General features: G+C 44.8%; 1 protein-coding gene across 1 annotated transcript; it reads left to right on the forward strand.

The window, feature by feature from the left end:
* The first annotated feature begins 9,315 nt into the window (after window positions 1-9,315).
* On the forward strand, window positions 9,316-57,546 carry ACTR2 (actin related protein 2). Its single transcript, XM_069768721.1, has 9 exons — window positions 9,316-9,692; window positions 28,014-28,124; window positions 36,601-36,816; window positions 37,513-37,585; window positions 39,453-39,589; window positions 49,428-49,577; window positions 51,971-52,116; window positions 52,239-52,371; window positions 55,187-57,546. The coding sequence occupies exons 1-9, from the start codon at window positions 9,645-9,647 to the stop codon at window positions 55,355-55,357; spliced, it is 1,185 nt and encodes a 394-aa protein (XP_069624822.1). The 5' UTR covers window positions 9,316-9,644; the 3' UTR covers window positions 55,358-57,546.
* The last annotated feature ends 14,543 nt before the right edge of the window (window positions 57,547-72,089 follow it).

A 72,089-nucleotide genomic window follows, 5' to 3' on the forward strand; every position in this document is an offset into this window, starting at 1 on the left:
CAGAGATGCATTATTTATCCTGTTAAATGATTCCTATAAATCACATGTAACAGATGAGTAAATAAAGCATTAAACACTGTACGGGTATATCTCTTTAGTTGCCACCAGAGGTCTCCAGTGAGCACGAGAACTTTACAAGGTCTCCGACCTCATTTCTTTGTAATTATATTACACTAGATGGTGGCCCGATTCTAACGCATCGGGTATTCTAGAATATGCATGTCCACGTAGTATATTGCACAGCCCACGTTGTATATTGCCCAGCCACGTAGTATATTGCCCAGCCACGTAGTATATTGCCCAGCCACGTAGTATATTGTCTAGCGATGTAGTATATTGCCCAGCCACGTAGTATATTGTCTAGCGATGTAGTATATTGCCCAGCCACGTAGTATATTGTCTAGCGATGTAGTATGTTGTCCAGCCACGTAGTATATTTCTAGCGATGTATTATATTGCCCAGCCACGTAGTATATTGTCTAGCGATGTAGTATATTGCCCAGCCACGTAGTATATTGTCTAGCGATGTAGTATATTGCCCAGCCACGTAGTATATTGTCTAGCGATGTAGTATATTGCCCAGCCACGTAGTATATTGTCTAGCGATGTAGTATATTGCCCAGCCACGTAGTATATTGTCTAGCGATGTAGTATATTGCCCAGCCACGTAGTATATTGTCTAGCGATGTAGTATATTGCCCAGCCACGTAGTATATTGTCTAGCGATGTAGTATGTTGTCCAGCCACGTAGTATATTTCTAGCGATGTATTATATTGCCCAGTTACGTAGTATACTGCACAGCGATGTAGTATACAGCACAGACACGTAGTATACAGCACAGTCACGTAGTATATTGGCCAGTCATGCAGTATATTGCCCAGCCACGTAGTATATTGCCCAATATTGGGATTATGGAGCGGGCGCCGGGCACTGACTGCGGGGAGTAGGGGAGGGACTAGTCGGACTGTGCCCGTCGCTGATTGGTCGCTGCAGCCATGACAGGCAGCTGGCGAGACCAATAAGCGACACGGGATTTCCGTTACGGAAGTTGCAGACAGAAAGACGGAAGTACCCCTTAGACAATTATATATATAGATGCTGCAGAGATCTGTAAGGCCTCTTTCACACTTCCGTTTTTTACAATCAGTCACAATACGTCAAAATGTTGAAAGACGTTAGTGTTAAAAATAATTTAAAAAATTTAAAAATCGTGATATTCTTACCTTCCGGCGTCCCCCGCAGCCTTCCCGTGGCCCCCGATGCTCATGGCAGCTCCCTTTGCCAGTGATGCCTTGCGACAGTGACCTGTGATGACGTAGCGGTTATTGTCACAAGGCATCACTGGGAATGGGAGCTGCCCGGAGCATCAGGAAGGCTGCAGGGGACACCAGAGGTAAGAATATCATGAATTTTTATTTATTTTTAAATTATTTTTAACATTATATCTTTTTACTATTGATGCTGCAAGAGGAGGGAGAGAGAGAGAGAGTGAATTTCCCTGACGGGAAATTCTTCTGCGCATGCTCCGTTTCAAAAGATGGCATCCGTCACTGGATTCCTGCTTTTGACGGTCAGCGACGGATCCTGCATCCATAGGCTTCCACTATAGCAAACGACGGGCAGCGCTGGATCCGTCGCTGAGCGATTTTCCGACGTACACAAAAAACGTTCCTCTGTGTGTTGTCTCCGCCTGACGGACAGCAGTTTTACGACGGATCCAGTGCACAACAGATGAAACATGAGGCCATCCGTCACAATCCGTCGCTAATACAAGTCTATGAGAAAAAAAAACTGATCCAGCAGAAATATTTGCTGGATCCATTTTTTTCACAAAACGACGGATTGTGACGGAAAAAGAAAGACGGAAGTGTGAAAGAGGCCTAAGGCTACTTTCACACTAGCATCGGAATCTCCCCGTCACAATGCGTCGGGCAGAGATTCCGACGCTAGCGTTTGACGCACTGCACAACGGGTGCAGCGGATGCATTTCTCTGGCGCATCCACTGCCCCATTGTGAGGTGCGGGGAGGTGGGGGCGGAGTTCCGGCCACGCATGCGCGGCCAGAAAAAGCGGTCTGTCAGGAGCAAAAAACGTTACACTTAACGTTTTTTGCTCCCGGCGGTCCGCCACAACAGGGTGCAACCGTCGCACGACGGTTGCGACGTGTGGCAAAGCGTCGCAATGCGTCGCTAATGTTAATCTATGGGGCAAAAACGCATCCTGCAGACAACTTTGCAGGATGCGTTTTTTGCCATAAACGACGCATTGCGACGTCTGGCAAAAAACGCCAGTGTGAAAGTAGCCTTAGTCATATAGGCGAATATATTATTACCTTACACCAAAATGTTCATACCATAACAATCTTGTATTATAGACTTACGGTATATGCATCACATGATATAAATTGTATGCATTTTTCTTGGCGATACTAAAATACTTCTATTTTTTGTGATCTCATTTTAAAATTAGCAAATACATTTAGGGGCTATGGGGTTTTCCAACATTATTTGACCCCCTTTCATAAGACCTAACTCTTCACTGGAAAGTTCTGCTTGTCATTGGAAAGCATATTGCAGAGCTTGTCAGCTGAAGGCGCCAGCACTCCAAATCATCAGCAGGATCCATGCAAAGAACAGTGATGTCAGTGATCTGAGCGTGCAGGCTGGATAAAGAACAACCGTATTGGAAACGTGTTGCTTGCTGACCATCCTGTCCACTACTTTTAATTCATTTGGATGGAATAAAGATAATTTTTCAAATTTTACCAGAAGCTGGAACTTTTCTTCTTTTCTTTTTTTCGCTGACTGGGCACCACCTGCTTCTCCTCCATCACCAGCAGAATGAATGTGGCGGCACATGCCAACAGGAGCAACATCGCAGGATATTGTTACATCCCTACCTGGACAATCTTGGGACACTTACTTTTCCTTTTTAGCCAACAAGACACTATATTTTTTAACCAAAATATTACAACATACTTAACCTTTGTAATGTATTTTCATGTTTCATTGTGCTTATAATTGCTATTTATAATTAATCACAATGATAAACCCACCTGTGAGGTGTGCAGTACAGCAGACAGGAGCGCACAGCTTCTGCTAAATGCACACAACCCAAAGTATGGATTTAATAGAAAGCATTGTCTATGGGTACCGTCACACTATACGATTTACCAACAATCACGAACAGCGATACGACCTGGCCGTGATCGTTGGTAAGTCGTTGTGTGGTCGCTGGGGAGCTGTCACACAGACAGCTCTCTCCAGCGACCAACGATGCCGAGGTCCCCGGGTAACCAGGGTAAACATCGGGTTACTAAGCGCAGGACCGCGCTTAGTAACCCGATGTTTACCCTGGTTACCAGCGTAAAAAAAACAAACAGCACATACTTACATTCCGGTGTCTGTCCCTTGCCGTCTGCTTCCCGCACTCACTGACTGCCGGCCGTAAAGTGAAAGCACAGCGGTGACGTCACCGCTGTGCTCTGCTTTCACTTTACGGCCGGCAGTCAGTGAGTGCGGGAAGCAGACGGCAAGGGACCTGACGGACACCGGAATGTAAGTATGTTTTTTTTTTTTTTTTTACGCTGGTAACCAGGGTAAACATCGGGTTACTAAGTGCGGTCCTGCGCTTAGTAACCCGATGTTTACCCTGGTTACAAGCGAACGCATCGCTAGATCGGTGTCACACACACCGATCTAGCGATGACAGCGGGAGATCCAGCGACGAAAGAATGTTCCAAACGATCTGCTACGATGTACGATTCTCAGCAGGATCCCTGATCGCTGCTGCGTGTCAGACACAGCGATATCGTAATGATATCGCTGGAACGTCATGAATCGTACCGTCGTAGCGACAAAAGTGCCACTGTGTGACGGTACCCTATGAAGCTCATCCGTTCCAAAGAGTTTGTACTCCCTCTCTTTTTTCTTGTTGATGGACTCCCTCGGCTGCTCATAGAGGTAGACACAGGAACACTTCTAGTTTGAATCTTCTACTTTATTAAAAAGGTACAGTATAAATCAGTAAAAATAAAAACGGCCTTTCTCGCATAATGGGAAAACACAAAACACATACAGTATAGTCTATGTGACTGTGGGGATTCAGCTGTCTACCAAAAACACAGATCTGGAGCTCTCGTCTCCAGGCACACCGAACATTGAATGATTCAGAAGGCTGATTATTTACATTCTAGACCTCACCATGGGGTGAAGATATGGTGAACAAAAAAACCCAGCCATTAACATGGCAGAATTAACCCCTATCAGAACTTAGTGTGCTGGAGTATTTTCCACAGGTTCATATCACTGAAGCTAACATCTTCAGTGATACATATCTCTGCTCCAGCACTTTACAAGTGACGTTGTCACATATCCCTCCCTGCCCAAATCTGGGGATTTTGGGACCTTCAGCCACTAAACAGGGAAGTCTAAACAGGGCATCTGCATTACCGTGTAGTTTCCTGGGCCTGTGCTCCACGTGAAAGCTGCAGTCCTGGAGCGCTAGAAACCACCTAGTCAACTGGGCATTCTTCCCCTTCCTTTCCCTCATCCATCTCAGGGGCACATGATCTAACATTAGCCTGAATTTCCAGCCTAACAGTCAGTACCATAGCGTGTCAATGCACAATTGATGGACAAGCAGTCCTTCACTATGATGGCATAGTTTTGTTTTTTTTTACAAGAGGAGAGTTATCTACTCAGGATTGGATATTCCTCCCCATTTATTTCCTGGAACAACATGGCTCCCTACCAGACCACAGAGGCATCCATCTGGATCAAAAACTCCTCACTGAAGTCAAGTGCGACCAAGACCGACTGTTTACACAGGGTGAGCTTAAACTCCTGGAATGCCATCACTGCTTCAGAAGACCACTTGGCCATCAAAGTCTTTGTGTCCATAAGGTTAGTCTGGGGTGCGGCTATCATGACGAAATTCGGAATAAAATCGCGGATAGTATCCCACCATTCCCAGAAATGCCCTAACCTGTTTCTTGGAGATTGGTTGAGGCCAATTCTGGATCGCCTCTACCTTATTCACTTGCGGCTTTATTTCTCCCCTTACGATGATGTGGTATTTTGCCTCTTCTTTCCCCATGGAGCACTTAGAAGGGTCTATGGTAAACCCTGCCTTCCTCAACTCAACTATTACGGCTTGGACATTCTGGAGATGACTTCCCCAATCCCGGATGAAGATCACAATATCGTCCAAGCAAGCTGTGGTGTAATTGTTTTGAGGGGCTAGGATCCAGTCCATGGCCCTCTTGTAGGTAGTTGGGGCTCTTTTCAGCCCAAACAGCATTCTGGTATACTGGAAGCAACCATTAGGTGTAGAGAAGGCTGTATTGTCATTGGCACTTTTGGAGATGAGGATTTGCCAGTACTCATTCATTAGGTCCATGGTAATGATGTCTGGCTTACTCTAGCCTCTCAATAAGTTCATTGACGCGGGGCATCTGATACGCGTTTAATTTGGACACCAAGAATTTGATATGGCTTTTGGTTCACCCGTACATGCTGTTCCTTCAAGATTTCATGATCAACAACCTACGTACATTTTGGCAACTTTGAAAACAGGTCCCTGTTTCTCTGAAGCAGTTCTCAGCACTGTTGGCCGGTGACAGTGTCTCTGCCACTGTTACATCATCGAACTTGGCTTCAGAATTGATCCCCAGACATGTAGCTTCCACTGATTCCCTGTTTTGCCACGGTGTATAAAAGTTGATGTGGTACTCCAGGTAGAGCTTCCTTCTCCCTGGCTGAAGGACTTTGTAGTTGACATCACTCAGCTTTTCAACCACTTTGCATGACCTCTGCCACAGAAATGTCCAGAAATGTATTTTTGATCTTGGGGATCAACACCAACATCCAGTCTCCAGGGCCTAAACTGTCTCAGCCTCGCCGACCGATTGTAGAGCCTTGTCAGGGCCTCTTGTGCTTGAAGGAGGCTTTCCTTCACAATTGGCATCACCCTCGCGATCATGTCCTGCATCTGGGCCACATGCTCGATGATGTTCCGGTGGGGTGTAACCTCTGGTTCCCAGGTCTCCTTTGCAACATCCAGAAGTCCCCAAGGGTGCCATCTGTAAAACAGCTCTAACATTGAGAGCCCCGTAGAGATCTGTGGCATTTCCCTAATATCTCTACTAGGGAAGTTCCACAGGTCTCTACGGGGTTTTCAACAGCAGGTACAGGAGAACGCAATGCTAGTCTCGGCCCTCTTTCTTCACAACCTTCTTAAGCATGGACTTCAAGGTCTTATTGAATCTCTCCACTAGGCCATCCGTCTGGGGATGGTACACTGAGGTCCTGAGTTGTGTAATCTGGAGAGCCTTACATAATTCTCTCATTACTTTGGATATGAATGGTGCTCCTGGGTCCTTCAGGATACTTTGGCAGGCCAGTCAGGGAGACAATATGGACTAGCACTCGGGCTATACTCCTGGTAGAGGAGTTTTTCAGTATTACTATATCCGGGTACCATGTTGCATAGCTCATGACCACCAAGGAACATTGTTGCCCTCTGATGGACTTAACTAGAGGCCCGGCAATTGTCATAGCAATCTGGTCAAATGGGACCTCTATAATAGGTGACGGCACTAGGGGACTGAGGAAGTGGGAGCAGTTAGCTGACAGGTAGGACAGGACCAGCAATAATTACAAATCTCTCAGTAGGGTTCTGTCTACCCACCCAAGACATGAAAATGGTCCCGGAACTAACAGCTGTTCTAATACAGCCCCTCTCACTTTAGTGATCTGATATAGCAAATCCTCATTTATCATGAAATATGGAAATCTGGTGTCAGCCCCCGGATCTTGGTCAACCCCACTTATTACAGCAACATTGTCCAATGCCCCTTTTAGCATAAGGTCCTCCATTTGAGCAGTCCCAAAAGTCCTCCCAAAACCGCCCTAACTTCGAAATATTGGCCTCATGGGACAATATATATATATTAGAATAAAAGCCGGCAATTAATGTCCCACGTATAGTAATATGACAGGTTAGAATAGAATATATAGATGTTATATGTATTTATATTAGATAGACAGAAGAAAATTAGTAATGTGTGTTTGCAGCTTACTGTACATGTATTTAATAAAAGACAATTTTATGGAAAAAATGGGGTAGGCTCCCACACAATTTTCGCAACCAGCAGAGAGAAAGTCGACGTCTGGGGGGCCGATGTTTCTAGCCTGGGAATAGGGTAATACCCATGAAGCTTCCCAGGCTATTAATAACAGCTAACAGCTGTATAATTAGCTGTTACTGGCTATTAAAATGTGAGAACCTAGGAAAAAAAATGACATGGGGTCCCCCTATAATAACCAGCAAAAGCTATGCAGACAGCTGCGGGTTGATATTAGTAGCCTAGGAAAGGGTCATGGATACTGTGTCACCCCCCCCCCCCCCCTGTATAACAACATCAGCTCTCAACTGCCCCAGAGAAAGTGCATCTCAAAGATGCGCCAATTCTGGCACTTAGCCTCAATCTTCCCACTTGCCCTGTAGCGGTGGCAAGTGGGGTGATAGTTGGGGGGTTGATGTCACCTTTGTATTGTCTGGTGACATCAAGTCCCGAGGTTAGTAATGGAGAGATGTCAATAAGACACCCCCATTACTAACCCCATAGTCATATTGTATAAAAACACAGACACCAAGAATCAAGTTCTTTAATTGAAAGAAAGACACAGACTCCTTTAATAATCTTAGTTAAACCATACTTATGACCTCGCCCATTCCCCCGATGCCCTCGTCATCTGCAAGTAAAAAAAAAACAAAACACAATATTCCTCACTTTTCCGCAGAGACGCTGCTAATCCATTTGTCGCATGACGGGTCAAGCTCTGCTACATAAAGATGGCAGGATGCATGGCTGCATGATGCGACCATACAGCCTGCCATCCAGCAGATACTGAACAGTGTGGGTCTATGGGTGTGTGCAAAACATCAGGCTGCACGTCATCAGAGTGCAGTGCGATCCCCATGGACGCCGGCTATAGGGAGATGAAGTGCTGAACCTAGAGTCGCCAACTCGTATATAGTTAAGTAAATAAGGCAGCACACTGCAGCGCTAGAACATGCAAACTTGAAAACACAAAATTTGATCTGCATTACTGCACTAGAAATATGAAAAATGAGAGCTTTTAGCGCATAAAAATGGCCAATTTTATGTGTACCTGGTAGCCCCTTTACGGCATCTCTCTTATACCAGGTCCTACGCTTGCCTTCCTCGCTGAGAATAAACGTCTCCATCTGAATGGGTACATGTGAAACCTCTTCCTAGACTAAAATTCTCTCTCACTGTGGAGGGGTATTGGACCTGCTGTAATTAAAACACCTGAAGCTAGGAGGCGGAGTGCACGATCAGAAGGCTAAAGAATACATTTCAAAAACCTGACCTGCACATCCAAACAGACACAGTGTGAACAGGTGCTGAACCCAGAGTCGCCAACTCGTATATAGTTAAGCAAATAAGGCAGCACACTGCAGCGCTAAAACATGTAAACTTGAAATATGAAATTTGAACTGCATTACTGCACTAGAAATATGAAAAATGAGAGCTTTTAGCGCATAAAAATGGCCAATTTTATGTGTACCTGGTAGCCTCTTTACGGCATCTCTCTTATACCAGGTCCTAAAAGCTCTCATTTTAGCGAGTGCGAGTTCAAGGACCATAAGGGAAGGGGGAAAAAAGCAAAGAAAAACCCACTTATAACTGATAGTACACACACACACACTTTACCCCAAAACATTATTAAAATAAAACTAAGTGATCACGCCGTCTGTGCCTGAATCACATATCATTTATCTCACACAGCAGAAATCAAAATTAAAACGGCAGAATCACAGAATCGCTGGTTTTGGTCACTTTGCGATAATGTACGGAAAGTGCTGCGGAATAAGATATCGCTATATAAGCAAAAGAAATAAAATAATTCACTAATAAAAACCCCAACAGATCAGAAAGTCGCGCAGATACTAAAATAGCGCCAATAAAAACTTCAAGTCGCACTGCAAGAAAAAGCAAGAGGAAAATATAAACGTCAGAGATGTTGGAAGATGAAGTGCAAAGCTCACAACACCCAGAGCAGCACCGCACTGCACAGAACAACACTGCACAACACTGCACTGCACAGCACTGCACAGCACTGCACAGCTGGGGGCGCTGCCCGGGATCCTGAGCAGGTCTGCACTGGTGAAGCGGCTGTCCAGGAATTAATGGGCGTGGTCATGTTTATAAAAGGGCGGGGCTTATATACGGAATACGTGGGCGGGGTTTCTATTTCCTCACTTCGGCCATTACTTACAATTACAAGTGGCTGCTGTGCTGGACGTGAGGAGGCGTCATTTATCATAGGATAATCACTCGCCAATGATAAAGATGGCGTCCAAGGCTTCACCCGGCCTTGAATGGACAGCCGGCTTTCCTGCCTGCACCGTCCAATCATAGTGACCGCTCGCCCACTCTCTCAGCAGTCGTCTTCCTGATTGGCTGCATGGGGGCGGTGCGTCAGGTCACGTGTTCCCTTACCGGAGAAGAAGGAGAAGTGGTAGTAGGTGTCGGGCGGGGAGGGGGACGCATTTCCGGTTTTGCCAGTCATTGAGACTGAGCTTGGCGGCTCCGGCGGAGGGAGGCACCGATATGGACAGCCAAGGCAGGAAGGTGGTGGTGTGCGACAACGGCACCGGGGTGAGTCGCGGAGAGCCGGGTGCACGCTGGGCGTTGGTTGTCACCACCCTTACTCTCTGAGCAGCGAGCTCCCCCACAGTCAGTGGCCATCTGCGGCAGCACAGCCGGTGCCAGCGGCGCCCACATACCCGGCTGTGTGATGTGTGCGGGTATAGCGCTGACACAGACCGCAGCGCAGCACACGGCAATCCTGGAAAATCCCTCACAATCCAGGGGCCATTCATGTGATGCGCCATCTCCAGCTATTGCTCAATCTATAGTGTGTAGCACGCATGTGTATATATAGGGGTGTATATATAATGTGTATATATACAGGGGTGTATATATGTGTGTATATATAGGGGTGTATATATAATGTGTGTATATAGGGGTGTATATATAATGTGTGTATATAGGGGTGTATATATAATGTGTATATATAGGGGTGTATATATAATGTGTATATATAATGTGTATATATACAGGGGTGTATATATGTGTGTATATACAGGGGTGTATGTATATATGTGTGTATATACAGGGGTGTATATATGTGTGTATATATAGGGGTGTATATATAATGTGTGTATATAATGTGTGTATATATAATGTGTATATATAGGGGTGTATATATAATGTGTATATATAGGGGTGTATATATAATGTGTATATATAATGTGTATATATACAGGGGTGTATATATGTGTGTATATACAGGGGTGTATGTATATATGTGTGTATATACAGGGGTGTATATATGTGTGTATATATAGGGGTGTATATATAATGTGTGTATATAGGGGTGTATATATAATGTGTATATATAGGGGTGTATATATAATGTGTATATATAATGTGTATATATACAGGGGTGTATATATGTGTGTATATACAGGGGTGTATGTATATATGTGTGTATATACAGGGGTGTATATATGTGTGTATATATAGGGGTGTATATATAATGTGTGTATATAGGGGTGTATATATAATGTGTGTATATAGGGGTGTATATATAATGTGTATATATAGGGGTGTATATATAATGTGTATATATAATGTGTATATATACAGGGGTGTATATATGTGTGTATATACAGGGGTGTATATATGTGTGTATATACAGGGGTGTATGTATATATGTGTGTATATACAGGGGTGTATGTATATATGTGTGTATATACAGGGGTGTATGTATATATGTGTGTATATACAGGGGTGTATGTATATATGTGTGTATATACAGGGGTGTATATATAATGTGTGTATATAATGTGTATATATACAGGGGTGTATATACAGGGGTGTATGTATATATGTGTGTATATACAGGGGTGTATGTATATATGTGTGTATATACAGGGGTGTATATATAATGTGTATATATAATGTGTATATATACAGGGGTGTATATATGTGTGTATATACAGGGGTGTATATATGTGTGTATATACAGGGGTGTATATATGTGTGTATATACAGGGGTGTATATATGTGTGTATATACAGGGGTGTATATATGTGTGTATATACAGGGGTGTATGTATATATGTGTGTATATACAGGGGTGTATGTATATATGTGTGTGTATATAGGGGTGTATATATAATGTGTGTGTATATACAGGGGTGTATATATAATGTGTGTGTATATACAGGGGTGTATGTATAATGTGTGTGTAAAATATATATGTGTATGTATATATATATATATATATATATATATATATATATATATATATATATATATATATATATATATATATATATATATATATATATATATATATATATATATTATGATTATTATTTTCTGCGTCCCATTCATACGCAGGCTTCTTCCTCCCGGCGCCGGTCTGGCATGTTCGGGGTTGCCGCCTGCTGCCGGGGAGGGAGGGGAGCTGCAGGCCTCAGCCTGATCGCAGGGAGCTGCATACCTTGACATGTTGAGGTGGCAGCTCAATTTCTGACTGTTTGTGTTCTTGGTCCCCACTGGAGCCGTCTCTCCTCCTCGATCATCCATTGCTGATGGACGCCAACTCTTTTCATCTTTACATTTCTGAATTTTTGCCCATTGAAGAACTGTAAGCCTCTGTTCACACGTTGTTTTTTCCGGCATTTTTTTAATGCGAGTTTTCAGTTGTGTTTTGCAGCACCAGGAAAGTCTGAGATTTCAGAAATCTGCACACGTTGCTTTTATTTTCCTGACTGCTGCGTGTTTGCCAACTGCAGTGTGTTACTTCTTCGAGGTGCACAAGACGCAGGTATGAGGTTTTGCGATGTTTTTGGTGCAAACACCAAAGTGAAGTCATGCCTTGTTTTTGTTTTTTTTGGGAGGAGGGCACTAACCTTTATCAACATGCACAAGAGACAACAAAAACGCAGCAATAAAAATGCAGCCAAAAAGAAATGCAACCTATGAGCATAGCCTAACTTTTTTTTTTCAATGCCTAATCATAGTCGTAGGAGGACTTGGTCTGTGTTTATTTTATTTTTTGTATTGTCTCTTTTTTTCATGAGTTGAAGTTTTGAATGACACCGTTCATTTCACCATATCATTTATTTATTTTTTGGTGGGGGGCAAGGAAAAAAATTACCAGTGTGGTGAGAGACCATAAGATGTCTTCTTATGAAGCCGCCCAGCCTGAGACGGGTCTTTAGAGGAGTATCATCATGGCGGATCCAGGGGCCTGTCAGTAGAACGGAGCCTTTGTCAGGGATTGATGGTGACATTTCTATGGCAGCCATTGGACCCAGCTGTGGCCTCTTGTATTAGAGGTAAGTGCTGGCTGTATACCTCAGCTGGCACCTGCCCTGTATGCAGCATGCTCAGCTCCAGGGCCCGCACTGTAGACCCATTCCCCCACATCATGCCGTCCTGGTGCCGCCAGGAGCTGTGTGATCTCAGATTTAGCCACATCATGGTGATCTCTTCGTGCAGAAATGTTTTGCCTGTTGTGACTTTGAGTCTTCACCGTACCTCAGTTATAGGAACCGTGACCCTTACAGCTCCAGCAGGGCGGTCTCACAGATTATTTAATGACTGATCTATGAAGTTGTGCCACAATTCCACCATTGCTGCCAATCCTGCTACAGTCAGGAATCTCCGACAGCTGGGTGACAACCTATAGGAAGGTTTTAGGAAAAACCGCAGCATAAATGGTTGTCGATGTCAGGTTTGGCGCAGACTGTGTGCGTCACGGAGAGTGAAATCTTCAGCAGAAATTGCCGTCCTGCAGCTTTCAGTCCTTGTGCCGGTCCGTTCTGCGGCGGTTTCTTCTGCAGTCTGTGCATGAGGTTACGTTTCAGAATCCTCCTCTTTGGTGTCATTCGTTGCGGATTTTCCCAGCCTGGTCAGTCTCGTGTGGACGTAGGCTCAGAAGCTGATGTCAGGGGCGATTGTCACCGTGGCGGGTGGTGAGGACATGGAGGGATGATGTCGGGGAGCTGACCGTCCATAGTAATTGTAGGCAGCTCCGCAGGACTCTTGTGTTGGGTCCAATCACATGAAGAGGCTTGGTGGGTTTTGTAGATAACGGTGCACTATGGACTCTGTGATGTCCACATTTTCACTTAGTAAAGGTGCTGGCAGTTCCCATTTTATTGTCCCAGGTGTTCCTGTCTCCTGAAGGGGAGCTCCAGGTTTTGGGTCCTGGGGGAAGGTGTTGACTATTGGTAGCCTGGGGTCTGATATCTGGGGCTGTGAGCGCCATTGTACGGTCGTGTCCCCATTGGTGCTCCTGACTATACAGGGGACCCCAGAAAGCCCCTATGGAGAGGTAGGAGTGCTGCTGCCCCTTCAGTTCTAGGACTGTGTAGACCCTCAGTGATCTTTAAAGTGTAACTGACATTGCAGGTGAACTTGCAGCAGATTGTGTCTCTGCCTCTAGCTCCTCCATAGAATCTCATGGGCAGCAACTCCCATCTCCTATCTCAGTAATGGAAGTCTGTATTCATTTATCACAGATTTTAACCCTGAATTAAGAGTGAAACATCAGCCCACAAGGAAAAATAAGCAGATTTCTCTGGTGGTGCACATCAAAATAAGAAACGTTGTAATCTATCAATTTATGGAAATTAAAATGAAGGTTACCCACTACTTTAGCACTGATGACCTCTCCTTAGGGTAGGTCATCAATGTCTGATGAGCGGTAGTGTGACACCCGGCTGATCAGCTGTTCTCGGTGCCGGCTGGAACTGACCAGTTATGGATCTACACAGCTTTGTGAACTCTATAGTGGCTATGGCCCAGTACTGCACATCCGCCAGCTAGTGAAATCATCAGGTGGCGGATGTGCAGCGCTTGGCCGCGGCCACTGACCAGTAGACTGAGCTGTGCAGCTCCATAACTGGTCCAGCACTGAGAACAGCTAATTGGCAGGGTGCCGGGGGTCACAGTACCACTGATCAGACATTGGTGACCTATCCTGAGGATTGGTCAGCCCTTAAAGGGGTTGTCCACCATCACTCTAGTGGTATACTGAGATGGTTACACCCCTTTTAATTCCATTCTTATGTTCCACCATAAAAACAAAACCGATGAAAATAATTTTGGGGACTAAACATTGGACGCATGATAGACCTCATGAGCTTGGTCAGGTTTGGTTCTTTGCATCTGACATTTTCGGCAGTCCGTGACTCAGACTCTGATAAATAATAGCACAGCCGAACCCAACGTTTTATGATGTTGATGAACTATAAACTACTGATCAAAGGTGACTGTGAGCTCTTGGTCTCTGTCCGTCGGGAGCGGAGGTGCGGGTGAGGTCCATCCAGACCAGCACAGAATGATTCCCTGGTAATCCAGAGCGGTTACCAGTTTCCACCAGTGATACATTGTTGCTCGCTCCTCACTGCTACAGAATCCTGCACTGTGAAATCTTCATGTCTGGTTTCCGTTTTAATCATTGAACCCAACTTCCTTTTAAGACTTGGCGACTCTTGTTCCTTGTCAGTTAGAGGAAGCGCGGTGACGAGGAGGAACTGCGTCCATGTAGCGATCGCCGTGTAGCACCTTTTCTTCTGGAAGAAAGAGGCCTTGTGCAGTCTTAGCTTACAAATGCTTTTTGTCCTGTCCTCGGCCCCTCATTTCTGCGGCACTGTTCCTGCTGTGCACAATTAAGATGTTCACATGTGAAAACCACACGTTGCTTAGGAATCACACTTTTTTTTTTTTTTTTCTCTCTATTCGCTTACTCATTTCCGGTATTAAAGATGAATTCTACGATTTTGGGTTTTTTCAGCTGATTGATCTGTGCGGCCAGTCAAGCCCTCGCTGGTTTGTTCATTTTCTTGTATGGTCAGCTTTGGGCGCTGCTCAGAAGAAAAAAAAAGTATCCCTTTGATGAAATGGACTTAAACGCAATCTAGCAGAAATCTGCACCTAAAATCCGAGCTGTGCATGGGACTAGTATATGCCTATATATGTGTGCATGCGCCCTACCGATGCTGCCCAGTGTATGGGTGATGGTCATTACTTATGATATTGGGCTTCTCTAATATTATTGTTTTGTTATGGGGCCAAAATTTACAAATTGAAATTCGCCCAAAGGCTTAAGTATGGACAGTCGCATGCACCCGTGTTACGTTGCGGGGATCCTGCACATCTGCTATTACAATGGAAATGATGGTGCGGTCATCCTCTAATCGACAGATGAGCCAGGGAAGTCCCAATTGGAAGGTGTTTACTGGCCGAACGGCTGACAAAATGGGTGTATGTAGTGCATGGCTCTCCAGCTGCCGCTGTGTAAGGTGACTCTGCCCACCAAAAAGTGGAAACTTGTCCCACATCTTTTTTTAATAGCATTTTTATTGGCAATTTGAAATCTAGTTGAACGGCGCGCTAACCACAGAATTCAATGTTATTATATAAAGCTCATCCGCCCTCTGTGGATCTGTTGCAGGTATTTAAATCACACAGCATGATGAGCCTTTATCTTTGTGGATTTTAAATGTGGATTTCACCCTTTGCCATTCATTAAATAGGAGACGTCAGCAGGTCAAAAGTGGCCATTTTTTTTCCTCTTATTTTATTCTCACTGCTCACCGGAGAGATCATATTTTTCCAGTAAATCTGCAATACAGATCTAATGATTGGGGCGTTTTTAGTGCAAATTTTTAAGGGCTTTATAAGGGGGAGTGTGCCTTACAGGATCCTCCAGGGCGTGTCTTTCGGCATTGGCCTATGATCATTGCCCCTTTGGAAGACTATTAAAATGCCCAGTTTCTGGGACCGTAGGGTAGATTTAAAAAGGAAAAAAGTTGCGTTCTCGGAGTAGCAGAAATTACAAGTGTGTAAACTGGTCACTTTTGACCTGGTGAAGTAAAAGCCAACAAAAAACTGCCGTGGTTTTAGTAGACATATCTACACTACTATATCAAAACGCCACACATTGTGCTTTTATATTGGCCATGTATGTGTATATAAGGTGCTGATTATAATTCAGACTGTTTTCTAACAATGCCGAAAACCTGTTAAAAAGAAAAAAGAGGGGGGAAAAAGTTCCTAGTATACTTACCACCTAGACATTTCCTCTTCAGTGCTGATGGTGAGCGCAGTGGTTCTGAGCGCGGCGTCCACCTACACGGGCAGAGCCGCTGAGCACACTGGTTGCAGTGCTGTGCACACGACGTCAGCACTGCAGCTGGTAGCAGACACCGTAATGGCACAGACTGTGCTGACCTGGGGAGGGTGAGTAAAGGACGTGTTTATTTTTTTTCCCCTAAGAGTTTGGGGACTGCAATTTTCTAAAAAAAAAAAAAAAAAAAAAAAAAACTCCCTGAAGGTTCCTGCATGTTTTAGCATAGCGTCATCTGCTCCTGAGCGATATCTACCCATGTGTCGGTTTTTTCATGCATTAGACGGCTGTCGCTTCGTACATCTGCGAGGACTCTGTGACCAATGTGACTCATCGGACACGTGATTAGACGTCAAGTTTTTGGTCTAAATCTCCCTTTACAGTTTTTCTCCGCATGGTAAGCGATCGGACCAGTAGCCGTCAGTGTGGTCCCTTTGTACGCTGAACATGAAATTTTTTTCTTTTCTTCTTTTTTAGCTGATGGAAATAGATGACTCATCTTTCCTGTCCAGAACTTCAGCAGCTTTGCAGTTTCCCTTAGGATCCTCTGTACTTCTCGCTTTAGCACTTGATGGTCTCTCGCCAGCCCGAAGTAACCCATTCCGCTTCAGTTTGGCAAAAGTCCATGTACTAAAGTCTGAAAACCACAAGTATGTGTTCAGCACATCTGGCTGCGCAGCTCGGATGGCGGCTGATCGGTTCCAGGGCTGATAAAATGCACAGACCTCATCCGCTTCCTCCGAGTTATAGGTCAGAAACGCTGTACTTTAGTGTCGAGATATATTCCACAGCTCTGCACAGCGGTCGACTGTCACCAGTGGGACTCGCTCTGCGTTTCTGTACTTTAGACATTACCGGGGTCTGCTTCATAGAAACCAGTTAACCTCATAGTGTATTTATAGAGTGCGAGATAAAATTGGATCGATCCCCCAGAGGAAACTAACGGAAACCCATGCAGAACATGGGGCCATATGTGCATGGAGTTAATATATTCGTTTTTTATCTCCGGACCCCAGTGCTGCAGTGACTTCTGCATTGGTGATAAATGCTGGATCGGTTTGGGTCTGATTGCTAGGACCCCACTAAACACTGGGACAAAAGATTCTGGTGCTAAATCAAACTCCACTCAGCTATTATATTTAAAAGGGAAACTGTCTCCACGTGTTTTTTTTTTTTTCTTTTCCTAATCTGAGAGCAGCAGAATGTAGAGACAGAGACCCTGTTTCCAGCGATGTGTCACTTATTGGGCTGATTGTTGTAGTTTTGCTAGAATCTGTGTTTTTTTAGCAGAAGATTATCACTAGAGAGGTACTAATCCTGCTGTCCTCCATATTCATGAGCTCTGTGTAACTCCACCTCCACCACTTTCTGCCTATGCACTGTGTACACAGCGGCCAATCGGTGATATGGGCGGGGATATTAACAAAGATCAGCGGTGGAAAGGCCGCTGGAGGAGTGGAAGTTCTATAACAGCTAAGTTTATTATTTTCGTTCAACAGAAACCAATAATAATACAAATATATTCTTGGAAAACCCCTTTAAGCCAAGAGCTAAGATTAGGGTAACAGAAAATCTGAACTGCTGCATGAAATGCATACCAAACATGAGGGTTGTACCGTGGCATGTAAAAGTTTGGGCACCCCTGGTCAAAATTACTGTTATTGTCAACAGTTAAGCAAGAGGAAGATTAAATAATCTCAAAGTTAAAGACTGCACACTTTCGTGGAATTTTGAGCAAAAAGTGTCCCCACAGTCCCTACTCCCTATTCCTTACTGTGCACCTTATTTGGTCCTGCCAATAAAGCTACTTTGAAAATATATATAATTTTTATTTTTTTTTGTGTACATGTAATTTTTTACATCTTAAAAATTACATAAAGGAAAATGGGTCAATGCGAAAGTTTTGGCACCCTGCATGGTTAGTACCTAGTAGCACTCCCAATTTGAAAGTATCACAGCTTGTAAACACTTTGTATCTAGGCAAGAGTCCATCAATTCTTGTTTTAGGGATTTTCATCCATTCTTCCTTGGGGAAGTCTACCAGTTCTGTGAGATTCCTGGGTTGTCTTGCATACTCTACTAGTTTGAGGTCTAGCCACAGATTTTCAATGATGATCAGATCAGGGGACTGTGAGGGTCATTGTAAAACCTTCAGCTTGCACCTTTTGAGGTCGTCTATTGTGGATTTTGACTATTTGTAGAAGCCATCCTCTTTTCAACTTCAGCTTTTTTACAGATGCTATTATGTTTGCATTAAGAATTTGAAACTTCATTGAATCCATTCTTCCCTCTACCTGTGAAATGTTCCCCCATGTCATTGGCTGCAACACAACCCCAAAGCAAGACTGATCCACCTCCATGCTTAATGGTTGGCGTGATGTTCTTTTCCTGAAATTCTGTCCCCCTTTTCCTCCACACACCTTTTGATCATTGTGACCATAGAGTTCTATTTTAAATTTAGCGGTCTACAGGACTTGTTTCCAAAATGCACCAGGTTTGTTTAGATGTTCTTTTGTATACTTCTGAAGCTGGATTTTATGGTGAGGATGCATGACAAGTTATATTGTGATGGCTATCCCATGAAGAACCATATATGTGCAGTTGTCTCTGAACAGTAGAACAATGTACCACAAATGCAGAGTCTGCCAAATCTTTCCGAAGGTCCTTTGCGATCAAGCGGGGGTTGTGATTTTCCTCTCCGGCAATCCTATGATCAGCTCACTGACATTTTGCTTGGTCTTCCAGACCTTATCTTGACCTCTGCTGTTCCTGTTAACTGCCATTTCTTAATTACCGTATATACTCGAGTATAAGCCCGAGTGATGTAGTTACAGTGATGTAATGTCTGTTTGTAACTTTCCAACTCAATATTTGATGTGTCCTTTATTTTTTTCCTTCTATTTCTTTTAATACATAGTCGTGAAAAAATCCCCATTACCAAGGTGTTTGTGCCAGCGGCTGTCCACCCTCAACTCATATGGAATGCTGATGGTGTTCCATAGTTAAAGAATCCCTCCCATTAAAATGTTATCTTCTTAATATATTGCAATCATCATATTACATGACACTGTGCACTTACAATTGCTCATTTTGCCTTTCTACCCAGTTGATTATTCTTTCCTATTAGGTCTGACATCACGTGATCAAAAACTGACTGAGTCCTTCCAAGCTCTATGTAGAAGCAGGAGGTACATTTTCACTGTATGAGTCATCAGTCACTGCAAAATTCTCTGGCAAGGGGAGGAGGGAGCAGCTTGGTAAGGAGGTGAAGAGGGGAATGATAAATGCAGGGACAAGTGACTTCCTGTTTTTACATAGAGTAGAGAAGAGACGAATTTACTGGGTAGAAGTACAAAATGAGAAATTGTAAGTACACAGAGCTTCATAATATGACGATTGCGATATAATAAGAGGGTAAAAACTTTGATGTGTGGAGAAGTGCTTATTTAAAGGGATTTTCTGATATTTAATAATATTGATTAAAGGATTGGTAGTGCCATAAAATAAAGACCAGTTGCATTCCTAATGAGCCTCTTCTGGAAAACTAAATACGAAGACTGTTCAAGCAGTGATAATTGCTTAGGACCGTGCCCATAGAGCGTCGCTGCACATGCGACCACAAATTTCTTTTCAATGGTTAGTGCTCATTCTGGGTCTGCAAGGCCAATCCTTAGACCGCAGCTCAGTATGAGGATCCCTGTCCTGCAATCTGCTGAAGTGAATTATTTGCTTATACTGAAGCATGGTATTTACTTGCTAGAAACCCTCTGTTCACACAGATGTCAGCAGTCCTGGCTGACTTAAAGGGTTTGCCCACTAGACTCTTGTCGTTGAAGGACCTTTGGTGACGACATGGTCACATGACTGAGGTTACCAAAGGTCCTTAAGAAGTCTTAACTTTGGAATAGAAATGCTGAGACTCCTAAAGGTACCGTCACACTAAGCGACGCTGCAGCGATACCGACAACGAGCCGGATCGCTGCAGCGTCGCTGTTTGGTCGCTGGAGAGCTGTCACACAGACCGCTCTCCAGCGACCAACGATGCCGGTAACCAGGGTAAACATCAGGTTACTAAGCGCAGGGCCGCGCTTAGTAACCCGATGTTTACCCTGGTTACCATCGTTAAAGTAAAAAAAAACAAACACTACATACTTACCTACCGCTGTCTGTCCCCGGCGCTCTGCTTCTCTGCACGCCTCCTGCACTGGCTGTGAGCGCCGGTCAGCCGGAAAGCAGAGCGGTGACGTCACCGCTCTGCTTTCCGGCCGCTGTGCTCACAGCCAGTGCAGGAGGAGTGCAGAGAAGCAGAGCGCCGGGGACAGACAGCGGTAGGTAAGTATGTAGTGTTTGTTTTTTTTTTACTTTTAGGATGGTAACCAGGGTAAACATTGGGTTACTAAGCGCGGCCCTGCGCTTAGTAACCCGATGTTTACCCTGGTTACCAGCGAAGACATCGCTGAATCGGCGTCACACACGCCGATTCAGCGATGTCAGCGGGAGAGCCAGCGACGAAACAAAGTTCTGGACTTTCCTCAGCGACCAACGATCTCCCAGCAGGGGCCTGATCGCTGCTGCCTGTCACACTGGACGATATCGCTAGCCAGGACGCTGCAACGTCACGGATCGCTAGCGATATCGTCTAGTGTGACGGTACCTTAAGAGTGGGGACCCTGGGCAAATGCCCAAGTTGCCAATTTCTATGAGGACAACCAAACATGCATAGTGAGTGGGTGCCGAGACCCCAAATCACTTTTTCCCTATGAGTCTCCACAACAATGGATTTTTCCCAGCAGCCCACTGGAGTGTGCAGTAGACTTGTCGGCAATGGAGGCGTTCAGCAGACCACTATACAGGTCCTACTCAAAAAATTAGCATATAGTGTTAAATTTCATTATTTACCATAATGTAATGATTACAATTAAACTTTCGTATATTATAGATTCATTATCCACCAACTGAAATTTGTCAGGTCTTTTATTGTTTTAATACTGATGATTTTGGCATACAACTCCTGATAACCCAAAAAACCTGTCTCAATAAATTAGCATATTTCACCCATCCAATCAAATAAAAGTGTTTTTTAATATCAAACCAAAAAACCAACAAATAATAATGTTCAGTTATGCACTCAATACTTGGTCGGGAATCCTTTGGCAGAAATGACTGCTTCAATGTGGCGTGGCATGGAGGCAATCAGCCTGTGACACTGCTGAGATGTTATGGAGGCCCAGGATGCTTCAATAGCGGCCTTAAGCTCATCCAGAGTGTTGGGTCTTGCGTCTCTCAACTTTCTCTTCACAATATCCCACAGATTCTCTATGGGGTTCAGGTCAGGAGAGTTGGCAGGCCAATTGAGCACAGTAATACCATGGTCAGTAAACCATTTACCAGTGGTTTTGGCACTGTGAGCAGGTGCCAGGTCGTGCTGAAAAATGAAATCTTCATCTCCATAAAGCATTTCAGCCGATGGAAGCATGAAGTGCTCCAAAATCTCCTGATAGCTAGCTGCATTGACCCTGCCCTTGATGAAACACAGTGGACCAACACCAGCAGCTGACATGGCACCCCACACCATCACTGACTGTCGGTACTTGACACTGGACTTCAGGCATTTTGGCATTTCCTTCTCCCCAGTCTTCCTCCAGACTCTGGCACCTTGATTTCCGAATGACATGCAAAATTTGCTTTCATCAGAAAAAAGTACTTGGGACCACTTAGCAACAGTCCAGTGCTGCTTCTCTGTAGCTCAAAAGTGGCTTTACCTGGGGAATGCGGCACCTGTAGCCCATTTCCTGCACACGCCTGTGCACGGTGGCTCTGGATGTTTCCACACCAGACTCAGTCCACTGCTTCCTCAGGTTCCCCAAGGTCTGGAATCGGTCCTTCTCCACAATCTTCCTCAGGGTCCGGTCTCCTCTTCTCGTTGTACAGCGTTTTCTGCCACATTGTTTCCTTCCAACAGACTTACCATTGAGGTGCCTTGATACAGCACTCTGGGAACAGCCTATTTGTTGAGAAATTTCTTTCTGGGTCTTACCCTCTTGCTTGAGGGTGTCAATGATGGCCTTCTTGACATCTGTCAGGTCGCTAGTCTTACCCATGATGGGGGTTTTGAGTAATGAACCAGGCAGGGAGTTTATAAAAGCCTCAGGTATCTTTTGCATGTGTTTAGAGTTAATTAGTTGATTCAGAAGATTAGGGTAATAGGTCGTTTAGAGAACCTTTTCTTGATATGCTAATTTATTGAGACAGGTTTTTTGGGTTATCAGGAGTTGTATGCCAAAATCATCAGTATTAAAACAATAAAAGACCTGACAAATTTCAGTTGGTGGATAATGAATCTATAATATATGAAAGTTTAATTGTAATCATTACATTATGGTAAATAATGAAATTTAACACTATATGCTAATTTTTTGAGAAGGACCTGTATATGGGGTACGTAGACCTTTGCTGTGGGATCTATCCATGGATGCAGGATCGTAAGGTGATCTGTGTTACACCTATCCAGCGCTCCCATCCCCCTTCCTTCCTGAGGACGCAGGTATGCAAGGAATGAGCCAATGTGCTCTGTATATCTTATCACTTTGTGAGATTGCCACCCAGATTTCTGGGGAACAGCGGCGCTTTATTGACACAGTAACATGCCAGTCCCTCACTGACTGCAGAGTATGGATGGCTTCTTCATGTGAAGACACAGCCCATGAATCTGCTGCCATGCCACCACACTGTGCAGCCAGGATCTGCTCTCATCTGTGCCTTCAAGACAAGTTTTGTGCTTCATCTTCCTGGTGACCACAAAGTCTGCACCTCCCCCATTCTGAGCCGTGTACGTCCTGTGTGAGATCACTCTTAGTAATTTCCTTCTCTTACAAACCCGTTCTTCCTCTTTAATATGAAAAGGTTTTTTTTTTTTTTTGTCGAAGACACAGAAATACACACACGGAAAAGTCCTGTAATTATGGATGTCGCAGGATCTGTGGTCATGATATATGTCTGGCAAAGCTGTAGGCCATGGCAGCACGTTTAGGTCAACCAGGCTGCTCACAGTAGGACGAACAACGTGCGGCCTAGCGTTTGTATGTTGATAAATGGCTCCTTGGACACTTTGGAGAAGTGGCCGTGTCACTGGTTCCACCACCAAAGCAATGTATTACTGAGCTGACTATAGGGGTTTAACGAGTGTACATAATGCCACCCCTCCACCATAATCCTGGGAGTAGGACCAATGTGACGCTACCTCATGAAGGCCTCTTCAGGGAGTTGCCCACAAGGTCTCCAGACCAATCTCCGACTATCATTACGTGCAGAACTCATTGCTGAAGAGAACAGTCCTCCAATCTTGCTCTGCACCATGATGGCCTCTAAGAGCACTGGTGAATGGATAACCTCTAGCTGGACCTCGGGCTCTTGTCAGCCATCTTCTCGTGTTTTTTTTTTTTTTTTGTAGTCATTAATTCTTGAAGGGTTTGTCCCAGGAACAAAGTTAATTGGAACAAATTTATCTTGGAATAAAAATTAGTAACTGATTCCTTCTGAGGTAAAACATGTTTAAAAGCAAGCAGTGAAATGTTTTACTGACAGAATCCGCAGCGATCCCATACTCTTGTGTCCTCCTCTGCCCAGGAGATGTGGTATCATCAGACCGTGTTCCTGTACGGTCAGACATTTATAAGATTACCTCAGCATTGGAACATTATATATTTTTTTTCTTTAACGCATCCAATTGTGGATGTTATTTAGACGTCTTTGTCCCCATTGGGGCTCACAATCTATATCCCTATCTCTGAAGTGTGGGAGGAAATGCAGGCGAAACCCACTCAGACAATGGAAGAGCATACAAACTCCTTGCAGATGTTGTACTTGGTGGGATTTGAACCCAGCACTCCAGCTCTGCAAGGTTACAGTGCTAACCACTGAGCCACTGTGCTGCCCAGTCAATACTGACAGCGTTAGGAGCCCACCGTTGACAATGGAAATTGTATTATTGTCAATTTACACATTTCCAGGAGGAATAAGAGGAGCACAGATCTGCAGTTTAAAAAAAAAAAAAAAAATCCCTGCAGAATTGCAACACATTTGTGAAATTGTTCTCCCTGTGATGGCATGGGGTTTCTCTAGTCACTTTGGCTCCTTCCCCTGTTACAAACATCTCTCCAAATTGGTGATATGGCCTCAGTGTGGGTTGGGGTTCGGACCGGCGTATCTGGCCATCCATTACCACGATGCCTGGACTTACCGGGGGTCTCCCTGCATGAATTTACAACCTTTCTAGACACACGAGACTGTAATTTGGGGTCCGTATATGACTGGTGTAGCCCGCCCATCTGTAAGGAGGCTAGACTGTGGGTCCCATGGCACAGGGTCCCAGATATCTGGACCTTCACAATCCATGGTAAGACATCTCCACAGGTGAGGAGGCAATCCTCTTACCTAGTTGAGACTTGTTCAGGCTGAGGAATGTGCTCTTCATGTTCTCGCTCCCTGCAGGACCTCACATTGCTGGTTCTACGTGTTTTTCATTCCTAGCGATAATTAGTTTCCATATCTTGATAAGACGAGTATATTTTATATCCCATTAATGCAACCTCCGGTGTGTAATCGGACATTTCAGAGTGCGGCTGCACTGGATTTGCATGACTTTATCATTATTATTATTATTATTATTATTATTATTATTATTATTATTATTAGCTGTTGGGGATTGTGCCGACAAAACATCGGATCGCACTTAGACCAATGGGGCCGGGCACATGTTAAGATTTTTTTTTCGGCAGTTGGTCCATGGAAAAAATCACTGCATGCCGGAGATTGTTCCATATTTGCATTGCACTCTCATGCAAGTTATTCAGTGCGTGGGACACATCAGACTGCGCTTGGATGACATCGGAGTGCAGTCCAATTTCTGTGCATTGACAGAATGCAGAAGATATGGAAATGTTTTTTTACTCCTGCCTGCATCACTATGTAACCAGACATCGTGCTTTGAGCAAACGTATCGCACTTGGCTCGAAGTGGCGTTTTTGAGATGTTTAAAGTTTTTCAACTAGAAATAATTTTGGGGGGTATTGGAGGGGCTTTTCTTTTTCTGAAGTTTTTCCAAAAATATCTTTCTCATAGTACGTTATAGCCTTTTGTTTTGACTGCACCTAGTTTGGAGAGTCATCCGTTCGAAGAGGTGACATGCACCTTTTTTTTGCTTTCTCTAACCCAATAGGCATTTTTCAGAAACTCCTCACGAGGAAAAAATAACTATCAAACTCCTCATATGATCAGCAAAGTGGGTTTCCCATAGAAGTGGGGGAGTTATAACAGTTTTTAAAACCTTTTTGGTGTCTGATTACTCCAAAAAAAAAAAAGTTCCTCCAAACTCCAAATGATCATGGCCGTTCTTTTAGTAGTTACCGCGGCACCTAAGGCTACTTTCACACTAGCGTTAACTGCAATCCGTCACAATGCGTCGTTTTGCAGAAAAAACGCATCCTGCAAAAGTGCTTGCAGGATGCGTTTTTTTTCCCATAGACTTGTAGTGACGACTCATTGCAACGGATTGCCGCACGTCGCATCCGTCGTGCGACGGATGCGTCGTACTTTGGCGGACCGTCGGGAGCAAAAAACGCTACATGTAACGTTTTTTGCTCCTGACGGACCGCTTTTTCCGCCCCCACCTCCCCGCACCTCACAATGGGGCAGCGGATGCGCCGGAGAAATGCATCCGCTGCCTCCGTTGTGCAGTGCGTTAAACGCTAGCGTCGGAATCTCTGCCCGATGCATTGCGACGGGGAGATTCCGACGCTACTGTGAAAGTAGCCTAAGGAGTTTAATAGGATTTGGGTTCCCTCTATTACCCCTACATCGCTATCGTGGCGTGTCAACTACCGTCATGGCAGCTGGGGGATGTAACAATGGACCTCAGACATGCTATATACCTATTAATGGGCATCGCTGACCTGTATTTCATTTTTTACTCACTTATATGGCACTATTAATTCCACAGCGCTTTACAGACATTATCACTGTCCCCATTGGGGCTCCCAATCTAAATTCCCCATCAGTATGTCTTTGGAGTGTGGGAGGAAACTGGAGAACCCGGAGGAAACCCACGCAAACACGGGGAGAACATACAACCTCCTTGGAGATGGTCTTGGTGGGATTTGTACCCAGGACCCCAGCGCTGCTAAGCATCAGTGCTAACCCATAAGCCACCATACAGTGCTAACCACTGAGCCACCATGCCGCCTAGCCCATGATCTGTACCATGTTGTTTAACTACACGGTGCATACAAAAGTAGTAATATTTTTCGGGTGGATTATCATTTTCTACCATTGTCGTTGTTGTTCTTCCAGAATGGTTCTTAAGAAGGAAATAACCCTCATATGGCAAGGTCGACAGAAAAATGAATATATAGCCCTGTGTGATGTAGCAGCGATGTGTGAAATTGCTGTAATCGGATAGTAGAAAGAGAACACCATTATTTTATACTGAACATCATTAAGTTTAAAAAGCAGAAAGTATAAAAAAAAGTAGTTTTATGTACCCACAATTGGTGACATTAAAAAATGCATCTCATACCACAAAAACAAGCTGAAACAATGACAAGCTTTGTATTTAAGAACTAAAATTGATTTCTTCTAAAGGGTTAATACATTTTACAAAACCAGCGGTGCTGTACTCGGGAATTGTGGTTATTATGTAAAGGTCCGCTGCTGTGTTAGGTGAATAGAACAATGCGCAGCACATTGCTGGGTTATAGTGGGCAGGCAGTAGGGCGGTATGTGTGCCGTGTACTCTATGGCTGTGCGTGACTCAGTAGGAAGTGTACGCACACCTCTATATATGGTCCATATACTGCACTTCATGCTCCGTGCTGTGTTGTGAGTAGAAAATACAGCTCTGGATGCCCACACCGGTGCTGCGGGGAGCGTGCACTAATCTGCGGCCGGCTGTCTGATGGGAGTTGTGGTTCTAAGCAGTTGAGTAGTTTTTGGCTTCTTGTGCTTACTTGTCCCTGATCTTGCAACATGTCTGTGCATCTCCACCTATACACCCCAGAGACTGTTCCTTTCTAGTATACTGCTCTCTCATGTACAGGAAAACCTCTGAGTAACCTTTTCATTTGACAATTTAGATATATGAAAAAAAAAAAACAGAAGTAATTACTATGTCACTGTGAAAAATCAAACGGGTTAGCAACTCACTAATCACTGAGGAATCATCGAGTTACAATTTGCTGCTTCTAGAAGGCTATTAAGAGATTTTGAGGAAGAGTAAAATGAGGCGAGATTGCTGCTTTCACAGCTTCACCCCAGAACGGGATTCACAGCTACACTGCTCACTACTTCTGTAAAATGTTCTCCATGACCCTGCTGCTACTTCTGCAAAAGATAATATCCCAGCTCCTCTTCCCTGCTGCAGACAGATCTCTGCATAGGGCATGTCCAGAAAACTATCCCAAAGAAGTCAGTATGCGTCTCCAGTTTATTCTTTGACCTTTGCAGTTGCTGTAGACTGTATCTCTGACACCAGCTCAGGCATAATGGCCGACCTATTACATGTACAAAATTTTTTTTATTTTAAATAAAGATGGGTATCGACATCAGATACTCATTAGTAAGAAATCTATGTGCAACATTTTCTTTGGCCATCTAGTATAAAGGGATTGTTACTTCACTGCTGTGATTGTTACTTCACTGCTGTGATTTATTTCTGTTTTATGGTGATTTGTGTTTTTGTAATTTTTCTGTATTTTTTTTTTTCTCTTCCAGTTTGTGAAATGTGGCTATGCCGGCTCCAACTTCCCAGAGCACATATTCCCAGCTCTGGTCGGGCGACCTGTTATCCGTTCTACTGCCAAAGTGGGAAACATCGAGATCAAGGTAACTATTCCACAAAAGAGCATGAGCTGAATTTTGGCTGCATAGGGTCAAAAACTTTCCTGGTATTGCAAATTTGGTTTGTTAGAAAAATACCCTCATCACCCAAAAAAAATTAAAATCTTTGCCCTGTGCGGCTTCTTTAAGCCAATCTTGTGATAATTTGTGTGGTTTCTCGCAGTATGATGGATGAAAACCCCATTCACATGTGCAGTGAGGTTTTATTTGCAAATGTTTCCATTAGAGGGCCATGATTTTTGACTGCATGCTGACGCCACATCGTGAGACCCTGACCTCAGCTATAAGCTGCACATACAGTACTGGAGGGACACGGCTGCAGGCATTATTAGCACAAAGGAGTTTGGGGGTCACCACTATCATTGGTTTCATGGACCCAGACTCGTTTTCTTGCTCGCACATCTGCAGTTTTGGTGTGCAAGTGCCAATAAAACCTGTTTCAGGGATTGGAGAGATTTTTTCTGTATTTAATTCCAAGTGGATTTTGAAGGGTTAATCCCCAAAATGACTAGATATTCCCGATCTCTAAGATATTAGACGGCTCCTGCTCCATCGGGGTCTGACTGCTGGGACCTCACTTGATTCTTGCTTTCTTCTTAAAGGTACCTTCACACTGAGCGACTTTAGAACGATAACGATAGCGATCTGTGACGTTGCAGCGTCCTGGATAGCGATATCGTTGTTTTTGACACGCAGCAGCGATCAGGATCCTGCTGTGAGATCGCTGGTCGGAGCTAGAAGGCCAGAACTCTATTTCGTCGCTGGATCTCCCGCTGACATCGCTGAATTGACGTGTGTGACGCCGATCTAGCGATGTGTTCACTGGTAACCAGGGTAAACATCGGGTTACTAAGCGCAGGGCCGCGCTTAGTAACCCGATATTTACCCTTGTTACCATTGTAAATGTAAAAAAAAAAAAAAAAACACTACATACTTACATTCCGGTGTCTGTCGCGTCCCCCGGCGTCAGCTTCCCTGCACTGTGTCAGCGCCGGCCGTAAAGCAGAGCGGTGACATCACCGCTGTGCTCTGCTTTACGGCCGGCCGGCGCTGACACAGTGCAGGGAAGCTGACGCCGGGGGACGCGACAGACACCGGAATGTAAGTATGTAGTGTTTTTTTTTTTTTTTTTACATTTACAATGGTAACAAGGGTAAATATCGGGTTACTAAGCGCGGCCCTGCGCTTAGTAACCCGATGTTTACCCTGGTTACCAGTGAACACATCGCTAGATCGGCGTCACACACGTCAATTCAGCGATGTCAGCGGGAGATCCAGCGACGAAATAGAGTTCTGGCCTTCTAGCTCCGACCAGCGATGTCACAGCAGGATCCTGATCGCTGCTGGTACCTGAAATTAAATTTCACTATACCTAATGCACCCCTCTATGTTGCTGTGGGGAGCACTGGAGAAATTCTCAACCTCACCACCCCTACTTGTTCTCTGCTATGGGATGGACATGGCACCATCATCACCAGCGCTGGTACATTGCTTGCCTAGGAAAAGGCGGGGAGGTGTGGTTCTGACTCGCCACAGTTCTTTCCATGCCACTTCAACAAACTTTTTGGCAAAAGATACCCCACAGCACCAATGTCAGATGAAGTTAATTAGATATGGGGACAATACATATTAAAAGTATAATATCTGTGTTGGAGTGTCACTTTAAAGGGGGTTTCCAGGATTAGGGCTCAAATCACTATGCAGTCACTATGCAATTGCAGACTTGTGAATCCTCACATCATGCACAGTGTCAGGATTCTCCAGTGACTGCAATTAGAGCGGTTAGACTTGACTGCAAGTATGAGATTTGCAGATATACAGGCACATGCCGACTAGACATGTGCAGCCATACTCCATACAAGTGAATGAAGCAAGGCCAGACACGTCAAGTCGGAATGTGACCGGAATTATTCAAATCGCATAATTGTGGTCACGTGTGCGGTGCATGAGAATTCTCAGAGCACACCGAGGAGTCACAAGTTTGCAGTCGCCCCCTCTCGGCAGTCATCCCCCTCTCGGCAGTCATCCCCCTCTCGGCAGTCATCCCCCTCTCGGCAGTCATCCCCCTCTCGGCAGTCATCCCCCTCTCGGCAGTCATCCCCCTCTCGGCAGTCAGCCCCCTCTCGGCAGTCGCCCATTATGTGGTCTGATTGTAATATAGGAGCATTAGGCCGGTGTGTCCCAGAACTACAGATGCAGCAGCTGCTCGGAGATCTTGGCATTGTGTTCATTATGAGACATTGTGGTCATCTGCTGGCTAAAAATAGTGGCGGTGTGGAACAGAATACCAGCCAAAATCTGATGGGTGAGTATGGAGAACACTATTTGTTACACATCAGTGTAGCTTCTTTCTTCTTAGACAAAATCTCAACTGAGAAAAAGTAGGAATAGCAATCGACCGAAAACATGACTGACCAATCATTCTAGGCCCGTGTAGATGTTGTATGGTGGCCGCCTGCTTCGTGCCGCACACTGAGCCACTAAGAGGGCAGCTCTCGACGCAAACGTCACCATGATTGCCGGATAATCTCCATTTTAGAAGTCGTGTCCTGAGCCGCATCCTCCAACCTCACCTCTGACTTTCTCTTCTGCTTCACTTCTTTCTTCTCCACCTTTACTGAAAACCTCAAGTAGAATAAGAATAAGATGGTAAGTGAGTCTGCAGGGTGATGTTTGCGCCTCTTCTGCGGTGCCGGTGTGTCCCCCTGCATGTTCTGGCACGTCTGATGCTCCTATAACAAGGCCATGCAGCGCCCCGCAGTTCTGCGCCTCCACGGTCCGTCCAGGCGGTGCAGGAACCTTTCTATCCATGGATGTATTGATTTTACGGAACACTAACCCGCGTCACCCATAAATGTTCTTTGCTGTATGGATTTTGTTGTTTGCAGTTCTGCATGAGGAATCAATAACCGCTTCTTTCCTAAGTGTTTATCAGAAATGTAACTCAGCAGATTTTTTTATTTTTTTTTATAAATGGAGAACGAACTTAATTCCAATTTTCATTGTCTTCGCTGCTGAGATGGGATCACTCCAGATTATAACCCTAAACCCGGAGGCTGCGCTGTCGAACGATTTTTGGATAAAAACACGGAAAACCAATGTGTGATGATTTAACGCTAAAAGACATTCCCGGATTAGGGGTCCTCTATCGAGGCTGTGGTTTTGATAGGCCCCATTATCAAACACTGAGTTAGGAAATTTTGGGGTGATAAGTTAGTTTTCTGATCAATACCCTTCCCAAGATTAGTTTCTGATGTCAGATCGGTGGGGGTCCGATACCCAGCTGGACTGCTATACATTGAATGGAGCTGTGTATTGCACCTCCAGTTTACAGCCAGCCCCCTCCATAGCCGGGCTGAGGGGTGCCGGATGTCACACTCTATTACTAATCCTAAGGCTAGGTAACTTAGCAGTATTATATGAGCAGAGAATCCCTTTAAGGACCATATTCTCCTGCAACATAAAGGTGAGAGCATCTACCATGTCCCTGGAGTAATCGCCACGCATGTCCAGTGCATTGACAGTCCTGCAGTTTCAGTGAGAACCGTGTAATGCTTCTTTTCACCTGTGGGGGTGCTGTGCAGCTATTTAGCACTTTTCAGCTGATTAGCGCCATTCACTTGGTTGATGGAGGTCACATTTTTTATTGCTCAGGGACTTTTCTTACACAAAGACCTTCTGTCTGTGTCCAATTGATAAAATGATTTAAAGGGATGTTATAGGTAAAGGATAGAAGTGCTCATGATGAAGTAAAAAAAAAAAAAAAAAGCAATTAGGATACGGTGCATTTGTTGACCATGTACTCTGTTCTGATTTTGTTTCCATCGATCATGGTCTTAGTCATTGGGGGCTGCGGTGCAGAGGTAAAATCCTGGATGCAGCCCCCATAGATAAGGATTTTATAGGTTTACGGAGGCCCGTTATGTGACTAGAGAGCTTTCATATTAGAAGGGGGTCCTCCTACAAATGGCATTTATCACCTGGAGGTTGGGTATGGTTGACCACTGAGATACTCGCAGATAATGAGGAACGGGGGTCTCTTATTCCCCATGTGAATGGAGCAGTAGTGTTCCCGGGTGATGACTGCTCCGTTTACACAGGGCTTTGGACCCCCTTTTACGTGCAGTCACCAGGGTGGGGGGGTGTCTCAGTAATTGGACCCTGACCGTGAGTAGTCTGTTTCCCAGCTCCCACCAGTGTTTGGCTTTCTCCGTTCTTTCTGCATTCCAGCGGAGCACTCTCATGTCGCCACACACCAGGTTAGACGAGTTCAGGAATGTAAACCGTTTTACATCGCAGGAAAACCTGGTGCCATAATGCCGCACTCACTCATCGACCAGACCTGGGGGGCTCGTTCTAATGGTGGCACACCTCAGCCAGTTCTCCAATGTATGGTCACAATGTGATGGCTTATTGCTAATAATTTAAAAGAAAATAAAATATTTAACATCAGGACTCCAAAACTAGGAGGATCACAGAGCCTGGGATATTAGATTAACATCGCGTCTTGCTGCCTGCTGATTCCAGCTCTGCAGCAATGGACGAGGGCAGGAGCAGGGAGGAGGTGCAACCAGGAAGAAGTGCAGCACATGACCTGGCTCCTGGGGTTAGCTCCAGTATGGACGCTGCAGGAAGATGTAAGCGTAGTACGTTCCTGAGTGGGCTGCAGATGGCACCCACACGGTGATGTACAGTCTCATGCTGCAGATCGTGGGAGGACAGATGTAATCAACTGAGATCAGACTAACTTCAACAAAGAGCAGACTGCATTACGAGGAGTCCCGGGGATGCAACGTGGACAGAACGCTCTGGTCGCTGCTGTCTGGGCATAGTCCTAGGGCCATGCCTGGGTTTACACTTACAACTGCTTGTGTACCACCAGTGTCTGGTTAATGCACTGGCATTTGGATATACAGGGTGGAGCGCGGTAATTTGCTTTTTTGCACTGCATGCTGTGGCGGCACTGTCGGTCGAAGAGAGGGGAGAGTGGGTGTGGCTTACAGTGGCTGATGGGAGATTTGTATTCCTCTGCCTTTCAGTTGCCATCATGCAGTGGACACGTGAGGAGAGGTCATTTTGTGTTGAAGCGTATTTTTCAAATGCCCACTCGATAATTGCAGTGCAGCGTGCTTTTCGTTTACAATTCGCTGTTCCTCCACGCGGACGTGTTCCTGGATGGCAATCAATTGTAAATTGGGTGAATGCATTCAGAACAGCAGGGAATGTGTCATGTGTACGAAGGGGACCTGAGAGAAGGATTACAACACCACAAAACATCGAGAGAGTTAGAGCAGCAGTACTGCAATCTCCGAAACGCTCTGCTCGGAAACAATCATTTGCTCTTGGCATTTCAAGACGTTCTCTCCACCGGATTCTTCATGATGAACTGAATTTTCACCCGTATAAAATGTGCGTGGTCCAACATTTGTCAGCATGGGACTATTTGACACGGCGGACCTCTTGTGAAGACATGTTAGCAACGATACCCCGTGACGCAATTGTGTTTTTTTTCTGATGAGGCACATTTTCACCTCAGTGGGTGTGTAAACAAACAAAATATGCGTTACTGGAGTGAAACAAACCCCAGAGAAGTTCACGAGAGACCTCTGCATTCGGACCGCGTCACTGTGTGGTGCGCCATATCACGAGTAGGCATCATTGGTCCTTACTTTTTTCAGGATAATGGTCGTGCCATAACTGTGAACTCCGAACGGTACTGGTCTATGATACAGGATTATTTTCAGCCGGCTCTTGAGGCAATGGAACTAGAGGATACATGGTTCCAACAGGATGGTGCCACTGCACACACAGCGAGGGTTACCATGAATTGTTTGAGGCAAATGTTTCCTGGACGGCTTATCTCTTTGAGGGGAGATGTGAACTGGCCAGCACGCTCACCAGATTTAGCCCCATGCGATTTTTTTCCTTTGGGGTTACCTGAAGTCTAAGGTGTATATCAACCGTCCCAACACCTTGGAAGACCTAAGGAACAATATTGAAGCTGAAATTGGCAGAATACCAGTGGACATGCTTGTTAGAGTTCATGAAAACTTCAGAAAACGTATGCAGCAATGTGTGGATAGCGAAGGTCGACATTTGCCAGATACACTATTTAAAACCATGTAATTTAAAAATTTCATTACTGTTCAGTATAATTAAAATATAAAATAAATTTTTCTAATGATCATAATTTTTTTATTTCATTCCCAAATCAGCAAATTACCGCGCTCCACCCTGTGTAATGTACAATGTACTCCGTTCTTATAGGATGGGTTATTATACTGCGACATTCAACTGGGACCAACTTATTATTGTGCAGAATTTGGGACTCTTGACAATTTTGCCTTTGTAGACCATATAAATGCTGCTTTCAGAATATACAATGGAAGTTAAAGGGTTATTATTATTATTATTATTATTATTATTATTATACATTTTTATAGCGCCATTTATTCCATGGCGCTTTACATGTGAATACGGGGCAAATATAGACAAATACATTAAACATGAGCAGATAACAAGGCATCCGGGTACATAAGGAGGGAGGACCCTGCCCGCGAGGGCTCACAGTCTGCAGGGGATGGGTGATGAAACACTAGGAGAGGGTAGGGCAGGTTGCGCGGCGGTTCAGTAACTTCAGGATCACTGCAGGCTGTAGGCTTGTCGGAAGAGGTGGGTCTTCAGGTTCTTTTTGAAGGTTTCTATGGTAGGCGAGTCTGATGTGTTGGGGTAGAGAGTTCCAGAGTATGGGGCAAGCACGGGAGAAGTCTTGGATGCGGTTGTGGGAAGAAGAGATGAGAGGGGAGTAGAGAAGGAGGTCTTGAGAGGATCGGAGGTTGCGTGTAGGTAGGTACCGGGAGACCATGTCACAGATGTATGGAGGAGAAAGGTTGTGGATGGCTTTGTATGTAATTGTGAGGGTTTTGAACTGGAGTCTCTGGGCAAGAGGAAGCCAGTGAAGGGCTTGACATAGGGGAGAGGCTGGGGAATAGCGGGGAGACAGGTAGATTAGTCGGGCAGCAGAGTGTAGGATGGATTGGAGCGGTGCCAGAGTGCTAGAAGGGAGTCCAGAGAGTAGGAGGTTGCAGTAGTCGAGGCGGGAGATGATAAGGGCATGCACTAGCGTTTTTGCGGTGTCGCGGTCAAGGAAAGCACGGCTATTCCCATCTCCCAAACTTCTGTCCCAATCTGTAGTAGGTTTAATAATATTAGCAAAAACCTCCAGTAAGAAAAATATAGTTCTTTTGATTTGTCACTTACCCCATGTGTAGGGCATTGCAGTAGCTTAGATATTCATGGTTACGGTCACTAACAACTAACTGACATGAGTGGTCATAACCATGGATACCTTATCTACTGCAATAGCTGCACATGGAGTAAGCAACATAGCTAATTAGAAGAACTACACAACATTTCTAATTGGAGATATTTGCACATATTACTATTCCACCTACTACACATTTGGCTAGGATCTTCTAAATGGCAATACCCCATTAAGCCTTATGTAGACTTGTGATGGCCATATGCCAAATGATGGTTCGTCCGACTCTCCCAAATGCGTACCCACGGGCTTCTTTGCTCTGAGAGCGCTGCTGCCAAACATCTTTTAAAGAACAAAAGGATCGTGAGCCCAAAGTCTGACCAGCTACATCCTTATGACCTCTGACACCTCTCATGAGGTCTCCATGCACATTGGACTGTTGATGGAACTTGTCGATGTTGGTGGGTTCGGGGGGCTTGTCTGGCTGCTGTATTTGATCCAGGAGCGGTGCTACTCTAACTGCGAGGCATCCTTGTCAGTTGTGTAGTTAGTTGTAGATTCTAGAACCTGATCCGGGGAACCTGCAGGTGTTCTTGTGGCACGATTTATGTAAATGTAGTGTAAGGCTACTTTCACACTAGCGTTAACTGCAATACGTTAAAATGCGTCGTTTTGCAGAAAAAACGCATCCAGCAAAATATTTTGCTGGATGCGTTTTTTCCCCATAGACTTGTATTCGCGACGCATTGCGACGGATTTGCATACGTCGGTATACGTCTTTCGACGGATGCGTCGAAATTAGGCGACACGTCGTCTGGAAAAACGTAGATTGCAATGTTTTTTGGCTCCGACAAAAAACGTGTCTCGGCGCATCCATCGGCATGCGTCTTTGGCTACAATGAGTCTATGAGCGACGGATGCGTCGAGACACGTCGTACGACGCAATCCAGCGCTGCAATACGTTTTTTTTTCTACGGAGCATGCTCAGAAACAGGATTTTTTTTTTAGCTAATTGGCCAGACATCCCCAAATAGACGGATCCGTCGAAATGCTGTATGCGTTGCATACATTTTGCACTTTTTTGACGCATCCGTTTTTTTGGCAAAAAGACGTTTTTGTGACGGTTTGCAGTTAACGCTAGTGTGAAAGTAGCCCAAGTCTCACATCTGTGTCTGAACAAGACCTTGTTGTGTCTTCCAGGACCTCATGGTTGGAGATGAAGCCAGCGAGTTGCGTTCAATGCTGGAAGTGAACTATCCCATGGAAAATGGCATTGTGCGGAACTGGGACGACATGAAGCACTTGTGGGACTACACATTCGGACCTGAGAAACTGAACATCGACACCAGAGACTGTAAAATCCTCCTAACCGAGCCTCCAATGAACCCAACCAAAAACAGAGAGAAGATTGTGGAGGTAAGTCCTGAGTCCAGACTCGTCCGGTCTGTAATCCTTATTCAGTGCTGTGTTAAATGTAGAAAATTCTGACTTGAAGGAAGATCCTTAGCAATTCATATTTCTCCGCATCCTGGGCTGAGAGCTTCACTTGCTTTGTCAGTCCCTATACATCCATGTGGTACACACATCGCTCATGTTTTAACGTGGTGTTCTTCATATTCCCTGCGGGGGCGCTGCAGGAGGATTGAACACTCGCTGCCTTTTTTTTCCCCACACACAGAATACAGCTGATGGCTGCAAGATTAGTTATGTATCTAGTGAGCCTAGCAAAGACATTGTGCAAATAAATCATATATCTTCAATTGTTGGGACCATAATCCATCTTGAATATGGTCCTGATGCGTGCGGCGGTGAGGAAAGACCGGACATGTATGTGTTGAGAGCAGAGAACGCCGCTGCCCGTCACTTCCGGTGGTGGCTCATTTCACGTGGTGACACGAGGATCCGGTGTTATAACATGCCCGATCCTTCTCTAAAGCCGGCTAACCTTTCAAGAGAGAATCGGAAAACTTTAAAGTATTTGGGTTTTTACCAATGAGGTTTGGTTTAGGTTACCATGTAAATCGTGGCCTTTTTAGTCTCCTGTTATGTTTCCATTGTTGCCCGTGTTTTTTTTTTTTTTTTTTTTAATATACTAAATCTCTTTTCTTCCAGGTGATGTTTGAGACTTACCAGTTTTCAGGAGTTTATGTTGCCATCCAGGCCGTTCTCACACTGTATGCACAAGGTGGGTACGGGACTAAGATTACCATGTTTCCTGACTTATGCCAGCTAATCTTATCTAAATATAGCCGCTGAGGTTGGCACACGTGATGTTTCCCTAAATGCTCAGTGGTGGGATAAACCCATCTTGTCATCATCTGGCCGAGTGCTACTAAGCATGAAGTAGCAGTAAAGGTGCCCATACACCTTAGATACTGGTGTCTCCTTACCGTGCCTTCCACATGCACGCTCAGCCTGAGCATGCATGGGTCTTTTTATGGGGAGAATGATGTAAGCTGCTGCCAAAACCCTGTGGTGGCTTGTGTGTCAGAAGGACAAAATGACCCGTGCATTACAATTCAACATGCCAATCTTGTGAGGTTAGGGGAGATATAAAGGGTAAAGTTTCTTCTTTTGAAGAGTACTACATTGGTGTTAGGAGACTTATAGGCTCAAAGTACGGGCACCGGGTAGGTTTAAAATGGTATTAACCTCTTATCACCAGGATAAAGCAATCAATATTGACCTGTTAAAAGGCCTTGCCACATGACTTTTTATAAGAATAAACTTCATTTGCAGACAAGTGTTTCGGGTGTTTGCGCCTTATCAGTGCAAATCTAATAGAACTAGTTTGGTTGGGTGAGAAGCTTCTGACGTTCTGACAGAGGGTCTACGTGGCATCTAACTTGGCCATGCCAGTTCTCCTGCTTTGCACGGATTAGGGGCAAAAGCCCAGAAACGCTTGGCTGCAAATGGAGTTTCTCCTTATCCAAAGTCAAGTGGCAAGGCTTGCTACAGGGTTGAAACTGACACTTAGGATTGTGACCACTAACAGGTAGCGCCAGAGATCCTATCCTCTTCCTCTCTGAAAAGGCTACTTACTTATCATTGGTCAGAAGAGCGGATCCCCCCACGCTTACATAGTAGATAGTTGGCCGAAATTGGCAAGTTCAGAGACCACTTTATTTCTCTCTGGAACAGTCGAGAGCAGCTGAGCTGTGCTGTATCCGTATCTCCTATAGACATAACAGGGGTTTAGGAAACTGCATCGGAGCATTAAGGTTCAGTTCACACCAGTGTCCTAGCTTCCCAGTAAATAGTGGAAATCTGTGGGTGAGGCTGCCACTCTATGCCCACGCCATCCGCGGTAAAATCCTCCCGATGTTCCTCTGACGAACACTGGTGACCTAAAGGTGATCTGAGAACATTGCTATCCACCTTAGTTCTGTGCAGAAAATGAATGAAGAAGCCGTTGAATTGTTGGTGTTCCTGGCATTTTCACTTGTCACCAGTGCACACGGGAGCGTGACAATGTATAATTACGCCTCATCCCACGCAGTTAACTAGTCCTTGTCAAGAGCCGAGCATGCATGAAACCTATCCAGTTACTATGACAACAGCAATTTACTCCATTAGCCCACGGAGGATGGATGTAGTCACAAAGCGTTCGGCACATATCACACTGCAGTCCTGCCAATGGCCCTCCACCATGTCGGATACTGCTCACCTCGCAGGATGAGCGCATGCCCTGCTGCAGATATGGCGACCAAATGTAGACAGCCATGTGGGGTACCGACTGTCGGTGGGGTACCGACTGTCGGCAGGGTACCAACCACAAATAAAAACAGTGTGGCCCTCAGAACATAAAAGGTCGCTTTCCTCTCTTGCTTTAGTGTTATCTCCTCAAGATCCCTTTCCATGTGTGTGTCCGGTTAGACAACCTAGATGTTGTCTATTGCTTCGGACTTTCTTGTAATAGCCACAAGAACAGACTTTCCTTTGATTGGAAGATGGTGCTCGGGTCAGACGATCTGAACAATGCTCATTGTCACCTGGCTAATGTTCAACCATCTGCTTGGTCATCAGCATTGATCTCTCTCCTTTCTCTTCAGGTTTGCTGACTGGTGTCGTAGTGGATTCTGGTGATGGAGTCACTCACATCTGCCCGGTATATGAAGGCTTCTCTCTGCCTCACCTCACCAGAAGACTGGACATTGCCGGCAGGGATATCACCCGCTACCTGATCAAGGTGAAAGATATGGCTCTTAACCTAATTCTGTATTCTAGGAGCCAAGCTGGATTGCTGGATAGAGTGATGACCACTCGACTCTTCATAATTCGCCATTGGGGTTGGGTTTGTCACTGATTCGCCTTCATCCTGTTCTTCTATAGAAATGCAGCCATGGCCTTGGATGTGTCATGTTGGAAAACTGCACGTCTACTAAGAGCACAGAGTGGTGGTGGTATCTTATTTCTGTATAGAGCAGTATATCTGTGGATTCATGATGCCATCAATGAAAATGCACCTCCCCAACACCAGCCGCTCATGCAACCCCACATAGGTACATTGCCACCACCATGTTTCACTGGAGGCACCATGTATTTTAAAAGAATGAATTCAGAAATGGTTGCACATCTGATGCATTTCCTAAGAAGAACATGGTGTAAGTGATTCAGTGGCCAAGTTTCTCCAGATGTGAATCCAACACCTATTGGTTAATCTGAAGAGACAAGTGGTCATCCAGGCTCTAAAACAGGTCGCTCTTGAATGTTTATAGATGCAGCAATGTGTCTCCAACTTGTTCATTCCATGCCTGGAAGACTTGGCGCTTAAAAATCATAGTGGTCATACAAAATACTAGATTTAGTTGTTTATAATGTGGGGTGTACTCATTTTTGCATTAAATAATTTGAGTATAAGTGAAGCCTTTGTAATGAAAGTTGTCATTAACCTTGCTTTAATGTTGTGTTAAAAAATGTTCTGTGAAACTCAGTCTTTTCAACATTAGAAGTGTTAAGTTTTTTTTGTTTTTTTTTTAAGTAGTTAACAAAATGCAAAGTCAACGAGCATAAAAAAAATCTTCAATCATATCCTTATTTGATGTGACCACCCTTTGCCTTCTTTAGTTCTTCTCAGTATACCTGTACTTGCACAGTTTTTGAAGGAACTCAGCAGGGAGGTTGTTCTGAACATCTCTGATAACTAACCCCAGAGTTTCTGTGGGTTTCTCTTGTGCAAACCCTTCTGTCTCTTCATGCAGTCTTCATTTAGACCTGGGCTCTGTGGGCACCATAGCCTCACTTCCAGAAGAGTGTGTTACAAAGGGACGTTGCACCAAATATTGAGTTTGTCCCTGATGGTCTGACGTATTTTTACTAGTTTCGATTTCTCTTTTGTTCATTCATTTTGCGAACTTATTAAAAGAAGTTTGTATCATTTTAACCCCTTTCTGACATTGGACGTACTATCCCGTCGAGGTGGTATGGGCCCGTATGACCACCAACGGTATAGTATGTCATCACTGATCAGCTGCGCTCACAGGGGGAGCGTGGCCGATCGGGGCCGGGTGTCAGAACACGATCACAGCTGGAGCGGTCACTTTAACCCCCGACACACTGTGATCAAACATGATCGCAGAGTTCTGGCGGCATAGGGAAGCATCGCTCAGGGAGGGGGCTCCCTGCGTGTTTCCCTGAGACCCTCAGAGCAACGCGATGTGATCGCGTTGCTCCGAGGGTCTCTTACCTCCTCCTCTCTCTAGGCCTGGATCCAAAATGACCGCGGGAGGCCTTCCGGGTCCTGCAGGAAGGTGGCCTGCAAGCGCCTGCTCAGAGCAGATGCTGGGAAGCCTCCCTGCAGTGCCTGTCAGATCGCTGATCTTACACAGTGCTCAGCAAAGTGTCAGATCAGCGATCTGTCACTATAATGTGATGTCCCCACCTGGGACAAAGTAAAAAAAAATAAATAAATAAATATAATATATATATATTTATGTTTTTTTTTTTGTTTTTTTTTGTTCCAATAAAGACATTTCTTCATCTAAATAAAAAAACAAAAGTACACATTTAGTATCGCCGCGTCCGTAACGACGACCCGACCTATAAAACTGTCCCCCTAGTTAACCCCTTCAGTGATCACCGTAAAAAAGAGGCAAAAAACGACACTTTATCATACCGCCAAACAAAAAGTGGAATAATACGCGATCAAAAAGACGGATATAAATAACCATGGTACCGCTGAAAACGTCATCTTGTCCTGCAAAAAACGAGCCGCAATACAGCGTCATCAACAAAAATAAAAAAACATAGTTCTCAGAATAAAGCAATGCAAAAATAATTTTATATATAAAAGTTTTTATCGTTTAAAAGCGCCAAAACATAAAAAAAAATTATATAAATGAGGTATCGCTGTAACCGTACTGACGCAAAGAATAAAACTGCTTTATCAATTTTACCAAATGCGGAACGGTATAACACCCTCCCCCCTCCCCCCCCCCAAAGAAATTCATGAATAGCTGGTTTTTGTTCATTCTACCTCACAAAAATCGGATTAAAAAGCGATCAAAAAATGTCACGTGCCTGAAAATTGTACCAATAAAAACGTCAACTCGTCCCGCAAAAAACAAGACCTCCCATGACTGAACCGAAATATGGAAAAATTATAGCTCTCAAAATGTGGAGACGCAAAAAAATATTTTTTGCAATAAAAAGCGTCTTTTAGTGTGTGACGGCTGCCAATCATAAACATCCGCCCCCCAAAAAAATGCTATAAAAGTAAATCCAACCCCCCATTATCACCCCCTTAGTTAGGGAAAAATAATAACATTTTAAAAAATGTATTTATTTCAATTTTCCCATTAGGGTTGGGGCTAAAGTTCGGGTTGGGGTTTGGATTACATTTGGGGTTAGAGGTGTGGTTAGGGTTAGGGTGTAGTTAGGGTTATGGTTGGGATTAGGGTTAGGGGTGTGTTTAGATTAGGGTTTCAGTTATAATTGGGGGGTTTCCACTGTTTAGGCACATCAGGGGCTCTCCAAACATGGCGTCCGTTCTCAATTCCAGCCAATTCTGCGTGTAAAACAGTGGTCCTTCCCTTCCGAGGTCTCCCGTGCGCCCAAACAGGGGTTTACCCCAACATATGGGGTATCAGCGTACTCAGGACAAATTGGACAACAACTTTTGGGGTCCAATTTCTCCTATTACCCTTGGGAAAATACAAAAACGGGGGCTAAAAAATAATTTTTGTGGGGGGAAAAAGATTTTTTTTTTTTTTTTCGCGGCTCTGTTATAAACTGTAGTGAAACACTTGGGGGTGCAAACTTCTCACAACACATCTAGATAAGTTCCTTGGGGGGCCTAGTTTCCAATATGGGGTCACTTGTGGGGGGTTTCTACTGTTTAGGTACATCAGGGGCTCTGCAAACGCAATGTGATGCCTGCAGACCATTCCATCTAAGTCTGCATTCCAAATGGCGCTCCTTCCCTTCCGAGCTCTGCCATGCGCCCAAACTGTGTTTTACCCCCACATATGGGGTATCGGCGTACTCAAGACAAATTGGATAACAACTTTTGGGGTCCAATTTCTCCTTTTACCCTTGGAAAAATAAAACCAATTGGAGCTGAAGTAAATTTTTTGTGAAAAAAGTTAAACGTTCATTTTTATTTAACCCCTTCCCGACCCATGACGCCACGTAGGCGTCATGAAAGTCGGTGCCATTCCGACCCATGACGCCTATGCGGCGTCATGGAAAGATCGCGTCCCTGCAGATCGGGTGAAAGGGTTAACTCCCATTTCACCCGATCTGCAGGGACAGGGGGAGTGGTAGTTTAGCCCAGGGGGGGTGGCTTCACCCCCTCGTGGCTACGATCGCTCTGATTGGCTGTTGAAAGTGAAACTGCCAATCAGAGCGATTTGTAATATTTCACCCATTATAACGGGTGAAATATTACAATCCAGCCATGGCCGATGCTGAAATATCATCGGCCATGGCTGGAAATACTAATGTGCCCCCACCCCTCCGATCGCCCCCCCGATCTGGCCGGTACACTGCTCCGGCTCCCCTCCGCCCTGTGCTCCGCTCCCCCCCGTGCTCGTGTCCGCTCCCCCCGTGCTCCAATCACCCCCCCCGTGCTCCAATCACCCCCCCTGCACTCCGATCCACCCCCCCCCGTGCTCCGTTCCACCCCCCCGTGCTCCATTCCAGCCCCCCCCCGTGCTCCGTTCCACCCCTCCCGCGCTCCGATTCCCCCCCCCCCGTGCTCCGATCCCCCCCCCCCCCCCCCCCGTGGTCCCCCCCCACCCTATCATACTTACCGATCCAGCCGTGGTCCCGTCCGTCTTCTCCCGGGCGCCGCCATCTTCCAAAATGGCGGGCGCATGCGCAGTGCGCCCGCCGAATCTGCCGGCCGGCAGATTCGTTCCAAAGTGCATTTTGATCACTGAGATAGATTATATCTCAGTGATCAAAATAAAAAAAATAATAAATGACCCCCCCCCCCCCCCCTTTGTCACCCCCATAGGTAGGGACAATAAAAAAATAAAGAAATTTTTTTTTTTCCACTAATGTTAGAATAGGGTTAGGGGTAGGGTTAGGGTTAGGGTTAGGGTTAAGGTTAGGGCTAGGGGTAGGGTTAGGGCTAGGGTTAGGGTTAGGAATGTGCACACGTATTCTGGTCCTCTGCGGATTTTTCCGCTGCGGATTTACCAGTGCTAAACCGCTGCGGATTTATGGCGGATTTACCGCGTTTTTTTCTGCGCATTTCACTGCGGTTTTACAATTGCGATTTTCTATTGGAGCAGTTGTAAAACCGCTGCGGAATCCGCACAAAGAAGTGACATGCTGCGGAATGTAAACCGCTGCGTTTCCGTGCAGTTTTTCCGCAGCATGTGTACAGCGATTTTTGTTTCCCATAGGTTTACATTGAACTGTACACTCATGGGAAACTGCTGCGGATCCGCAGCGTTTTCCGCAGCGTGTGCACATACCTTTAGAATTAGGCCATGTGCACACGGTGCGGATTTGGCTGCGGATTCGCAGCAGTGTTCCATCAGGTTTACAGTACCATGTAAACATATGAAAAACCAAATCCGCTGTGCCCATGGTGCGGAAAATACCGCGCGGAAACGCTGCGTTGTATTTTCCGCAGCATGTCAATTCTTTGTGCGGATTCCGCAGCGTTTTACACCTGTTCCTCAATAGGAATCCGCAGGTGAAATCCGCACAAAAAACACTGGAAATCCGCGGAAAATCCGCAGGTAAAACACAGTGCCTTTTACCCGCAGATTTTTCAAAAATGGTGCGGAAATATCTCACACGAATCCGCAACGTGGGCACATAGCCTTAGGGTTAGGGTTGGAATTAGGGTTGTGGTTAGGGTTAGGGGTGTGTTGGGGTTAGTGTTGTGGTTAGGGGTGTGTTGGGGTTAGTGTTGTGGTTAGGGGTGTGTTGGGGTTAGGGTTGTGATTAGGATTATGGCTACAGTTGGGATTAGGGTTAGGGGTGTGTTGGGGTTAGTGTTGGAGTTAGAATTGAGGGGTTACCACTGTTTAGGCACATCAGGGGTCTCCAAACGCAACATTGCGCCACCATTGATTCCAGCCAATCTCGTATTCAAAAAGTCAAATGGTGCTCCCTCACTTCCGAGCCCTGACGTGTGCCCAAACAGTGGTTTACCCCCACATATGGGGTACCAGCATACTCAGGACAAACTGCGCAACAATTACTGGGGTCCAATTTCTTCTGTTACCCTTGTGAATCTAAAAAAATGCTTGCTAAAACATAATTTTTGAGGAAAGAAAAATGATTTTTTATTTTCACGGCTCTGCGTTGTAAACGTCTGTGAAGCACTTGGGGGTTCAAAGTGCTCACCACATATCTAGATAAGTTCCTTGGGGGGTCTAGTTTCTAAAATGGGGTCACTTGTGGGGGGTTTCTACTGTTTAGGCACACCAGGGGCTCTGCAAACGCAACGTGACACCCGCAGACCATTCCATCAAAGTCTGCATTTCAAAAGTCACTACTTCCCTTCTGAGCCCCGACGTGTGCCCAAACAGTGGTTTACCCCCACATATGGGGTATCCGCGTACTCAGGAGAAACTGGACAACAACTTTTGGGGTCCAATTTCTCCTGTAACCCTTGGGAAAATAAAAAATTCTGGGCTAAATAATTATTTTTGAGGAAAGAAAACGTATTTATTATTTTCACGGCTCTGCATTATAAACTTCTATGAAGCACTTGGGGGTTCAAAGTGCTCACCACACATCTAGATAAGTTCCTTTGGGGGTCTAGTTTCTAAAATGGTGTCATTTCTGGGGGATCTCCAATGTTTAGGCACACAGGGGCTCTCCAAACGTGACATGGTGTCCGCTAATGATTGGAGCTAATTTTCCATTTAAAAAGCCAAATGGCGTGCCATCCCTTCCGAGCCCTGCCGTGCGCCAAAACAGTGGTTTACCCCCACATATGGGGTATCAGCGTACTCAGGACAAACTGGACAACAACTTTTGGGGTCCAATTTCTCCTATTATCCTTGGCAAAATAGGAAATTCCAGGCTAAAAAATCATTTTTGAGGAAAGAAAAATTATTTTTTATTTTCATGGCTCTGCGTTATAAACTTCTGTGAAGCACCTGGGGGTTTAAAGTGCTCAGTATGCATCTAGATAAGTTCCTTGGGGGGGTCTAGTTTCCAAAATGGGGTTACTTGTGGGGGAGCTCCAATGTTTAGGCACACAGGGGCTCTCCAAACGCGACATGGTGTCCGCTAACAATTGGAGCTAATTTTCCATTCAAAAAGTCAAATGGCGCGCCTTCCCTTCCGAGCCCTGCCGAGTGCCCAAACAGTGGTTTACCCCCACATATGAGGTATCGACGTACTCGGGAGAAATTGCCCAACAAATTTTATGATCCATTTTACCCTACTGCCCATGTGAAAATGAAAAAATTGAGGCGAAAAGAATTTTTTTGTGAAAAAAAATTACTTTTTCATTTTTACAGATCAATTTGTGAAGCACCTGAGGGTTTAAAGTGCTCACTAGGCATCTAAATTAGTTCCTTGGGGGGTCTAGTTTCCAAAATGGGGTCACTTGTGGGGGAGCGCCAATGTTTAGGCACACAGGAGCTATCCAAACGCGACATGGTGTCCGCTAACGATGGAAATAATTTTTCATTCAAAAAGTCAAATGGCGCTCCTTCCCTTCCGAGCCTTACCATGTGCCCAAACAGTGGTTTACCTCCACATGTGAGGTATTGGTGTACTCAGGAGAAATTGCCCAACACATTTTAGGATCCATTTTATCCTGTTGCCCATGTGAAAATGAAAAAATTGAGGCTAAAAGAATTTTTTTGCGAAAAAAAAGTACTTTTTCATTTTTACGGATCAATTTGTGAAGCACCTGGGGGTTCAAAGTGCTCACTATGCATCTAGATAAGTTCCTTGGGGCGTCTAGTTTCCAAAATGGGGTCACTTGTGGGGGAGCTCCAATTTTTAGGCACACGGGGGCTCTCCAAACGTGACATGGTGTCCGCTAAAGAGTGGAGCCAATTTTTGATTCAAAAAGTCAAATGGCGCTCCTTCCCTTCCAAGCCCTGCCGTGCGCCAAAACAGTGGTTTACCCCCACATATGAGGTATCAGCGTACTCAGGACAAATTGGACAACAACTTTCGTGGTTCAGTTTCTCCTTTTACCATTGGGAAAATAAAAAAATTGTTGCTAAAAGATAATTTTTGTGACTAAAAAGTTAAATGTTCATTTTTTCCTTCCATGTTGCTTCTGCTTCTGTGAAGCACCTGAAGGGTTAATAAACTTCTTGAATGTGGTTTTGAGTACCTTGAGGGGTGCAGTTTTTAGAATGGTGTCACTTTTGGGTATTTTCAGCCATATAGACCCCTCAAACTGACTTCAAATGTGAGGTGGTCCCTAAAAAAAAATGGTTTTGTAAATTTCGTTGTAAAAATGACAAATCGCTGGTCGAATTTTAACCCTTATAACTTCCTAACAAAAAAAAATTTTGTTTCCAAAATTGTGCTGATGTAAAGTAAACATGTGGGAAATGTTATTTATTAACTATTTTGTGTCACATATCTCTCTGGTTTAACAGAATAAAAATTCAAAATGTGAAAATTGCGAAATTTTCAAAATTTTCGCCAAATTTCCGTGTTTATCACAAATAAATGCAGAATTTATTGACCTAAATTTACCACTAACATGAAGCCCAATATGTCACGAAAAAACAATCTCAGAACCGCTAGGATCCGTTGAAGCGTTCCTGAGTTATTACCTCATAAAGGGACACTGGTCAGAATTGCAAAAAACGGCCAGGTCATTAAGGTCAAAATAGGCTGGGTCTTGAAGGGGTTAAACATTCCAAAAATTCCTGTGAAATCCCTGAAGGGTTAATAAACTTCTTGAATGTGGTTTTGAGCACCTTGAGGGGTGCAGTTTTTAGAATGGTGTCACACTTGGGTATTTTCTATCATATAGACCCCTCAATGGTGTTGTAAAAAGGGTTAAAAGTTGACCAGCAATTTCTCATTAACTCCCTAACAAAAACAAATGTTGGTCCCAAAATTGTGCTGATGTAAAGTAGACATGTGGGAAATGTTACTTATTAAGTATTTTGTGTGACATATTTCTGTGATTTAAGGGCATAAAAATTCAAAGTTGGAAAATTGCGAAATTTTCGCCAAATTTCTGTTTTTTTCACAAGTAAATGCAGGTAATATCAAAGAAATTTTTCCACTATCATGAAGTACAATATGTCACGAGAAAACAACGTCAGAATCACCGGGATCCCTTGAAGCGTTCCAGAGTTATAACCTCATAAAGGGACAGTGGTCAAAATTGTAAAAATTGGCCTGGTCATTAACGTGCAAAACATCCTTGGGGGGGGTAAAGGGGTTAACAGAAAAATTGTATAAAATTTTCATATTTTTTTTTTCCTTTTTACCCCACTTGGAGGTTTTTTTCCCCTATTTTTCAATACACTTATATGGTAAAGCTAATGTGTTTATTCTCAACTACAACTAGCTCCACAAGAAATAAAAAAAACAATCATGCGGCTGTGTCGACAGGAAAACAAAAAAGATGCATGTATTCCACACTCCCATATCCCTGCATTACTATTGCATTCAGTGCAGAGGAGAAAAAGCCATGCTTGTGCTTATAAGCGGTTTCCCTTGAACAAAGTACATTTTAATTAATAGTTCTTGGAATATTTCCTCAATTGGATGGTAAAAAAAAATAATAATAAAATGTTCCTGTGGTGAGATAATCTTATAAATGTGTCCCTGCTGTGTACTGTGTAATGGCCGTGTCTGACCGTACAGGGATATGGTCTGATCATACCACATCTCCTGGGCAGGAGAGGAAGCTATAGAGTATACAGAGAAAAGGGGGTATACAGAAAAAAAAGTGGGTACACACAGTCCTTAAAAGTAGCCAAATTGATGATAAAGCCTGAATGGCACTGCTTTTGGCCACTCGTTGCAGGAAATCATCTACGTCTTTGTCATAACTTCAATGTTTCTCCATGAGAAAATAATGTTGTGTGCAACCTTTGTCCATAGCAAACAAGCTGACATGATCCCAGCGGGATGCTGGGGTTGTATCATGTTAACTCCCTCAATTTTTCTTAGGTCATGGGGATCACAGAAACCTTAAATGATTAAGTTGTAAATGTGGCCATGTGCTTCCTATATTTCTGAAGAGCTTTGTGTCTCCTGCATTCCGGACTTCTTAATTTTTCCATTATGGAAACCACAAGACGTTTCTGGAGCAGAATTACCGTAACTCTGTGGCGCCACCTTGTGTCTACAGTTGAAACTTTCATTAGGTTGAATGTAACACATGGAAGTATATTATCGCTGTACTACTTTTTTGGGGGTATGTGGAGGTAGTGGTGGTGGGGGAGATTTTAACTTTTTTTTTTTTTTTTTCCATAGTGCTAACAAAAATTAACTTTGCTTTTCAGGCAGCCACATCACAATACCGAAATGCTTTTACTTTCCATTTCTGAGATGTACTAGGGTTAGTAAGAGAATTATAGTAATGTGGAAATTTAACTCGGCCTATGTGTGTTTTTTTGCAGTTGCTTCTCCTGCGCGGTTACGCATTCAATCACTCTGCAGATTTTGAGACCGTTCGCATGATCAAGGAGAAGCTCTGCTACGTCGGCTACAATATAGAGCAAGAGCAAAAACTGGCGTTGGAGACTACGGTGCTGGTGGAGTCCTATACAGTGAGTGGGCCATCATGGTGCCTTTGTCATGTGCTTGGGTATGGTGGCTGCCTGCCACAAAGAACTGGGGCTCGTTAGTGACCGACTACTAATCAGCTATTTCTTGGGTGCGCGCAGTGGGTGTTCCTTGGGCGCACGCAGCGGGTGTTCCTTGGGCGCACGCAGTGGGTGTTCCTTGGGCGCGCGCAGTGGGTGTTCCTTGGGCGCGCGCAGCGGGTTTTCCTTGGGCGCGCGCAGTGGCTACTCCCTGACCTTATATTACATTACGCACTACACTTCTATTGGACTGCAAAACACTGATGTATATCATAGGACCGAATCCACAAAAGATCGCCATATCCAGTTAGATATCCCTCCATACAATGGACCAGGTGTCCAGATTACAGCAGGACATGCACTACTTAGTTATAGATATTTGGCTTTTGGCAAAATTTCGGGATAAGCCTAAAATGCACTTTATCCTTTTCAGGAGAATTTAATGTGACCTTCTCTAAACTTTTGAATGAACAACTGTTCTTTGTTTCTCTACTTTTTGCACAACTTTGTATTCTCTAACAAGGAGCTCATTGGCAAAATTCACAACAGGTGATTGATCCATGCATCGGGGTTCAATTAGAATTGGTATTAAACAGTCCTCCTCAGAACACTGTCCACATTTTTACATAGTGAGACCAAGGTGACAAGTAACAATCACCAGGACCTCACCATTGCGAGACTTCAAGTAGGATGTTCTCAGACTCAGGTGGCCACTGAGCTTAGGGGGTCAAAGAGTCATCAGGATGCAACAGAGATACAGGGAGACTGGAATAGTCGAAGAAGGCAGAGACGTGGACTGCTTCATTGTGAACCAAACAGATGACAAATGGAGATGACAGTCACACTTTAAGGGAGGTGAGAGGCACCCAAGTGTCACCTCAGACCTTTCAAAACCGTTTACGTCAGCGTGGTCTGCGTGCTGAATGACCTGCAAGGGTATCTGACACCACCAACAGGCACAGGTGTGATCATCTTGCTTGGGCCGGGGAGCATCTATGCTGAACACGGGACCAGTGGGTCTCATTGCTGTTCACTGATGAAAGTCGGTTCACGCTGAGCAGAAATGATGGCCGTCAACGATGTTGGAGACGTTAAGGAGATTGCTATGCATCAGCCACTGTGGTCACCAGTGGGGGTGTTACAGTGGGGGTAGGTGTGCCTAGTCAATACAACTGTCCTACACTTTATTAATGGTACAGTGACAAGCCACTACTGGAATAAGTCATTGTACCTCTGCCTGAATAACAGGTGTAATTTTGTTGTCATGGATGACAATGCCCCAACTCATTGAGGTCACATCATTAGGGAATGGCTGCTGGAGACTGGGGCCTCTTGAAATGGAGCTGCTTGCACTTTCTCAAGACCTGAATCCCATAGAAAAACTATGGGATCAGCTGAGCATCCATGTAGAGGCTCGTAACTCTGTACTCCAGAACCTCAATGAAATATCACTGTAGCGTGGACTTATCACAATTTCCAAACATTTTGCCCGAAAGCCACTTTTCCTTAACTTTTCATGAGTAATGTATTGGCCACGGTTTTCAACTCCTTTAAGAAACCGGGTGAAGACTTGGCAGGTCTCAAAGTGGAAATCGCTTGAAATTACTTTTTACACTTCCATTTTCTTGTAGATCAAGTTTTATATGATGTTGCTTAGGTTAATGCCCTTTTAAGCCTGTAAAATTAAAAACCTTTTGTCATATCAGACGTGGTCATTGATGGAGGTATGAGACATTTCTCCATTGTCTAATGGGGTCAAGGGTACCGGAAGCTGTGGGAATAAATAATAATAAATGTCTTGTATGGCGGCACGTGTGCACCCTCACAGCACACTTACACCCTGTAACACAAAGTCCAGGAGTCGACAGGTCACAAATCAGCCAAAATATTATTTTTACACTTTGAATGTGTTCGGAGCCATAAAACAGTAGTGTGCATAAGCCTTAATGCTTGGATTATCCATGGATACAATAGGAATAATGAAGGATAATCAGCACGGATCATATCTTTAGTTTTACAACAGGTAAAATACTGTGCAACCATGTGGTGCAAATCCTCATCATAGGGCCCTCATGGCATGTGATGGATGAGGGTCCTAGATGAAAATCTACAATAACTCTGCTCCAGAAGAGCAAAAGGCGGCAATCTCCGAAATATTTTTCCTTGCGCACATGAACAGCGGCGGAGTGTCTCGCACAGCAGGGTAACCCTCTGCTTCTGTCCTGTGTGTCCGCCATACTCTACCGCCCTTGATGTGGAGCAGTACACGAGAGGAGTATCAGCGAGCGTCAGTATTTGTTCTCTGGAGTCCTTGTCTTTCAGCTGTAAATGCAGCCATGTTTCTTTTTATCGCGTAGCTTCCAGATGGCCGGGTTATTAAAGTCGGCGGAGAACGCTTTGAAGCCCCAGAAGCTTTATTCCAGCCTCATCTTATCAACGTAGAAGGGGTTGGTGTCGCGGAGTTGCTGTTCAACACCATCCAGGCAGCCGACATCGACACCCGGTGAGATCTTCTGCCCTTTGTACCAGTGGCGTTGGATGCGCTGTAATACATCGTGCACTGGCTGACTCTGACTTCTTTGCTTCCCTCTTCTGCGTCTCCTAATAATTCCCTTCTGTTTACAGGCCAGAGTTTTATAAGCACATTGTGCTGTCCGGAGGCTCCACCATGTACCCGGGTCTGCCGTCCCGCCTGGAGAGGGAGCTGAAGCAGCTCTACTTGGAGAGAGTCCTAAAAGGAGATGTTGAGAAATTATCGGTAAGGGTTAATCGCTTCTCCCTACAAACTGTGCATTGGGTTTGGAGTGAAGGAGCAAGTTTTTGCGACTTTTTTAAGTCGCACACTGAGTTACTAAACTCAGCCCACAAAGCGGAAAACCCAAAAAATATACAGGCGAGCACACAAATAAAATGACTTAAAAAGGCACAAATAGCAGGGGAGGGGGAGGGGGGCACAAAGCTAAACAAAAAATAGATGCAAAGGCAATGATGAATCAGGGCCTATAAATTCGTGCAGTTTTCACAGCAATCAGTGAGCCTCATAAGCCAAAGACTTTTCAGCAGTCTCATTATCATGTGTGTCAGATAACACCTATACAGGAGATGACACCTAAGAGCTGTCATTTATAATATGTAATGTTGCAGCTCATCTCCTCCCCTCCCTACACATACATCTGAGCCATGACCTGTGGCGAGATCACCAACACCCTCCTATAGAAATCAATGAGTGATTCCCTGACACTAGATCCACATGGCTGCTGTAAAGCAGGTCTCCAAATACCTTCCATTTAAAGGGAATCTGTCACCAGGTTTTTGCCACCTAATCTGAGAGCAGCATAATGTAGAGACAGAGACCCTGATTCCATCTACTTGTTGCAGTTTGCATAAAATCACTGTTTTATCAGCAGGGGCAGTCCGTCATATTCGTGAGCGCTGTAAAACCCGAACCTCACCCCTGACTGACAGTTTTACACTGCGCATAGGCAGAAAGCAGTGAAAGGGTGAGGAGTGGATTTTACGGAGCTCACAAATACGCTTGACTCTGCATTCAGAGCACTGCTAGATCTGCAGCAGATAAACCTGGAATTTAATCAAAACTGCAACAAGCAGCCCAGTAAGTATCACATCACTGAAATAAGGTGATCTTGCCCTATATCATGCTGCTCTCAGATGGGGTAGCAAAGATTTGGTGACAAATTCCCTTTAAGGTTAAGCTAGAATATGTTTATGTAGGTCCTGCTTGCTAGGTAGGCTGAGCTCATTATAAAAGCACACAATAATCCTTGTCTGCATATTTCAGGTTTGGAATTCCATATTCTGATTTGTGCTGATAAAATATAATATGTCACTTCACAAGTATCTGCGGTTTTCTGAAAAATAATGGTAACTTGGGACTTTTGACTGGAGGCTGGTCATGAGGATAATGTCACTGTGCTGCCACCAGAGGGCGCCCGCTCACCATGGCTTCCTCGCTCAGTTTAAATTTGCTTGTAGATTTCCTTTTCTTTGTATGAAGCAGGAGCCGCGTGCAGATCATAGTGTAATGTGTGTTCCCAGGGCTTGTCCATTACACAGACTTTAATCCCTTCATTTTACGGGCCGAGAATGACACCAGACGCAGCACTTCTCCTCCATCACATTTCACATGATCTGATGCCTCCACGCTGAGGATGACGACCTCCTCGTATTCTCAGTAGGGGGAGATCCTTGGAGCCTAGCAATAGGCACTCCTCGTCCATGGGTCCACATGACAGCGAGGGTATGGTCCTGGGCGTTAGGTGGCCGCAGCTGATCTCAGCTGGGGGGGAAACAGTGACTGGATCCCGGCGGTGGTGACTTTTCCTTGACTGTGGGTCTCAGAACAGTAGTGATCACAGCTGGGAGGGAGGGGAGCAGTCTCCAGAGACCACCATTGATAACACACAGAAAAGGGCAGTGACTGGATCCTGGCGGTCGTGACTTTTCCTTGACTGGGGGTCTCGAAACCTTAGTGCTCACAGCTGGGAGGGAGGGGAGCTGTATCCAGAGACCACCATTGATGACACACAGGAAAGGGCAGTGACTGGATCCCGGCGGTGGTGACTTTTCCGTGATTGGGGGTCTCAGAACAGTAGTGCGCACAGCTGGGTGGGAGGGGAGCCGTATCCAGGGACACCACCATTGATAACACACAGGAAAGGGCAGTGACTGGATCCCATCGGCGACTTGTCCAGGGATTGAAAAATGATGGTATAATTCTGTAACAATTCCCCTGTGCTAAACACTTTTTAAGCAGAGAGACCATTGATTTTAATGGAAAACTGTAATTCTTAATTTCTACTGCGGAGGTGCTGTAGGAGGTACATTGCTGACCATCTCTAAGTGGATCATATTCTTGTATTTTCCGCTAGCTACAATGTAAACCCCTCCGCTCCTGTATATAGTGACGCCATTACTGTCTGGGACGGTCGTCCCATGATGGCGCTCTATGAAGATGTCATAAATGGCTTTTTATCATGAGATCTCACATGAACAGAATTTTTTCAGAGTTTACGATCCCTCCACCGTACCCAGTAAGGGCAGAGAACAGGATTGATAATGCAAATCATAGAATCCTAGAAAGTTAGTGTTGGAGGGTCGTCCTGGGTCGTCGTGTCCATTTCCTGGCTCAATGCAGGATTCACCAACCCATCCCAGACATGTCCAGCCTCTGTCTGAAGACTTCCATTGAAGGAGAACTCCCCACCTCTCCTGGCAGCCTTTTCGATTCATTGATCACCCTTCTCTCGGACAAGAAGATGGAGAAATGTCAGTCTTCTCCATTCTGTCACTCCGTGGGAATCTTATTCCACTGGGATGTCCTCCTATGACCTGCGTGGCCGAATGCGATCCGAATATCAGATCAAACTCTGGCGTGCAGCGATTGCTTTCCCTCTGACAGTCTGCCTGCGGAAAAAAACGAATACACCGCCCCATAAAATTAATATTGGTCCGATATTTTGTCAGAGCACACTCGGACTGAAAATACGGTCATGTGCGCGAGACCTAATATTAATACTTTTATATTTAATCTTTTTTTTTCTTTCTCCTTGCAGAAATTCAAGATTCGCATTGAAGACCCTCCTCGTCGTAAGCACATGGTATTCTTGGGGGGCGCCGTGTTAGCGGACATCATGAAAGACAAAGACAACTTCTGGATGACCAGGCAGGAGTACCAGGAGAAGGGTGTGCGCGTGCTGGAGAAGCTCGGCGTGACTGTCCGATAAGCTCCGCTGCCTGTCCTGTTGCTTCTCTAAAGCTTTCCTTATATTTCCTTTATTGCCAATCTTTGAACTCATTCAGCTACGTGACTTGGAAAAGCCTATCGACGTTAGCAGGGGGAAGGGGTATCTTTTTTTTTTTTTTTTTTTTTTATCGTCCTGGTTTCCTGGGGGAGAGCTTTGTTCCATATTTGTTAATGTGGCCCATGTAATGGCACAAAGCTCTGACTACAAGGCCTGTCGGCCTGTGGTCTGCCCCCATGGGTAGGCGCTTTTTTTCCTCTCCACCTAGTATCCTGCTTTAAATCTGCTCTTTCTCTTCTGGTCTCTGGGTGATTTTGTTTTTTCTCCCTACCGTACAGACTCCGTGTAGCACGGCTACCTACCTAGCTCGCTCCGCACCCCACACTGCCCTGCTCTCAGCAATACGATCATTTTTCCAGCTTGGCTGTGTTTCCTCTATTGATCTGCTTTATTATTTTGCCTATTTCGTTTTTTTATTTTTTTTTAAGTTTTGGGAATATTTATGGTACATTTCCAATATATGATATGCTGTAAACTGGACGCAGCCCCCTTCCCCCTTCTTTTTACTCTGTGGCCTGAGAGGAAAGCACTTGTCCGGGTGATGAGGTCAGAGGACGCCGAGATTCTCAATAATCATTCCCAGGAACACAATCGGTTACAAATGTGTATGTGATCATTTCTAAATATAGAGAACTGTATCTATAAAAGAGAACAAAACTAAAAAAAAACCCAATTTTTTTGTGTTTTTTATTTTTCCCTTTTTTTTTTTTTTTTTTTTGTTTGCTTCGTCTTATTTGGTTTCTTTCTGGCGTCCACGTTTCTTTAAAGAAACAGAGACAAAAAAAAAGTCTGTGCCAATTGCAAAATCGAAGACGTCAGTTGGGTGCATAGTCGGTGGGCGCTCAGTGTTAGGCACTATATATACATGATGCTTGCGTCGTCTTTTACCTAGTAACATGGGAGTTTACATAAAGTGTTGCTAAATCGTAACTAGTGTTACACCTTTTCCGTAGCATTCCTGGAAATCGCATTCAGTTTCCAGAATCTTTTGCTTTTTGCCTGTCCTACCGTATGGTTATTGAGCTGGAGCTGGATCTTGGCAAAGCCATTTAGAGCACAGAAATTGTCCCGATAGGTCTGGTTTGCTATATATTTGTGTGATCCCTCTGTTGTTCCTCCTGGCAATGTATTAGTATATTGACAGTCGGGTGTTACCGGTGCTCTGTAGGTTGTAATCGGGGGAATGGTAAGGCGTCATGCACACAGTTGTTTTACAGCTTGCTAGAACCTTGGGGTAACAGGGCAATAACATGTACAGAGATAGTGATTATAGGACAGAATACTGGAGACTGTGCCGGGACTTGGTAGCCAATGTATGGGTTACTGCTAGTGAGGAGCACAAGTTTGCCGAGGGTGCTTTGGTACGCACAGAGTATCGAGAGTGCTCGAGTGACATGTTCGAGTCCCCGCACCCGTATGTATCACGGCTCTTGGACAGCCACAAAACATGCTGGAGTTGCCCATGCATTTCAGGCAATCACACGTGTTTTATGGCTGTCTAGTAGCCGCGAAACAAGTGGGCACGGGGACTTCAAAATGTCACTGGAGCACTCTCGATACCCGGTGCGTACCCAAGCACCCTAGGCAAACTCTAGTAACGAGATTGGATACTCAGTTATCAAGTTGCTCATGGATTTCCAGGAAGAATAACAGAGGAAAGCGGTGCAGAATTCCAAGAATAATGCTATCACTTCAGGGGAATACAAGTATCTAATGAGGCCGGAATCCTAGATAAATGGTACAGCGACACTAACTAGTTCTTTACCGATTCTGCGCCACCGGTCCTACGAGTACATGCGACTCTGCCGCACACTTTATATTGCTTTGATCTGTAATACTTTCTGCTGATTCCGTTTAGACTTTCTATGCTCCCGTATCGTCCCAGGTCTCCATAATTCCTGGATCGTTCTATGTAGTAAACCAGCGGCGAGGAATGGGATAAAGAAACGTTCCAACAGTTCCCATTCTGCGTTTACATCTTGAAGACAATGAGGCCTAAGTCCGCTTCTAGGTTGAGAGATTTTTTTTTTTTTTTTAAATACGGAATTATGTCATAAAACTTTAAGACAAATTTTTAAAGTAATTTGGAATAAATTGGTCCTTCTCTCTGAGCCACTTGTCATCCTCTGTTTATTTAAAGGAAAATCCGGAACAGTCACTTCTGGTTATCCATCTTTGTGGGTTATGGCTGCTTCGGGCAGTTTGTGCAAATAATAAATTGTGAAATGGAGTCTCCTGGGAGTATGTTATTATAGGGAAGGGTCACTGCTATTGAGGTGAGTAGGAGCGGAGCTGCAGTTCTCAGCCAATACACGGTGCACAGAGCGGAGCTGGATCCACTGTTTCCATCCAAATGATCTGTGGGGGTGCCAGCTGCCCCCCAAAACAAGGCCCATTACAATGGACACCCCCATTCTAAAAACGTGTAAGGCACAGCTGCTGTGATTGATGTATAATGGAGCGTTCAGCAACTGTGTAATATAAAGTTGGATTATAGACACCTTTTGATATGGGAAAATATGGTTACTAGTAATGAGTAAACGTGCTGGGATAAGGTGTTATCTGAGCATGCTCGGGGGCTAACCGAGTGTCTTTGGCGTGCTCAAATAATGTTTGAGTCCCCGCGGCTGCATGTCTCATGGCTGTTCGAAAGCTGCAACAAATGTAGAAAGTTCCCGTTTCTTAGTGATTGCTGGCATGTGTTGTGGCTGTCGAACATCCATGAGACATGCATCCGCGGGGACTCTGAACATATTATTTGAGCACACCGAAGACACTCGGCACCCGAGCATAATGGATAACACCTTACCCGAGCATGGGCCTCATTCAGATGTCTGCTTTTCTCACATACAAGAAATGCAGACCAAATATGGTGATCGGAGTCTAATCAGTGTTTTCAGTTTTTCTTGTACATGTAGGAACAAGTTTCTCCACCTTCTCCTTTCTGACAACCTGTGACAATGGGACCACACTTGGATGTCATCTGAGTGCTGTCCAATTTATTTTCACAGACCCATAGACTTGCATTACTGATTTTAAACCAACACTTTGATCAAAATTTGACATGTCTCTTCAATGTTGTGTGGACCACTCAGTCTGCAAAAAACATACACATGTGAATTACTCCATAGACATCACAGGTACTAATGTTATCCACGGAGAACACTGTTAGAATTGTACAATATTATCTGATGTCTGAATGAGGCCTTAGCGTCAGATTTCTCTCTTGTGGGAGAGTCCTCCCTGTAATACAGGCTGGATGTGAGCTGTGTGTCTCAGCACAGCTTCTCTCCTGCACTCGTTTCTTCTCCATTTGCTTTCCCTCTTGTATATAGCCTGGTTTCCTCTGTTCTCCTCTCTAAAGCTTTAAATACTTCTTCCTTCTCTGCACTGCAGATCTGTGTACAATCTCCTTCATCCTCCCTACTGATAACACTGAGAGAACGGAGAGGAAATTCAAGAGTCCAGAGGACCAGGAGCATTTGAAATGTTCCCCTTCCCCCCCCCCCCTCGGATAGTTTTGTAGCAACAAAATGACGAAATGATAGACCTTTTTTTATAAAGTCTATTTATAAAGTTGCTTAAAGAGGATGTCCACTACTTTAACATTGAAGACCTATTTTGGGATAGGTTTTCAATGTCTGATCAGTGGCGCTCAGACACCGGGCACCCCCCGCCGATCAGCTGTTCTGTGGCCGGATGTGCTCAGTTAGAGCTGCTCCATCTACTGATTGTGGCCACCACTGGGAACTGCAGTCGCCTCCTATTGATTTAAATGGGGGAAATGTGCAGTACCCGGCAGCTGACACGATCTGTAGACTGAGTGGTGCAAGTGGTTTAATATCTGCGCTTTCTGTCAATTTAATGGAAACCGTTCTAGACCAGAGAAGGGTGGAGATGGAGGGGAACCAAGCCGGTAGGAAGGTGTATATAAGGGATTGCCTTTGCTGTGAAGAAACGATCACCTATCCTTGGATTGAACAGTCATTCTGTGCTGACAGCCCCTTTAAAACAGAACTGTCTATAATAGGCCTGTGCTTCTAGATCAGTATCCATCAAACTCCTTCCTTAGGACCCCCAACATATCATGTTTTCAGGATTTCCATAGAATTGCACAGGTGAGAGAACATGTGGCGTTTTCTGGTGACTTAATAGTATGATTATCACCTGTGCAATTCTGAGGAAGTCCTGAAAACCTGACCTGTTGGAGCCCCTGAGGACTGCAGTTGGGGAAACGCTGTTCTAGAAGATCCTGTATCCGCCATCATTGGTCATGTGACGCAGTCAGTGTAGCATTTACTTCTGTTGCGGTCTGTGCATTCAGTAAATCGTTCGTTAATAAATTATTTCTCATCACTGAAGGCTTGAGCGGGCAGTGTTCAATCACACGCGCTTTGTGCAACACCGGTACAACCCTCGTCGCTCTATTGTGCCTTTGCCTTATGCTGTCATACAATCAGAAAAGGGATTGGAAGTGTAAAGATCGTGAAATGCAGTTTGGGGTCACAGCAAGATGCCCGGTAGCAGAAGTGCATCATGTCGGCAACTGGGCGTGCGACAGGACCGATGGAATATGCAGAAAATGGTCAAAAAAAAGCCTGGCCCCTGACCCATAAGTAATGGAATACATGGCCAATTAGCCTAATCATATATTGTTGGAATAAACAAGATTCCTCAGGAACCGTGAAGATGCCGCTCTCAGATTTGTATCCAGGACCGCTCTCTGATATCGTCACCATCCTGCCCCTTCACATGTGCTAAGTTTCACCCTTCCGGCACATTCACAGGTCCGTTTTAGGAATCATTCAGTCGTCTGATTTCACGTATGAGTGTTTGGGGTTTTCATGGCTCGCACTCACACGTGTGATATCCTATTGGGTTGTGCACATGTCTGAATTTTTTTTTCTCGACCAGAGTGGTCCCCTGAAAATATCGAAGACCTGTCCGATGGCTCCCAATTTTCATGGACTGCCAGAAGCAAGAAGACAATTTTTTTTTTTTTTTAAATTTCTAAATATACAAGAAAAACGGGTGATGCCCGGACAACACTGAGTAGAATAATCGGTCTCGTACGAGAAAAATCAGATGTGTGGATGAGACTGTATTCAAGCCATTTTTAAAATGGAAAGCGTAGGGACCAGAAGAGTTTAAGGCTAAAAGTCCTCATACACATTAAAGTCTGATGATCTGGTTGGAATCTGTGGACAGATAATGTCGGAGAGTTGGAATTTCGATGGCCGATCCTTTTGTTCCATGTGGAGATAAGCCGATGGCAGAGGAGTCTGGCAGCTGCTTCTGTAGAGAACGCCGCAGAGCTAAGTAAAAGCTAGGCTCACATTTGTAGGTCTGCAGATATATATGTGAAAAACATAAGAAAGCGCTGGCCGTACGTCTGAATTTCGACTTATAAGTCAATCTACGTCTATATATATATTTTTTTTACATTTATTCTTTATTAATTTTAATGATGTATTCTGGGAAACGTACACATTTTAGATGGATTGAAACTCTCTTCTATGTATTTGAATACATCTCCCAGTGAGAATGGATACGTTTTCCAGGACGTCATCCTGACAGCACTCTGGAGGACGTCCTTCCTCCCTTGCTGGGACAGGAAACACGAGAGTTTAAAAGGTCCGGTCCCACCCCCAAACCTCAGTGTTTTTCCTGTCCCTGCAAGGGACGCACGAGAGCAACTTACCGGAGCTCAGGGGGATTGTGCGGCTCGTCCAATACCCTTCCCCCTGTCAAGAGGCTCAGGGCAGATACCCTCCAGGGGGGGGTCCCTCTGCTCCAAAGACCAGGAGTGGACAAGGCTCCTGGAGGCAGCCGCTCCTCCCGGAGGGAGGCTCTCGGCTGCGGACGCGGTTCCTGGAGGCCGGCGGTGCTCGGCGTCTTTGAGCGGAAGTTCCCAGGGGCCGCGTCACTTCCGGCTTCGCGGCACCCGTTACCGTCACTTCCGGTAACGCTGATGTACGGGGGAGGTGTGCATTCCAGCGCGGTTCAGTCGGCGGCTGTAGCGCTTCTGTTGGGAGTTCCGAGGACCTCTGCAAACATGGAAGGAAGCATGCCACCTGAGGAGGGGGTAAGTGCGCATAGCGCAAACTCCCCCACCGGCTCGCACAGACAGGTGCTCCTTACCTATTCCCTATCTTATATCGTTTAAGGATAAGGGTACCCCCGCTGTCCCGCCTGGTCCAGTTAAGAAATCCGGCAAGGCCTCTGGAAAGTCCAGTAGATGCCCCATATGTAGCGTAAAGCTGCCAGACTCGCATGGGAAAACCTTATGTGCAGATTGCACATCTAAGGTTATGAGAGATGAGCAGCCCTCACTGCTATCGGACGGGACTTTAAAGAACCAGAATTTTCCTCTGAAGATAGGTCTGACTCTGAAGACTTTGTCTCTGAAGAGGAAGGGGAGCTTCCTTCGGGAAGCCAGGACCACCAGAGGAAGTACCTCTTCCAGGCTGAGGATACAAATGATCTGGTGCAAGCGGTGCGGAGCACAATGCAAATAGAAGAAACTTCTAAACCGCAATCCAGGCAGGACCTGATGTTTGGGGGACTTATGTCGCATCGGCAGACAGTCTTCCCAGTTAGCGAGCATATCAAAGCCATGGTACTCGAAGAGTGGAAGGAGGCAGAACGTCGGCTGGTATTGTCCAAGGACTTTAAGGCTCGTCTGCCGTTTGACTCAGAGGAATTAAAACTTTGGGACGAGATCCCCAAAGTGGACGTTCCTGTGGCAAAGGTTGCCAAAAGGACTGCTATTCCTTTCGAGGACTCATCAAACTTACGAGATCCCATGGATCGGAAAGCCGACGTACTGTTAAAAAGGACCTGGGAATCCTCTGCGGCGCTAATTAAGACCAACATTGCAGCTACCTCAGTAGCCCGGTCTATGTACCTTTGGTTGGGTCAATTAGAAGAGCATCTCTCTAATAAGACCCCGAGATCCTAAAATCTCTCCCTATAATGAGATCTGCCACGGCTTTTCTGTCCGACATGACGGCTGAATCCGTCAGATTTTCGGCCAGAAATAGTTCATTATCTAATGCGGCTAGGAGGGTGGTCTGGTTAAGATCTTGGTCTGGAGATAATGCCTCTAAGACCAAGCTATGCTCAATCCCCTTTTTCAGGTACAAGGGTATTCGGTCCATCTCTAGATACTATTCTAGAGTCAGCCTCTGACAAGAAAAAAGGGTTTCCGGAGGACAAGCCTAAGAGGTCGCAGTCCTTTCGGAGAGGGTTCTCCTTCAGGAGACAGTCAGACTTCAGAGGCGGTAGATCTAACAGGGGATTCAACAGGGGTTCACGTACCCAGGGTAATAGGAACAGAAATGTTTTCTTCAGCCCCTCCTCGAAATCTAAGTCTCAATGATTCCACCCTTACAGGGGGGAAGCTTCGTCACTTTTTAGACAGCTGGGCCCAGATCACCAAGAATCAGTGGGTTCTTCGGACTGTGGCAGAGGGCTACAGGATCGAGCTTTATTCCCCTCCACCAGACAGATACATTGTACCTACGATGGTTCCTCGGGACTCGCCCATGATGATAGACTTAATGGGGATGCTTTCCTCTCAAGTCATAATTCCAGTACCACCATCAGAAGTAGGCCAGGGTCACTACTCTTCCCTATTTTCAATAACGAAACCCTCCGGCGACTCTCGCACAATAGTAAACCTGAAACCCCTGAACCATTGGGTCAGGTACAAGAGGTTCCGTATGGAGTCTGTTCGTTCGGCAATCCTCCTCATAGATCAGAACGATGTAATGTGCATTTTCGACCTGAAAAGTGCCTATTATCAGGTTCCCATTCACCCTCTTTCTCAGAGGCTTCTGAGGTTTGCGGTAGTTCTGCCATCTGGGACCTGTCACTTCCAGTTTCAGAGCCTTCCGTTCGGCCTTGCATCGGCTCCTCGGATTTTTACAAAGTTGGTGTCGGAGATTGTTGCTTTCCTAAGGAACCAAGGAATCAGAATAATTCCTTATCTCGACGACTTCCTCCTGGTGGCAAGTACTCCGGAGATTCTAGTAGATCACAGGAACCGAACCTTATCTGTGATGGAACAGTTAGGTTGGGTCATAAATTGGCAGAAATCCGACTTAACTCCGGAACACAAGAAGATCTTCCTGGGAGTATGCTTGGATTCAGTAAACAGAATATCGCTTCTACCAGAGTCCAAGCTGGAGGCAATACGGATCCAGGTCAGACTCTTACTAGAACACAGAGTCTCAGTAAGGATGGCCATGAGAATGCTAGGCCTAATGACGGCATGCATACCATGTGTAAGATGGGCACAGTTCCATTCAAGACCTCTGCAGAGATTAATCCTCTCCAAATGGGACCGGCGTCAGTCTTCTCTGGACAATATTTTAAAGCTGACGTATCCGGTACGAAGGTCTCTCCTTTGGTGGACAAACCCAGAGAAGTTAAGGAACGGGGTGCTATGGTCCACCGATCCCTATGTGGTAATCACAACAGACGCCAGCGCCTGGGGCTGGGGTGCTCATTTAAAAGGCAGGATTCTACAGGGCAGATGGCCTTCAGACGTCGTTCACAGTTCCTCCAACTTCAAAGAACTGTATGCCGTTTGGAAGGCCTTGAAAAGGAACCATCAGATTCTGAAGAATCGACATGTCAGGATTCTATCCGACAATGTGACTACGGTTTCCTTTCTGAAGCATCAAGGAGGTCCAAGGCACTATCGACTTCAGGAACTGGCAGGGAGAATATTTCGCTGGGCAGAAAGATCGGTCCTTTCCATCTCTGCGGTTCACCTAGAAGGCTCCCAGAACGTCATTGCAGACTTCCTGAGCAGGAGAAGAGTGTTTGCAACAGAGTGGGAACTCAACCAGGATATCTTCCGGGATTTGTGTCTTCGCTGGGGAACTCCCAGTATAGACCTTTTTGCAAACAGGAGAAATTCGAAGGTCTAAAAATTCTTCTCTCTGAACCCGCGGGATCTTCCGGAAGGGATAGACGGTCTGAGCCAGGATTGGACAGAACCTCTCTCTTATGCTTTCCCCCCTCTGGCATTAATCCCTGCCGTTCTCAAGAAGATCAAGGAAGACCGGGCTCGAGTTATTCTGGTTGTGCCATACTGGCCGAAAAGAAGTTGGTTCTCCTGTCTGGTAGACCTAGCAGTCGAGAACCCAGTAGAGCAGCCTCTCAGGACAGATGTAATCCACCAGGGTCCTGTGTATCACCCAAATCCAGAGAAACTCCATCTCTCGGCCTGGATCCTGAAGGGATGATCTTGAAGGCCAGAGGACTATCAAGTCAAGTAATTGCCACAATCAAGGCCAGTAGGAAGCCTGTCACGTCGGCAATTTATTTGAAGATCTGGAGACGATTCTGTCTGGAGGGTGGCAGGTCCGAGATTGCGGCAGGCACTCCCGACTTACCTAGAATTCTAGATTTCCTGCAGGCTGGGTTTGACAAAGGTCTCAAACCAAGCACCCTGAAAGTGCAGATCTCCGCTCTTAGCTCCTTTTTTGACTATCCCCTAGCATCTCACCCTTGGATAGTCAGGTTTATCAGAGCCACCCAGAGGTTACGCCCCACCATTAGGCAACTGTCGCCTTCCTGGGACCTTAATTTGGTCCTCAGATTTCTCTGTAAAGATACTTACGCCTCAGCTGATATGTCCATTTCGGTTCTAACACGAAAGACAGCGTTCTTAGTAGCTATTACCACAGCTAAGAGAGTGGGGGAGATTCAGGCTCTGAGTACTAGGGATCCATACCTTCAGATTAGAGATGAAAGTTTAATCCTCAAACTTGATCCCTCGTTTATTCCAAAAGTAGCAACTCTTAAAAATAGGAACCAGGAAATCGTGTTACCATCCTTCTGCAATAATCCGGCTAATGCTAAGGAGAGAGCTTTGCATTCTCTAGATGTCACAGTCTGTCCTTGACTATCTGGCGGCCACCAACTCTTGGCGTATTGATCCAAATTTGTTTATTTTGTTTGGTGGGAGAAATAAGGGCAAAAAGGCTTCTAAGGCCTCTATCGCTCGTTGGATCACTTCGGTGATCTCTGAGGCCTACCGATCAGAGGGGATTCCTCCTCCGGGGGGTCTACATGCACACTCTACTCGAGGGATAGCTACATCTTGGGCAGAGAGGGCTGGTGCCTCTCTAGATCAGATATGTAGGGCGGCAACATGGGCCAGTGCTAATACCTTTTGTAAACATTATAAACTCGATGTTTTGTCTGGTTATCATACTGCTTTCGGGAGAAAGGTTCTCCAAGCGGTAATCCCACCCTGAGGAGGTGCTTTGGTACTCTCCAGAGTGCTGTCAGGATGACGTCCTGGAAAATAGGTATTAAGCTTACCTTTAATTATGTTTCCAGGAGTCCATCCTGACAGCACGGGTAGTTCCCCCCCCTGGTAATATGGATTTGCATAATATAATATAACTCTGGCAGAGTTGTAGTGTGTTCATAGCATATGATGTAATATGTGTCTGATATTTAATGTAATATGTTCAATTGACCATTAAAATGTCTTTTCTGCATTTCCTTGAGGCGGTTCTTGTTAGGCTACGTTCACATTAGCGTTGCACCGCCGTGCGTCGGCGACGCAACGCGCGACGCACGCTAAAACGCGCGCAAACGCGCGCGTTTTGCGACGCGTGCGTCGTTTTCCGACGAAAATCGGACGCACAGAAAATGCTACATGTAGCGTTTTCTTGCGTCCGACGCTAGCGTCGGAAACGACGCACGTGGCGAAAAACGCCACCAAAACGACGCACGCGTCCCCTATGTTAAACATAGGGGCGCGTCGCCAGCGCAACAGCGACGCACATTGGCGGAACGCCAATGTGAACGTAGCCTTACAACACTGAGGTTTGGGGGTGGGACCGGACCTTTTAAACTCTCGTGTGTTTCCTGTCCCAGCAAGGGAGGAAGGACGTCCTCCAGAGTGCTGTCAGGATGGACTCCTGGAAACATAATTAACGGTAAGCTTAATACCTATTTTTCATCTTTTTTAGGGACCAAAAAACCTAAACCTAACAAAATATAAAAAGATGTTTTTTTAAACCATGTCTTGCCCATTTTAGTCTATGGATTCACTGCCATATATGTCAATTACAATTTGTTTTTTTTGCAATTCCGTTGTACATGTCCAGTGGAATCCTCCGTATAAGTGTGAACCTCGTCTAATGTGTATGGGGACCTGAAGTTCAGAAGTTGCATATTGGTGCAGAATATCTGTATCTTCTCTCCTTCCATTGCAAGGGGTGAAATTCATGGGAAATCCCGCACAAGTTGACGTACTATGGATTTACAGATCTGCACAGCAGGTCAATTTTGACTCAGATAAAATCCACAATGTGTAGATGAGATCTAAAATTTCTACTCACCTGCATCCTGGGAATATTTCTAACAAAACTAATCACACATCCATTTTATAATTGATCCATGTGTCTGGTTTGTTAACCCCTTAGTGACGGAGACAAATTTTTGAAATCTGACCAGTGTCACTTTATGTGGTAATAACTCTGGAACGCTTCAACAGATCCCAGGGATTTTCAGACTTTTTTTTTTTCGTGACATATTATACTTTATGATGATGGTAAATTTAGGTTGATATGTTTTGTTTATTTATAAAAAAAAATATCAGAAATGTGAGAAAAATGTTAAAAAATTAGCAGTTTTCAAACTGATTATCCCTTTAATCCAGATAGTCATACCACAGCAAAACATTAATAACATTTCCCGCATGTCTGATTACATCAGCACCATTTGTAATATGTTATTTTTTGTTTTGTTAACATTTTAGGAGGTTTAAAAATGTAGCAGTACTTTTTTCAAGAAAATTTACAAAATTTATTTTTTTAGGGACCTATCCAGGTTTGAAGTGTCTTTAGGGGACCTATATATTGGAAAACTCCCAAAAGTTATACCATTTTAAAAAAAACGCACCCCCCCGACATATTGAAAACAGCAGTCAGGTAGCTTATTAACCCTTCAGGTGATTTTCAGGAATTAATGCAAAGTGGCATGACAGAAATGAAAATGTGCATTTTTACCACCTAAATGTCACTAACTTCTGAACAGATTACTACAGCCGTCAGACTCTAAGGCCGCTATTTGGTCGTGAACTGCCATCGCAAACATCAGGACCACACAATCATGATCTGAGGGCACCAACTGGGATAAAGAGGAAGCCCCCACACTCTGTTAACCATTGATAATGATGTAGTCACTATTGACAGCAGCATCTAAGGGGTTAAACAGATATGGAAGGTGCAAACACTGATTGTGGCTGATGCAGCAAGTTGTCAGCTACAGTGTACAGCCGACAGCTGCTGGATTGTTACCTGTATGGGGAGGCAATTCTCTTATATCTCAGGCCAGTTAAAAGATGTATTGGCGGTCATGAACAGGTTAAAATAAGTGCCTGTCCTATTTCCGTCCACTTTTTTTTCCCTGACTTCTATTCAAGTCTGAATTCATTGAAAAATGAAAATCAAAAATGGAAGAAAAGTGGGTCCCTAATTTGTGGATGGGAAAAGAGGAACGTGTGAATGGGCCCTTACGCCTGGATTAAGGCAGTCACATACATGTTGATGTTCGCCTAAGGGCTCATTCACAGATCATGTTTTTCGGGTAAGTGTTCTTCACGGATAGCACTGGTCCCTATAATTGATATGTAAACAGCCCCATATTCTATGATTGTTTTGAGGACTGGGTGGTCCATGCTAAATCGCAGAGACGTGTCTAAGGTTGATCCGACTGGGGTATCAAACTTGGCAAAGAAAGTCTATAGGTCTGTGAAAAATCAGATGGCACTTGGATCCATCAGAGTGCGGTCTGTTTTTCACAGACAAATATGAGAAGGTGGGGAAACAAGTAAAAAAAATATCAGCGAAAAACTGATGAAACTTTGACCAAACTTGAAGATCTGCTGAAACTCTGCCCAAACTCTAAAGATCTGATGAAACCGACCAAACTCTGAAGATCTGATGAAACTAACAAAACTCTGAAGATCTGATGAAACCGACCAAACTCTGAAGAAGATCTGGTGATACTCTTATCAAAAACACTTATAAAACTCAGACTGATTTTCTCACGTATGAGAAAATGATTGACGAGCTTGCGCCCTAACTTGTCACTTTTGGCAAGACTGGTCAAGCATTTAATGTGGAAAGGGGCATCTGACAAATGGCAAATATTGGGTGGAAGGAGTATCGGGCATGTTTGATTTTGATTCACTGGACCGGTTTTTCTCAAAGGATGTAAGTTGCCACCAGAGATTTCCAGTATATGCTTATTTCCATGCTGAGGACACATGCACCCTCGGTGGAGCATGCATGTGTATATCGGGGATGTGATCTATGGCTATCTAACGTGTGAGCACTTTTACTGCTGCTGTATGAAAGAAGTGAATGTTCTCAAGGATTTCAATGGGAATCCTAGGAGAACAGAGTAAGTGCAGTGTCACAGTTTGGACTTGATCCTTTCTGGTGCCAACATTTGCTGCAGGAAGATCAATGCTCCATTTCTAAAAGTAAAGAATTTATTGTTGAGCAAACTTTGCTTTTATGACTTGTACACCGGCCTGACCTTCCTCTCTATCATTTCCCTGAAGCTCTATGGATCTTGCCAGTTGTAGGATGTATCCACTCATCTGTTCAACCCTCACTTGTCCCATTCACGAATTTAGCAAACGTTCTGTCACCTCTTCACCCCTGTTCCTTCCCCTTTATGTGTCATCTGGGAATTGTTCCATTTCAAACACTTGTCTCATTCACCGTGCCCACTCCAGCTACTTCCTAAAACGACGGCGTGTTTGTTCTTAATGCTCTGCGTTCATTTACTCGGTTTGTTTTTTAGCTTTGTTACATGCTTGACTATTTCAATCAGGCATTGCGTGAGTTTTATTTCTGTACATCTTCCATAATCTCTTCCATACGCCCACTCCGTTCTGCTGCACTATCCGCTCATCGCTAGAGTCTGCATGATGCAACAAGGAGAGAGATAACATTTCCGCCTCTGTGAGAGCGTTATTGTCAGCCCCAGTCTGCCATTTCCAGACCCTTGTGTTTTCGTCTTCAATCTAGATCAGGGTCATCAGCCACTTTCTAATACAACAGATTGTGTTGAGCCACACTGGCTGCTGCTTTTTTTCTTTAATCGGAAGCTGCCATTGAGATTAGCGACGAGCGAATGTGCTCGGATAACGTCATCTGAGTTTGGGTGCTAACCAAGTGACTTTGGCATGCTCAAATAATACGTTCGATTCCCTGTGCGTGCATATCTCGCGACTGTTTGACAGCCACAACACATGCAGGGATTGCCTGTTTGTTAGATGCTACACCTGGCACCCCTACCGGTCAGCTGTTCCCGGTGTCAGCGACGGCTGGAACTCCTCAGTTTTGGAGTGGCACCGTGTAGCTCCATCAACTATAGAGGCTGCGGCTGGGTACTGAACATCAGCCCGCTATTCACATCAATAGGTGGTGGATGTACAGTTCCCGGCCGTGATCATGATTCTGGTGACGGAGTTGCTCTGTGTAGCTCCGCAACTGAGCAGTTCCAACTCCGCAACTGAGCAGTTCCAACTCCGCAACTGAGCAGTTCCAGCTTCCACCAACACCGGGAACAGCTGATTGGCGGAGGTGCTGAGTATCGCACGCACACACCGATCAGACATTGAAGGCCTATCCTTAGGAAAGGTCATCAATGATAAAGTGCTTGAAAACCCCATTATGATTGCTGTACATGTGAGATGAATGTTATGGAAAAGAGGTGTCCGGCATGTTCTATTTCAATACACTTGATTCATTTGTTGTCAAAAGACATGCTGCCAAAAGAGGTGTCTGGCCATGGATTACTTCACTTTCCCCATTGAGAACACATTTCTGCTAAGCCGAGGCTGCTTGTTTAAGGAAGGAATCGGCATCCACTGAGTAAGTGTCTCTTCAACAGCTATGAAAAATGTATGGAGACCCTCATCAAGTGGCTATTAGTACTGACTCACAATTTCGGGTAAGTGGAGGGTCCCCTTTATGCACAAGGATTGCCTTCCTATGACAAACCCTTTAAAAGTCATGAAGTCTATTATTAACAATATGTCTATTTGATTTGGCTTTTACCTTACTACAGTCATAGTTTATACCAAGTTCTCCCATACTATGACCTCCCCGGAGTCAGCAGCGCAGACCAGCATATGCCAACAGCATGTAAGCCATTGTGTGAGGAGCATCAACTAGATATAGATTGTATGTTCAGTACTGGGAAAAGAGGAGTCTTACTCATTGTGGCATGATCTTTCATGTGACGGTAAGCCTTTGGCTCTGTTGGGTGCTGTAGATACATGTTCATTACCCATAAGTTACAGGTGTTTCAAAGACATTGCTTAAATTCTAACCATAATTTTACCCCCCATAAATCAATAGTACACATGCCAATAAAAAAAAAACTTTGATTTATCAGACCAGATGAATTTGCTTCTTTCTTCTCCTGGACTGATCGGTCATCCGTGAATACAGATTTTCCCATTACTGAGATAGGAGATGACAGGTGGTGCTTGTGACATTCTATGGAGAGATGAGACATTCTGCTGCAAGTTCTCCTGAAATGACAGTAACCCTTTAATGAACTAGTGGGAGACCTGTTGGATCTCTTCACTGGTACTTCAGAAGTTAAAATGAGTTTGTCAGACCAATAGAGGCACTTGGCGCACCCTCGTCATGGCCTTGCAGCTCTGTGCACCTTCCCACCGATTTGTTTTTTATCTATCTCCACCTCCATCTTCCTTGATTGACAGCTTTGGTCCTAAAGCAGCTAGAAAATGGCAGAAATATAAGGAAAATAAGTAGGTGGGAAAGTGTCAGAGGTGCACCCAGCCCCTGTTCTTGGTTTGGACAGTCAATTTGTACTGACTAACTCCTTTAAACAGATGAAAAATATCCAAACAGAAAAGCCTTTCAAAAGGGAGCAGGCCTATTTTTGCCTCAATGCATACATCCCTATGAATGAGACTAGTTAAAGCACACTGAGATTTTTCTACAGATGCAATATACCTTTGCCCAGCTTTCTCCGATCTCCAACTAAACCCAGAATGTTCATCAGATTCCCAGATAATAAGTATGAGATCATACAGAGCTCACATATATCTTTTGATCATATCCATGTGCTTTACACTTTTCCGGCCATCTCAGGTTTCTGGATGCTGGGGACAGATTGGAGCTCCTGAATGTTTCCACAATAATCACTCGTGGGTGACCAGAGGCCCTACTGGGAAACTCACAGGCTGATGGTGGCATCCTGAAACCATGCCATATTGAACTGTGTTTAAAACTTGGACATATGGAAATGTCCATAGACTATAATGGGTACATATACTCCTACAAAACAAAACGGAAGCAAACGCCAAAGTAGAAATAAAAAATATATATTTTATTACACATATATATACAACATAATCTAGATAGAGAGATACAATACAAAATAGCTGCCACTACAGTGCCATGCCCTCCATACAAAAAAAATGCCTATACAGCCCTCTCAAAATTCAATTATATATATAGTAGCTACCACAAAAATGGGTAATGTAACAGCATAATACACATCAGAAAGGTGATACACCTAGGCTAATAGGGCAGAAAGATGTCTATCCTAAATGCACAGTGGGATA

The sequence above is a fragment of the Ranitomeya imitator genome, chromosome 5 (genome assembly GCF_032444005.1).
Source record: "Ranitomeya imitator isolate aRanImi1 chromosome 5, aRanImi1.pri, whole genome shotgun sequence".
Lineage (NCBI taxonomy): Eukaryota > Metazoa > Chordata > Amphibia > Anura > Dendrobatidae > Ranitomeya > Ranitomeya imitator.

Excerpts from the sequence above, each read along its gene's own strand:
- ACTR2 (XM_069768721.1), top strand. The coding sequence starts at position 9,645 with ATGGACAGCCAAGGCAGGAAGGTGGTGGTGTGCGACAACGGCACCGGG. Across the intron at positions 39,590-49,427 it reads TCACCCGCTACCTGATCAAG|TTGCTTCTCCTGCGCGGTTA; the intron begins GTGAAAGATATG and ends GTTTTTTTGCAG. Across the intron at positions 49,578-51,970 it reads TGCTGGTGGAGTCCTATACA|CTTCCAGATGGCCGGGTTAT; the intron begins GTGAGTGGGCCA and ends TTTATCGCGTAG.